General features: G+C 36.6%; 5 protein-coding genes across 5 annotated transcripts; all 5 read right to left on the reverse strand.

Annotated features, from left to right (window-relative positions):
- Positions 1-11,921: 11,921 nt before the first annotated feature.
- LOC110115496 (glutathione S-transferase U18-like) lies at positions 11,922-15,480 on the reverse strand. The gene is made up of 3 exons (XM_028691994.1): positions 15,121-15,480; positions 12,148-12,262; positions 11,922-12,034 (listed from the first exon to the last, which is right to left on the reverse strand). The coding sequence occupies exons 1-3, from the start codon at positions 15,439-15,441 to the stop codon at positions 11,922-11,924; spliced, it is 549 nt and encodes a 182-aa protein (XP_028547827.1). The 5' UTR covers positions 15,442-15,480.
- Positions 15,481-31,551: 16,071 nt separating this feature from the next.
- LOC110115449 (glutathione S-transferase U18-like) lies at positions 31,552-33,127 on the reverse strand. Its single transcript, XM_020848682.1, has 2 exons — positions 33,009-33,127; positions 31,552-31,825 (listed from the first exon to the last, which is right to left on the reverse strand). The coding sequence occupies exons 1-2, from the start codon at positions 33,125-33,127 to the stop codon at positions 31,552-31,554; spliced, it is 393 nt and encodes a 130-aa protein (XP_020704341.1).
- A 2,245-nt stretch (positions 33,128-35,372) lies between these two features.
- LOC110115508 (glutathione S-transferase U18-like) lies at positions 35,373-41,675 on the reverse strand. The gene is made up of 2 exons (XM_020848771.2): positions 41,355-41,675; positions 35,373-35,762 (listed from the first exon to the last, which is right to left on the reverse strand). The coding sequence occupies exons 1-2, from the start codon at positions 41,673-41,675 to the stop codon at positions 35,373-35,375; spliced, it is 711 nt and encodes a 236-aa protein (XP_020704430.2).
- A 3,115-nt stretch (positions 41,676-44,790) lies between these two features.
- LOC110115470 (glutathione S-transferase U18) lies at positions 44,791-47,504 on the reverse strand. Its single transcript, XM_020848719.2, has 2 exons — positions 47,072-47,504; positions 44,791-45,420 (listed from the first exon to the last, which is right to left on the reverse strand). The coding sequence occupies exons 1-2, from the start codon at positions 47,390-47,392 to the stop codon at positions 45,037-45,039; spliced, it is 705 nt and encodes a 234-aa protein (XP_020704378.1). The 5' UTR covers positions 47,393-47,504; the 3' UTR covers positions 44,791-45,036.
- Positions 47,505-51,676: 4,172 nt separating this feature from the next.
- On the reverse strand, positions 51,677-53,579 carry LOC110115479 (glutathione S-transferase U17). The gene is made up of 2 exons (XM_020848729.2): positions 53,182-53,579; positions 51,677-52,195 (listed from the first exon to the last, which is right to left on the reverse strand). Exons 1-2 carry the CDS (start codon positions 53,503-53,505, stop codon positions 51,815-51,817), a joined length of 705 nt encoding a protein of 234 aa, XP_020704388.1. The 5' UTR covers positions 53,506-53,579; the 3' UTR covers positions 51,677-51,814.
- Positions 53,580-56,143: the final 2,564 nt, after the last annotated feature.

Genomic DNA, 56,143 nt, shown 5'->3' on the forward strand with positions numbered 1-56,143 from the left:
GAGAGAAGATTCGGTATCTGCCTCCGCGCGTATTGTCGGTATCGATCTGTACCGGATAATTACTTTAAGTTTTGGCTCGGTATTTTAATGCTGGGTTCTGCTAGGTATTTATTCTGTAACCGAGCAGAACTTTCATAATAGTTTTGATTGGTACTGCTTGGACCTGTTGGGTATTGATCTGTACCGAACCGAATTAACTATATTTTATGGCTCGGTTACTGCTCGGTATTAATCTGTACCGAGCAGCGGTCATAAATAGTAATGATTGGTACTGATTGTAGATTGCTCGTATGATCCGGTATTGCTCGTATTCACAAACTATCACCAATAATCACTTATAGACAGAAGGTCATATTAACATGTCATAAATTACATGAAAAGAATTTAACTGTTAACATGAAAGACGATTAACTACCAGATTCTGTATTTGTAAAGTGAAGCTTTTTGGAGGTATCGTGGTTTGGTTTCAGATTTTTTTCGGCTTCTTTTTCCTCGCCAGTGATCCTTCAATCTAGCATTGAAACTCCCTTAGGCCGACATTCTTGGATCTTTAATATTTTCGATTAACCAGCTCCAAGAATCTGGTGTGTTTTTACTACCAAGTTTGATGGAATGAAACTTTTTTCAAGCCCAGATACCAAATCATCTATGACACACTCTCAGCTTCTTTATTACCCTTGGCTTCTGTGCTAATTTTAATATGCAAAACGGCATACAATAATTTCTAAAAATTCAAGTGCTATCAACCCGAAATAATTGGAAGGCATTACTATAGAAGACTTGGGAACTTACCTCCAGATATAAATCTTTTCGAGCATTGACTTGACCATCTAAGGGAGTAAATATTAATGGGATATTAATAATGTCTAACTGTCCCTCATTACTCTCATGGCAATGTGCCATAAAATTCCCATCATTTTCAAACTTAGCACATGTGCATTCAATGGTACCTTCGAATTGAACTAAATTTTAAACTATACTCTGTGTGAAGTCAATGGAGCTGTCAAATGTTAACAACAGAAAACATTGATAAATCTCAATGAGTTTCTCAACGCATAATCCCACCAAGTCCATGTAAGAATCCTCTTCAAAAATCCATACAATTTCCTTTGAATAAAATTTTGCAGCTTGCTTCAATACTGAATCTACTTTCATATATGGAACTAATGTCAGTTTGAACTACATCTGAATTCTTCCATCTTGTTCTGTTCGACGCCAAATCCTGCATAATCTTCTCCCAAACCGCGGAAGCAGCTCCGTGATAGTACTTGTTGGCTTGAATAACCATGACATACATGATTGGTTGACTCACTGATCCGTTGGTTGATTAAAATACCAAGATTAAAACATCTTTATTGAATGCAAGTTCCACTTTCCTTGATTTTGTAAGAAGATCACTCAACATTGATTATTTTGGATTCTCCTTCTGATATATTTTCCGTCCATTTTGCTCTCAAATTCCTCAGCTGAGTCACAATATTTGAAAACAGTAATAAAATAAGCATTTTAACTCTGTTGTTATTCTGTTAAAAGCACCATACCTTGAAGGTGCTTCCTTGTATAGATGTCATTGGCACAATCGACTGTCGTGTATTAGGCAATGCCAATCTCTATTGCCTCTAAGTCATAGGCTTGGTCCTGATCAGTAAAAAATGGTAATGGATGTTGTTATCACATGATTCTTATAAATGTTTGAAAAAGCCAGGTAAAGAAGCTATAGTCTCATCAGATAAAAGCAACTCTAAAAGAACATTTTGGCCCAAGTGATTGGTTCACTCCGACAATTTTGGGGCACAACATAGGTTAAATATTTTTAAACGATAACTAGTATCAAATATAATCACACCTATCCCCAAAACATCATATCGATTCTACCCCAGACCATCAACCCCAAAAAGAAATTCAACAAACAATCCGTCTTCATCTGTTTCAACATCCCATGCAAACAATGTGGTCATCAAACGCCCGCTCTTTTAAAAGCAACCTTGATGTGAATTAGTGTCTCCACTCTCAAACTTTGGGCTCTCTTTCTTTCTTTTTTGGATTGGTTGTAACGCATCGCGCTTCGTAAATCCAAGATTAGCCAAACCTCCAACTTCATCAGTAGGTACGTAAATGCATCAACAAGTCTTATACTGCTTCTGTATAGATTTCAAAACAGCTGCAACTATCTCACTAATTGACCTCCAGACCGAAGCAAATGTTGATCATCCGACCTAGCCAGTTCGTGATTGTGACTCTCTATAGATTTATAACTGACCAAAGCCCATGCTTTACATCACTGAAAATCTAACTATGGCTGACCATCCTGTTCTTGTTAGATGATTCGCCGATATTTTAACTTAGTACCACTTTCATTCTCCTGTCTTGAAACCTGCTTTTAGAACATACAAAACCTTTGATTTGATTAACCTTGTATTTGCCAGAAATGGTATGTTCCTTTTCCGAACATCTCTAAATCCAGTGGAATGCGCATACTGGCAATATTTTTCATATGGCTTTCTTTCCGGCATTGTAACACCCCCTAATAATATCAAACCCATATTAAGATTAATATTTATATCTAAATATCAATCCAGACTTAAAAAATATTTTGATTAACGTGGTTTTGGCAGTACAACTCGGTATATACCGATCGGGGTGGTCCGACTTATATATGAATGATCCGCCACTACCCGTACTAATATTAATTAGATCTGAAATTATGTGCTATACCGGAAATAAACAACACTATTGTAAATTATTTACCACCGTAATACGCTTTTTTTTACTCATCACGCGACATTGATACGAGGTAAGAGTCCGTTCTTGCTCGTATTTGCTTGGTATTGCTCGTAATTGCTCGGTATGAGAGGTATTGCTCGGTACAATATCGGATCTACTCAATATCGACCTTATATCCGAGGTATAGGCCGTTATTGTTCGGTAATTGCTTGTTATTGCTACGGTATTGGCTAGGTTATTGAGCGATATACTCGGTACACTGGTGTACCGAGATTGTACCAATCCATTAAATAAATCAAAGTTAACCCCCGAACGTATACGCATATATAATATAAGAATACCGAGTTTCGAAACAAGTAAAATGTAGAATAAAAACAACAGAATACGTAAATAACTTACTAATATTAAGTTCAAAAAACCTTCGTCATAGCTTAAAGTTTGAGTTTCCTCGCGAAAAAGAAGTCTTTCGAACCAGGAACCTTCAGTCGATCTTCATCTCCTAAAATACTGAACTATTTCTTTACGTCAGATATATGAAAATTATGGACGTAGACCACTAGTAGACGATATCCTGTATGAACATCTTATGTTTAATAATAGAAGAAGGTTTTTAATCAATAGGTTAAAAGCCGCGTACTTTTTCATTTTCCCCGCCCTTGGCTCATATACATTACGACGGCCCAACCCGAATAATTTAAAGATAAAAAATATCGAAAAGAATGGGCCCTAGCGTCGGGTCAAAATGGGTAAAGTAGCCTGCCAGATTGTCGCGTTATAAAGCCATATACCGAACGTAGAGAAATGCGTCAGGATGGGAGGAGGCAATAAAATTCGTCTCAAACAAGGCCCAAAGTAAATGGCTATGAAAGCCCGTTGGCTTGCTTGCCTAAAAAAAGGAAGTGAAAGTCATAAGGATGTGATCAATATATAATAGAGAAAATATGTTTCAAAACTTTCTTCGATCAACCTATTTTAATTTTGTATGCAATATTTTTTTAAAGTTTAGCACTATGAATATTAATTCAAATAGGCTTTATCTAGTATTAGATGGGGAGAAAAATTCTATCAAAGCCTAGAAACAATTGTTCAAACCTGATTCAATATTGTATTAAAATATATTCCCATAGTAAGGTGCCAATGATCACTACAGGAAAATCAATGATTTCCGGCGGCTTCCGGCAGCCACAATTGCCGACAGCTTTCTGGCGCATTTCCGATGGTTTTTTTCCCAATGAAATTTTTTCCCGGCGGAATTTCCCGCTGCTTTTCACGTTTCCCGGCGGCTTTTAAAAAAATTAATGAAAAATGAAAATAAACTTTTTACTATTTACAATATGATTTAAGACAAAAAATTATTAAAACTTATATTAGACATTTAATTAATATTTTCTTAATCTATCTTTAGTATTATTTTAGGTTAGTATAAATATAATTATTTTTATATTAAAAATTGTTTATTCTTATTAAATTCTCATGCAAAATAATTATAAAAAATTAAATTAATTTTGTTATGGAAAATACTATAAATAAAATCTTTTGACTAAAAGTTTACGGGTATTTGCTTTTAACTGGAAATGTTCGGGTCGGATGGCTTGAAATTCTTGTCACGGAACGACCAGCCGCGGCCCGTTTCAATCTCACGGACCAACAGATGAGCACGGATTGGGGCGTAGCGCAGGAGCGCGAGAGGGGCGTCATAGGCCCAACTGGCGGGGGAACGGCAGACGCGGCTGACCGGAACACACCGCTGGGAGCGGCGGGTCCTTCGCCAGCCAGTCCGCGGAAGCAAGCAGCTGCGTCGAGTAGCCGCGAGACGCAGCGCGGGATGCTCAGCCGTGGGGGGGAACACGCGCCGGTAGCGGTGGCAGGCACGGGGGAGGATTTTTTTTTAAATTTTGACCGGGGCGGTTTGTAACGCGCGGGAAAGCTGCCGGACATAAATTGCACGACCCGAGCCGATCCGGGACGATCCGCTCTCACGGGTCACGATACGGAACGAACAGACTGACCTAACCTGACCAGGATCTGGTTATGGAATTTGGTTCGGAACTGAATCTTCCAAATAATTCACTCAAACCACAGACACACAGACACAGAGCTACTATGAAACATCAATGCAGCGGAACAAACATCTATATTTTCTTTTCCTCAACAATCATCTACAAATAACAGTACATGCTCAACAGAAAGAAACAAACAAAAAGTCATGACTGTACAAAAATAAAGGTCAAATACCTATATACTAATTTAGACTCGAAATCTATCCTGGACCTCCTTCCTTTCCCAGAACCTGAAACCACCAGAAAACAAGTGAGCTCACAGTCAGCAAAGCGACAACCTCCAAATAAAATTCTCAACCCAAACCAAACACATCAGACATAAATTCCATACAGAAATCAAACAGATTCAGACAGATATCAAATCGGACAGATCAGGTAACGAATCAGATCAAATCAGAACAGATACGGACAGATCAAATCAAACAGAACTGAACAAATATCAAATCAAACCAGCAACTGTACGGAAACAGAAGTCGTATCAAATCAGAACAGAACAATCAGATATATCAGCAACAGAATCAGAATCGTAAGAACATCATATCATACAGATCAGAATCAGATTAATATCGTATAGAATCAGAATCAATTTGCTTACAGAACAGATACGGAAATCAGGATCATATCAATCAGATACTAAGATAATTTAATTCATAGCTAAATGCCCTGACAACTGGGAATCTCTACGGATTCCGGCCCTTAATGCCTCCCTTCCCAGACACTCGCACTGAATCTCATAGGATCAGCCCCTTATGCCTCCCTTTGTGCTCACGGCACCAGAAAGATGTGCTTATAGCACCAGAAAAGAATTCATCGGTCCAGAACAGAACAGATATCAGATTTAAGATTTGAAGCTCATTTCAACATTTCCAAGACACTAATTGAAATCTCTTAGGATCCAGGCCCCTTTATAACTCCCTTTTTTAATAGCATATGCATATAGCATATCAATTCAGAAGAAATCCGGACAATCAGAAATCAGACAAAATCCGCAGCACAAGGCAGTATATACGGAATTTACACAAATTTTTTTCTGAAAATAATAATTTACCAAATTTTGCACAGAATGTACGATAACAACATTTCAGAACATTATTATACTACACAGACAATTTTCATTTACACAGAAAAATCCAGTTGACTAAAACATCGTCGAATCAAAAATACCGGACACAGATATAGATAAAATCTTCAAAAAAATAAACAAAAATTGTGCAACACTCGGCACGTTCAACAATATACAGAAAGTTACGCGGTAAAACTGAACCAATCGAAAGATACGAACGAAAATCACTAAACGGAACAAAAATCCGAACAAGAAAACACGCCAAACACGACGTTAATGAAAAAATTGAGAAAGGCGGAATGTGCCTTACCTTGCGTACAACAATTTCCTTGAACCAGTCTCGTCGGACGAAAACAGCTTCGCGTCGTCCGAAAATCAACTTTATGCAAATTTCACCTCGACTTTTCCTCTCTCCTCGGCTGATATTTTTTTTAATAAAATTTTCTCTTCTTCAAAACGACTGATTCAGCTTTATAACTACACAGATCGGCCCGCGATCGCTAGATCGTCCCGGGACGATCAGACCAATTTTGATCGTCCTGGACGTTCCCAGAACTATTTTCCGGCCGATAATTTTTGAACAGTGCCAACGGCCTGGCCGATGCCTCGATCGGCTGGACGATGCTTACAAAGAAAAACACCTGGAACAAATCTGGGCAAATTCTGGAGCAAAATTTCCACTGATCGTCCCAGGACAATCCCAGATCGTCTTGGACGATCCTGGAGCAGATTTTTGATATTACATAAATTGCCGCTGGTAAAAATCGCCGGAATTTATTTTCCTACGCCGTTTTTACCGGCGGTAACTTAACCGCCGGAAAACTACAAAACCGCCGCAAAAGGTTCAATTACCGCCGGAAAAGGCCGCCGGAAATGTGTGATTTTCCTGTAGTGGTTGAACCGACTCGTGAGCCTGCTCGAGCTTGACTCGATAACGATCTCATGAGCCGAGATTATTGAGTTTCTAGCTCAAGCTCGAGAGATTATTAGCTCGAGTTCAATTAAGTGACTGATCGATTCGTTGACTCGTTGACCAGCACGATTCGTTGACTCGTCGAGCGGCTCGAGTGCTGAATGTGAAGCTACGAAGGCGCAAAAAGCAAATGGTAGAACTGTTTGCGCAGAAGCGGAGCAGAAGCAGGAATAGTAGGCATTGATGTGGAAGCACGGCGCGAAAGTAGAAGTGCGAATGCGGAAGCGGAAGCGTGGGTGCAGAAGTGGAAGATCAGACACGAAATCGCCTGTAACCGTAGATGTAGAAGCTGAAATCGGAACTGGAAGTGGAAGAGAACATCGATCGTACGCCTCACAAGCTAGCTCAAAAGCATGCATCCATCGCCACGAGCTGACCTCAAGCAGGCCATTTGAGCTCAAGTCGATCTCGAGCTCGAGTTCGAGCTCATGATTTGGCCGACGAGCTGAGCTTGGTTAAGCATAACTCAAGCTCAACTCGACTCGCTTACACCCCTAAAGCTCTGTGATGCCATTATATGTGTAAGATTAGAATAGTTATGTGCAATTTCTCTTTCTCTATCATGTTAGACCTTATTCCTCACACAAGTACTATGCTTCTCAGACCTACTTTATTACAACTATTGGACTAGATTAATGATCTCTCTAACAAAAACTCTGGGATTAAAAGACTCTACTTTCTCATTACTTGCAGCATTATATATTTTGTTTGGAGAGAATGAAATGACAGATGTTCTGAGAATTTGGCTAGTAGTAGCTCTACCTTATCTATGAAAATCAAAAGGGCGGTTTTTACTAACATATGCAAGTGGAAGAAGGTATTTGAATTGATGGATTACTTATAGTGCTGACGGTTTATTACTGGTCTCAACTCTCTGTTTTTTGCTTCGGGTTTTTTGGTCTCCTTATGGACGATGATATGGATCCCTTTGGATGGTCTATGGACAACAAATGGATCCTTTTTTTGCAGGCCTTCTAGTTAATGGATTCTGAGTCCTTTATGGGGACTTTCTATTTTTATTTGCTCTATATTGCCTAGCTTTGTTTGTTGAGCCCGATTTTTTTCAACCGTTTTTTCTGTATTGGTATTGGTTTTTGTAATTTTTGGGGATTGGTTTTGAGCTCATTTTGAGTGTGCTCCATTTTTGGGTGGAGCTTTTTCATTTTTTTTTTATTAAAAATACTTTTATACAATGTGTTTAATTCTACTAGTGGGCAATCCCTAATGACTATATAGGGAATTTTTAATTAACTCCTCTACACATTGTGTTTAAGTCTACTAGGGGCAATCGCCTAATGACCATAATATTTTAATTTATTTATGGTGGCAATTGTTTAAAGACTCTTATAATAAATAGTGAAAAAAGAGATGGAGCGGGACAAATTAATTCCCTAAAGATCCATATAATAAAGAATATTTTTAATGTTTTTATGGGGGCAATTGTTCTTAGGGCTATTCATCGCACAAAATAGGACATTCTTTTGTAATAAAAAAATTACATTTCTAAATTACCCTCCAAAAATCAAAATAGAACATCTTTTGTAACTAACTACTTGTAATTTGGAGAAATTATTTTTGCAAAATGTATCGTGAAGAATTGATTTTTGGCTCTAATAGAGTCTGAATTAAACTAATGAGCCAGATCTTACCTTTTCCTTCTCACTGATTTTAATTGAACGGAAAAAATTTACTTAGAAGATGACTTTCTGATCGTGGCATAGATCACCCATTATAGATTAACAATAGAGTATTGTTGCGTTCTGGAAAATTCACGAATATAAAGAAATATAAAATTTAATGTCTTAGTTTTATACGAAGATCCAGAATATAAGCAAATAAAAGAGAGGGTGTAATGTTCATAAGAAACACTAGAGTTTTTATGTGAAAACCCTTAAAATGGGAGAAAAATCACTGGGTCTAGCCTAGTTTGAATGAATCCACTATTATTTGCTGTCGATTGCAAATGAGGCCCTTCCTTGGGTGGAAGGTCATGGGTTGATGTAGCAAATGTACATCATATTACAGGGTGAGAATTAAAAGAATTAGTATTGAAATGTTCAATTAGTTGGAAGAACTATAGTCGGCAAATGATGGAGGTCGGAAAGATCGTAGTCTGGTGATGGGGGTTGAAAGGACCGTTGTCTGGAGAGGGAGGCCGGAAGAACTATAATCGGTGGGAGATAGTGGTCAGAAAGATTGTTGTCTTGCGAGGGAGATCAGAAGGGTCGTATTCATTGGAAATAGTGGTAAAAAGATCGTTGTCTGGCGATGGAGATCAGAAGGACCGTATTCATTGGGAAATAGTGGTTAAAAAGATCGTTGTCTGACGATGAAGATCAGAAGGACAGTAGTATGTGACAGAGGTCGAAATAACTGTAGTTAGTAGGAGACAAGGGTCAAAAAGATTGTTGTCTAACGATGGAGGATGGAAGGACCGTAGTAGGTGACGAAGGTCGGAAGGACCATAAGCGGTAGGAGATAGGGGTTAGAAAGTCAGTTCTTTGATGATGGAGGTCGGAAGGATCGTAGTAGGAGATGGAGGTCAAAAAGACCGTAGTCGGCAAGAGATAAGAGTCAGAAAGATCATAGTTGTAAGGCGGTGGTCCGACGGAAGTCCGGGCATTATTGAGTGGTCTAGTGGAACTCCAAATTTTGTCGATTATCTACCTCAGTCGGTGGTCTGGCGGTGGTTTGGAGGAACTCCGGCTTCGTACGATGGTCCGGCGAAACTCCGGCGTCTGGCCGTGGCCCGACAGATGTCCAGTGTCAGGCAGTGATCCTGACATAAGTCCGGCTTCATTTGATGGTCAGAAAAAAATTTGGCGTCAAGTGGTGGTCCTGACAAAAGTCCGGCTTTAGGCGGTGGTCTAGTGAAACTCTTGCATCTTGTGGTTGTCTGGCAAAACTCCGGCGTCAGGCAGAGATCCAGCAGAACTCTAGCATTGAGTGGTGGTTAGGTAGAACTCCGACGTCCAGTTGTGGTATGGTGGAAGTCTGGATGGAAGTCCAACGATGGTCGGCGGCGGGGTGGAAGACCGGTTGTGGTCAGTGTCCAGCCGGTGGTTCGACGATAGTTGGGTTGAAGTCCTGCGGCAGTCGGAGGCCGAGCGATGGTTATATGGTGGTCGGGCTAAAGTATGGAGGTAGTCAGCGGCCGGGTGGAAGTTTGGCGGTGGTCTACGATGAAGCGGTGGTTCGAGGATGGTTAGGCAAAAGTCTGGAGGTAGTCAGTGGCCGATTGGATGTCCGGCGGTGGTCTGAGGTCGGACGGGTTTTTGAGGATGGTTGAGCTGAATTCTGACAATAGATGGCTGCCATGCGGTGTTCCGATAACGATTAGGCTGAATTCCAGAGGCGATCTACAGTAGAGTGGAAGTCTGGCAGCGATCGGAGTCTGAGCGATGGTCCGTCAACTATAGGGCTAAAGTACGACGGTAGTTAGGTTTACGTCCAACGGCGGTCAAAGGCCAGGTGGAAATTCTACGCGGTCGGCGGCCTGGCAGTGATCTGAGCATGGACGGGTTGAAGTCCGGCGGCGGTCGGGGATCGGGTGGAATTCTGGTGGCGGCCAGCGGCCGGGCAGTGGTGTTGGAGCTCTTGAGGCTTGAGAGCTCTCTCCAATCTCTAGCCCCCGGTCCCCCTCTTGTAGAGTGTGGGGGTCTACTTATATATTTTTATGAGTGGCGCAACCTGTAAATATAAAGAAGATTCGAGGCAGGTTCGTAGTGCTCCATCGGATGGCTCGTATTTATTCCCCTTGATCATAGAGAGTTTTTCAACTTTTAAGTGCCTTAACGATGTCAGAATTTAGCGATCTTGTGCTCGTTGGTTTCGTCTCACCGAGCTGCTCAATTTGACAATAAGCACACTATATTTGGATAACATTTTGTCATACAAATATTACTTTGACTCTTCCAAATGTGGTTTGTGCCCCTGATTTGGACCTATATAGGCTTCGGTTGGACTGATTTTGGCGTCGTTAGGTTCGTCTTTTTGAATATTCAGTTTGATTATAAGTTTGCTGAAATTGGAATTACGATGATCCCAAATTTAATTTTAAAAATTTCCAACTTGAATATGCCTCGAGCTTCGTGCTTTATCATAGCAATTTTTGATGATGTATCAAGTATTACTCTTATTTCAAATTTTGAAGTCACATTGCTATACTGATTTCTCCTTATCGAGTTTCACGTGTACTATTTTATCAAGTTCCTCTCTTAGAATGACTTCTGGTTTTAGGTAGTTTGAGTTTATATGATTGTAAGTTTTTTCTTCTTATATTTAATAGATTATTTAAAAAAAATTAAAACTATCAATGCTGGTCCCAAGTTCGGATAAAAAAAGTTGAGTTAAATTTTTTAGAGGAAAATAAAGCTCTAACTATAAAAAGTTTCTGACTCCACCACTGCTCTCTCGTCAAATACTTGATTCTTTTGAAGCCCTAGCTCTCATGAGCTACTCAGTCAACTTTCAACCTCCACAAGAATATAAAATATTAAGGACATAGTTTTTTTAAATATTGAATGAAAATTTCACAAATATATAAATTTTATTTTGCAAATTCTCTACTTTGAAAGCAGCCAAATAACTATGACGTCGCTATTCATATGGATGCTTGGTGCACGTGGTCAATGAAAGTTGTTTCTCTACATGAAATTACTGTTAAGAGAGCACTATTCCAAGAAATAGCACCGGAACTAATCTTAGTTCTTAGGGGGGTTAAAGTGGTAAAATTATTTTGCATATTATCATTTTTAAGAGACATATTTGTTAATATTCAAAATGTTCAAACATAATTGAATGAAAATAGAAGGAGTTCAAGAGCTTTACGATTTCAAATTGCGTGAAAAAAAATAAATTGGAGCTAAAAAATAAAATTCATGATGAAAAATTGCAAATAATACTTACGAAATTAAGAAACTTAATTATTTAAGCAGTACACAATTTCGTCCTTGCCAATAAATCTCTCTCTCTCTCTCTCTCTCTCTCTCTCTCTCTCTCTCTTAATAATCACCACATGCAGATTCCATAAAATGTAATCATAAAGTAAGAATTCATTTGGATGAAGGATCGGCAGCTGCACGACCGGCGGCCTTCACCTTCAAAAATGTCCTGAACTCCACCAGTTTTTCAGCTTCGGAAGCACCTTCTTCGCGGCCTTGACGGAGCAGAAGCATTCCGCCCACTCAACCAACCGCGGAGTCTTCGTCTTATCTAGAAAGTTTTTTCCCGTTATAATTTTGACAGCTTTTAGCCAATTAATGTAGGAGCCAAGAGTGATGTCGACCAAGTTAATGGTGTCGCCGCCGAAGAAGTCTTCCCCTTACAGCTCTTAACGAAAGTCTCTTCAAACAGCTGCAGTGCGGTAAAGAGTTGCTCCTCCGTTTCTGCCTTGCTTTTCTCATCCTCATTCAACATCAACTCCCCAATCTGAGAATTCAACTGACAAAAATGGAATATGAGATATTGAACTCAGAGTCTATTTTCGCGCGGGACGAGTGCAAAATATTGATCAAATAAAAATTGAAATTACTGTTTGAAAAATAAAGCATTAAGAAATCTTTTCCGGTAGCTACAGCGCTCCAAATATTTTTATTGGTTCATCACCTGAGTTGTTAAGATTTTCCTACTGCCAACTGGTTATTTCTAGTGTTTTAGAGTTTTTTAGGGAGAAATTATTCTGTGCAGCATTCGGACTGGAAGAATTATATAGATTGTGAGTATGTATATAGTGCGTACATTGATTTGACATAAACTATGTACAAATCTATAATATCAATACTACTATTATAAAAGAGGTTTGTGTTTCCTTTCATAACAAATGCTGGACATCCAATTTAATTAATTTTGGAGGGTTATCAGACAATTTCAAGTTAGATGGATGAAGTAGAGGAATGCATAGGGCTTATTGTGCGATAGAAAAGGCCCCCTCAAACTTAAGGGAAAAATTTATAAGATGGTGTTGAGACAAGCAATGCTTTATGGTGCGAAAAAGTTTGGCCATTAAAAGAGAAGCATAATGCTAAGTTAAGTGTTGTAGAGATGAGGACGCTAAGGTGGATGACTGGCTTGACCCTTATAGATAGGATACGAAATGAGCATATACGTGAAAAGATTGGAGTAGCTCAATGGAAGATAAGATTAGAGAGAGTCGCCTTATATGGTTTGGTCACATTAAACAGAAACCTTCCGATGACCCGGTTAAGAAAGTTGTGGTATTAGATTTGGCTTATGTTAAAAAAGGTAGAGGTAGACCTAATTAAAAAGACTTGGTTAGAAAATATTAGAAATGATATTTCTTTATTAGATTTAGATGAGAATTTAACTTTTAACTGGACATAATGGCGAAAAAGAATTCATTTAACCGATCCCACGTAGTGGGACAAAGGTTTGATGTTGTTGTATTTTAACTTTTTTTATATTTCCTGATTTTAACAAACTCTCACTGAGAAATTAATAAATTGCTCACTTGGAGTTACGTAAAACTATTTTCTCTCTCGATTTCATGTATGATATATTCATGAGTTGTTTGAGTCTACGTATCTGTTATCTTAGTTTTATTCATGTTTATTTGGTGATATTTTTCATTTATGCAATAAGAATTGCAATTTTCCTTCTCTCTCATAATTTGATGTTTTTGCTTATACTTATCTATATTATGGTTGTCTTGACCCAATGCATCCATATAGTGAAACCAAAGTAAACCCCATCTCTCAAATTCAAATTCTTTCTACCTTCAAAATCTAAAACTCTCTTGCATGTCTCCCTTGTTTACTTAATGCGTTCTATACAAGTAATTAAAGTGTCTTAATTTATTTATATTATCTATTTTATACCCTATATTTAGTCAAATTTGTGTTGATGTTTTTTTTTTTTTTTTTTTTTTTTTGTGATATCATGCATGCTTGAGATAACATTACATACAAAAAACATTTAAAACCGCCAATGTCAGTCCCAAGCTTAGATGAAAAAGGTCGAGGGTTTATTTTTGTTGCAATAAAAAAAATTATGTTGTTATTCTAAAAGTTTAGATAGGAGTAGAATATTTGACAGACTTTGAAATATAATCCATGCTTGAAAGAATCAGATTTCATTCTCATTTTCTCTTTGTTGGGGGCAACTACTGCTTTTCAAGTAAGAAGCGATCTCTTCATATTAAAAATTCAACATTACTTATTGCTTCCATTCAGGTTGTCCAGTGGTAACATAACAAATTGTGGCATTGCAATTATCTAAATGAATATTTAGACACAATCATGTATTGCTTTATGATATCTTTTTTTTTTGCATAACAAATATTTCACTTTATTTTTTAGAATTATCTACATAAATTTTCTACATCAAATATATTGAGGCTATGATTTTTCCTGCTTATTTATCACATCTATTTCTGGCCTCTGGTAATTAATTTGTAAATTTCATTATTTTATTTTTAGAAAATTTATAATTAATTTTATATTATGCTTTCAATATTAAGTAAAATTTTTATTTATAATTCAGAAATTTTTGTAGTTGTTTTAGATTATTTTTTACTCCAACTTTTATCGTCATAACATTAAATTCTTCACATGCTTTGTGACCAACTTTATTATTGGATTTGATTTTAATAATTTTTTATCAGTTATAATCTATGATTTATTTTCTTATTAATTTATCATATGATGCCCACAATGAGATTATACCTTCACTCATAATATAAATTAGCTAGATGTTAAGGATGACAATCACAATGTTTTCTCATATGCATAAAATTATCATGTGTTAAAATTTGCTTCAAGCAACTTATGTAATTATTTATAAAAATAACTAAAAAAATTAATCAAAAAACATAATTAATTATATGACTTTTATCACATTATTTATTAAAAATATAAATACTACTCAAACTTTTTATATGAATAAATATAATAAAAAAATATGTATAAATTCAAGGATTTATATGTATATCATATTACTTTTATATAATTAAATATCTACTCAATCACATTGAAATATATAATAAAAACATAAAATTATTGTAAACAATTGAATATTAATAATATTTTAATATAATTTATAAATTTAAATGCTATATAAATAAATATTAGATATAAAGAAAAATAAAAATTTTGTGATATATGTATGTATATCTCTCTACAAATTTTTGAAAAAAAGATATAATGCTAAAATATTTTGATTAAAAAACTATCAACCTATTCTTTAATATTATTTAATTATAATTTAAGAGAAGTGTAATATATAAAAACTCATCACAAAATAAATCCAATCAAAATATTCTAGGATTTTTTTTCGTCGCATACCGTGTCGTCGATGTAGGTGGCCCAGAAGATAGAGGTGACGCGGTCGTAGGCGTCGGCAGGAAGGATGGGAAAGCCGGAAGAGGACCAGACTTGATCGATGTATTCAACAATCAAATGGGACTTGCAGATGCGCTTGCCGCCATGAATGAGTACAGGGAACTTCTTATAGACAGGGTTAGATTTAAGAAGAAGCTCGCTTTTCTTGCAGGGGTCTTCTTTGAGAAGTTCGTACTCGATACCCTTCAGATTTAGAGCGATTCTTGCTGTCACGACCGAGGGGCTCGCCCACATCCCGATGAGCTTTACATCTTCTGCTGCCATTAGTTATTCCTTTGAAATTTCAGATCTGAAACTCGATAAATGAAGAGTACTGAGCCGAATGAGCAATTAGGAATATTTAAAGCTCGAAAACAGGAGGATTTATTCGCTTCAAGTGACGACGATGCGTAGATTCAGGCTTATGTATATTTATCATTTTTTATATTACAATTTGTTAGAAACAGTTCAGCTATGAGTGAGCAATGACGTTTTCCTATAGACTAGGCTTAGTTTGACTATCCTGTACATTTTTGTAAAAAAATAGTTTTAGAAATCTTGATTAAGGAAATGGAGTTTTTTATGGGAGAAATAAATATCCAATTTTTTTATAGAAGTATCCCATTTTTAAATAGAAAAGGCCAAAAATTCCCTCTCAAAGGAGGCCAAAGCAGGGCTACCGAAAGCAGCTTGCTTTCCATAAACTGATATGAATATAATAGAGAAATATGTTTCAAAACTTTCTTCCATCAACATGTTTTAATTTTGAACTGCATGTTATTTTTTTAAAGTTTAGAGCAATTAAATTAATTAAAAGGCTTTGATCTAGGTTGAGATGGGGGAAGAAAATTTCTATCAATGCAAGAACATTGTTCACCTAATGATCATAGGGGGGATTTATAAATAACACCTCTACACAATGTGCTTAATTCTACTAGGGGGCAATCACCTAATGACCATAGTATTTTAATTTGTTTATGATGGCATTTGTTTATGTGAAAAAAAGATGAGTAGGGGTGTCAATATTTGACACGACACGAAAACCCGACCCGCACCCGGCCCGAAAAATCCGGGTTGAACCCGACCCGTTTGAAAAACGGGTCGGGTTCGGGTTCACAGATTCGACCCGTTTGACAAAACATTTTAAAACATCTTTTGCTCATCGCAGAAAATAAAACATTCTTTTGTAAGAAAACATTTTAAAATAATTTCAATAAAGACTTTTTAAATTTTTTTATGGGGGCAATTGTTCCCCGGGCAATAGGTGGATCCGCTTCTGCTCATCGCAGAAAATAAAACATTCTTTTGTAAGAAAAAAATTGCAGTTCTAAATTACCCTCAAAAAAATCAAAGTAGAACATCTTTTGCAACTAATTACATGTAATTTGTTGAAATTATTTTTGCAAACTATATCCTGGAGAAATGATTTTTGGCTTCAATAGAGTCTGAATTAAGCTAATGAGCTAGATCTTGCCTTTTCCTTATCATTGATTTTAATTGAAGGGAGAAAATTTAGTTAGAAGATGACTTTATGATCGTGGCATAGATCGCCCATTGAGATTAACGATAGAGTATCACTCTTATTTCAAATTTTGAAGTCACATTGCTATACTAATTTCTCCTTATGGAGTTTCACGTGTGTTGTCTTTCCAAGTTCCTCTCATAGAATGAGTTCTATATTTAGTAGGTTTTTTTTAAATTTAAAACCATGGCTTTAAAAATCGGACTAGTCCTGTCAGTTCAACCGGCTTAACAGTGAACTGTCCGGTTCTAGTTTGCTTCAAAATCGGTATTGCATAGAATCGGCTCAGAACTGTTCGAATCGGTAGTTCGACTGCCGAACCATAAAATTGGTCCCAGTTTTCGATAACTGGCCGGTTCATCTGCGAAATATTTTGAACCTTTCGTTGAAGATCAGACGGCTCAAGGAAGCATATACGAAACAGAAGAAATAAAAAACCCTACCATTCATTCAACAGATCATATCGGTTGGCATTTTCTTCCCCGATTCTCTTGCTCGTTCGTGAAGCCAACATATCCCTTCCGACTAGGAAGTATTCAACATCAGTGGCGGAGATGGATCTTCCTCATCTCTGCCTTATAACCTTCCACCTCCAGCTTCCTTCTCACAGGCATTTTCCTTCATCAAGTCCGAGGTGAGACAGTTCTTCAATCTTTCATTTGACATAGCGATTCACATTGTGATCTGATTTGGCAGTATTAATGTTTGTGGTAAGGAAGCTTCTGATTAAGCGGGCTACTTGTTGGGATAGAGCACCTGTACTCTTTATGTAAGGTAAGATTGTGATAGAGTACGTTTAATCTGCTTGTTGTTTGTCTATTTCTCATTTCATTTTTTCATAAACATTTTGCTTACTTGTATGCTATTCGCATTTTTTTTTTTAACAAATTATCCTAATATTAATTTGATATGGCTATCACCAATTTGATTTATGTGTTTATTGTTTATTAATTCTAGGGGATGACAAAGTTCTGCTGAGAGTGGATTGGAAAGTATGCTTAAGTTAATTGAGGTTGATTGACCAAATCAATGAATTATTGATTAATTTGATATAAAAATGGACTGTAGAGTGGAGGTATTAAAGAAATTTTTTTCAATCATTTTATAAATTTTAATAATATTATTATTTATTATGACATCCAGTTTGACCTGTCGAACCGGTTGAATCGTGAATATCTTCTTTTTTGGATTCATTTTTTGGTTCGATTTTCAAAATCTTGTTTAAAACTGTCAATATCAGTCCCAAATCCGAATGAAAAAAATTTGAGTATTACTCTTATAAAAAGTTTATTGCTTCGTTACTGTGCTCATCAAATTTTTGGTTCGTTCGAACTTTGAGCCACTGGCTCTCATGAGCTTCCCAGTCAACTTTCAATCTCCATAAAAATATAAAATTTTAAGGCCGTAATTTTTTTTTTTAAATTGAATGAAAATTTCACAAACATATAAATTTTATTTTGCAAATTTTCTACTTTGAAAGCAACCAAATAACTATGACGTCATTATTCACATGGATGCTTGGTGCACGTAGGTCAATGAAATTTATTTATCTGCTTGAAATTACTATTAAGAAAAAATAAAAAAATAAAAAATATAAATAAGTAAAAATAATTTATTTTACATATTATTGTTTTTCATAAATTTATTTGTTAATGTTCGAAAAATTCATCATAATAAAATGAAAATAGCAGGAATCCAAGAAATTTTCTAATTTTTGGAGAGAAATTATCTGAAAAAAAATAAGGTGATGGAAAAAAAATCAGGGGTGATAAATTACAAATAATACTCATAAATTAAGAGCTTTATTTATTTTTAGCAGGACACAGTTCTGCCAAGAAATCTCTCCCTCGCTCTCAATAATCATTTTCCCGCAATTTCAATCTAAATTTTCTTCGACATCCAGATTCCGTAAAAATGTAATCATGAAAGTAAGAATTCAATTGGATGAAGGAACCGCAGCAGCACCACTAGCGGCCTTAAAATTTTTCCGGTACTCCACCAGCTTTTCAACTTCTGGAAGCGCCTTCTCCGCGGCCTCGACGGAGCAGAAGCATTCCGCCCACTCAACCAACCGCGGAGTCTTCGTCTTATCTAGAAAGTTTTTTCCCGTCATAATTTCGACTGCTTTTAGCCAATTAATGCAGGAACCGAGGGCGATGTCGACCAAGTTAATGGTATCGCCGCCGAAGAAGCTCTTCCCCTTACTGAACTTAACAAAAGTCTCTTCTAACAGCAGCAGTGCGGTAAAGAGTTTCTCCTTCGATCCTGCCTTGATTTTCTCATCCTCATTCCACATCAACACGTGAATCTGAGTAATGAACTGCCAAAAATGGAAATATTGAACTCTTTTTTTTGAAAAAAAATGATAATAAAGTTATTAAGAAGAAATTATTATGTTTTTTTTGAAATTGTACAGAAATTTAATAAAATCAGTAAAAAAATATTGATCAAATAAAAATTGAAATTACAGTTTGAAAAATAAAGTATTAAGAAAATTTTTCAGCAGCTACAACGCCCCAAATATTTTTATTGGTTCATCACTAAAGCAGTTATGATTTTCCCATTGCCAACTGGTTATTTCTAGTATTTTTAGGTTTTGCTGGTAGGAATTATTCTGTGCCGCATTCTGATTGGAAGAATATACAAATTGTGAGTATTCATATTATGTGCACCGTGTATATATTTATTTGACATATATTATGTATATAGCATGCGCACTCACATATTTGAATGTTGCACATAATAATTTCTCCTTTATTAGATGGTGATGAGGCCATGCTTGAAGAAAACAAATAGATCTTGCTTTGCAAGATCTGGAATGAGGCATAGGACGAGAAACAGAGATAGGTAAGAGAAAGTAAAGAAAGCTTATCTTATTTCAATGAAATCATATTACAACGACTACACCTTATATATAGACTAGAGCAACATAGACAAGATAGCTAAACCAATGAGAGTGGGACACCTCAGTATTTGTTTTTATTTATTACATTTTTTTTATCTACTAATAGTCTCCTGCAAATTGATAGGTTCTGGAGAATGGTCAGTTTGAGTCGTAATGTCTGAAATCTTGGAGTACATAAATATTTTGTGAATATATTGGCTACTTGATCCAGTGTATTGATGGGTAAAATATGAATGCTCTTGTATTATATATGATTTCGAACAAATCTTTGATCGATTTCAATGTGTTTTGTACGGGCATGAAAAACTGGATTGTTAGCCAAGGAAATAGCCGATGTATCATCACAATATATGTCAGTAGTTTGATTTTGAGGAACTTTAAATTCAGTAAGCAGTTTATGAAGCCATATTACATCGGCAGTTAGAGCAGCTAAGGCATGGTATTCTGATTCAGTAGATGATCTAGCTATCGTGTGTTGTTTTTTTTTTTATCCATGAGATAAGATTATCCCCTAAAAAGGAGCAATATCCTGATGTAGATTTTCAAGAGGTTGGATCACTAGCCCAATCCACATTTGAAAATGAAGTGAGACACATATTCGATTTTGTGTTGGATATACCAAAATGCAATGGGTATACCAAAATGCAACGTACCTTTGATATAACAGAGAATGTGTTTGAGGAGAAAGATGTGTTGAGGTATAGGATTGTGCATGTTTTGAGACAGAAGATTAACACTATAGGCAATGTCCAGCCGAGTGAGCGTAAGATATTGAAGAGAGCCTGTTAGTCTTTTGTAGAGGGTTGGATTGGAGAGGACAACATCATGTTGAAAGTCTTTAGGAAATTTGGCGCAGGTTGGATTGTTAATATATAGGATTGCATTGAGTTTGTTGAGCTAAATTAAGAAGGGAAGTAACATAATTCTTTTGGGGGAGGAAATATTTCTGCTCATGACGATCAATTTGAATGCCCAGAAAGTAGTGAACAACACCGAAATGCTTCATAGAGAACTTTGAGTTTAGCTGTTCAAGAATCTTAAAACGCATTTGTTGATTATTACCAATAAAGAGAATATCATCAACATATATGAGTATAAATAATTAAATGTTTGATTTAGTAAAAATAAATAGAGATGGATCAGTAAAACTATTTTGAAACCCATGGGAAATTAAATAAGACGTGAAAGTGTGTTATATCATTCGCGCGGAGCTTGTTTGAGGCCATAGTGTGCTATATGAAGATGACAGACAGTTCAGATGAGTCGAATACTCAAAGCCTTTAGGTTGTTTCATATATACTGTTTCGGTAAGATTACCGTGAAGAAAGGCACATTGGCAACATCCAGCTGTTGAACCTGCCAATCATTACGCAAAGCAATTGGAAGAAGTATACGAATAGTAGGTAATTTAGCCACAGGGCTAAATGTCTTAGTGTAATCGAGGCCAAATTCTTGATTGTTGCCCAGCGCCACTAAACGAGCTTTGATTTTAGCTACCGATCCTTCAGCATGAAATTTAGTACGGTATGCCCATTTATAGCCAAGGACGGAAAACTTAGGTGGCGGAGCAAGACTCTAGGTTCCTTGTTTTTGTAAAGAAAAAAATTCATCAGCTATAGCTTAACGCCATTCAATATGATTGACGGCTTCCAAGTAGGCAGTTGGGTCGGGTTGAATAGGCTTTGGGAGTTGCTGGTGAAGCAGGATTACACGCATGACACGTTTTAAGGAGCTAGTTTGCTGTCTAGTGATCATAGGGTGTCGAATTTTGTTGGGCTAAGAGTGAGACGGAGGAGTAGAAGCAGGAGTTAAAGTAGTCGGAGAGTGTTGAGGCAGTTGGGTATTTAGGTGATGCTGAGACAAAACATCAGCCGATTTTATGGTTGGGCTGAATTTGAGTGTTTTGCGGGACGTGAGCAAAAGCCAGGGTTAGCATAAATGGTAGAGTGTTAATAGGCAAAGTAGAATTTCCCGAATGGTTGTGAGTAAACGGGAATTGGTGCTCGTCAAAATTAATGTGTCTGGAGATAATGATCTTCTTTGAGGATATGTCTATGCACTTGTATCCTTTGTGAGTATCAGAATATCCAAAAAAAATGCAAAGTTTAGATTTTGGTTGAAGTTTATGTCGAGCATGCTGAGGTGTAAGAGGAAAACATACACATCCAAAGGTGCGTAAGTGAGTATAATTAGGTTTCGTGTGGTGTAGGAGTTCGAAATGAGATACATTTTTTGTATTGGTTGATGGCATGCGATTTATAAGATAGACTGTCGTCATAGCATCGTCAGGCCAGTGAATGTAAGGAACATGGGTAGTGTGAAGAAGAGAGCGAGTTATCTCAATTATATGTCGATGTTTTTGTTCGGCTACCCCATTTTGTTCGGGGGTGTAAGGGCATGATATTTGATGAGAAATACCATGAGTTTAAAGAAAGTGAATAAAAGTATGACTAAGATATTCTCCCCCGCCATCAGTATGTAAACACTTTATTTGTTTAGATGTATATTTTTCAATCTGAGTTTTGAAGCAAGTGAAAATATCAGCAACCTCAGATTTAAATCTCATAGGATAAATCCACGTAAATCTGGAAAAATCGTCAACAAAAATAACGTAATATTTAAAACCATATGCCGAAACAACAGGTGTATGATCCCAAATATCAGAATGAACGAGTTCTAAAATAGATTTCTTAAGAGTTGAAGATCATTCAAAAGGAAGTTTATGTCCTCTTGAAAGATTACAAGAATTACAAGATTTATTTTTAAGATCTATATGCAAATTGGGGTTAGAAGCAGCAATAACATGTAAGATGTTTTTGTTGTGATGTCCCAATCGGTTGTGTCAGGAGAACGAGGATGAAGCGGTTGCGGAGTACTCTTGAAGCGGGGGTTCAGTAGTAGTCTTAATGGAATAAAGATCATTGCTACACGGTCCTCGAAGAAGCACTTCTTGTGTCATAAAATCCTTCAAAACAAAGCGGTTAATATCAAAAGTAATAGAGATATTGTTGTCTTTAATAAGCTGAGATATGGATAACATATTGTATTTAAGATTAGGAGTACGAAATAGTTGAGAGTGAGTAAGCTTATGAGCGGGTGTTGGTAGCAAACCTACGCCGGAATTAGCTATATTTACTGAGCTACTGTCGCCAATGATGATAACTTCCGAACCATGATACGGAGAGGAAACAATTAGATTTTCAAGAGAGTTAGTGAGATGCGAAGATGCTCCTGAATCAAGAAAGTAGTCCGTGGAGGATGTTGCATTTCCGGTACCGAGCACCATGTTGGAATTATTTGAAGGCTTGGGGATGTATTGGGGATTGAGATGATGCCAACAGTTAGGAGCTTCATGTCATCTCTTGAGGCAAATTTGGCAAACGACGAAGTGATTTGCTGCGGGCTGAGTTGAATTGTTGAAATTATGAGACCCACGGCCTCGATTGTGGCGACCCCGACCACGGTTAGAGACAAGAGCTACATTCGGATCAGGTACAGTGAAAAGACGAGACATATCGGAAGCAAGATTGACTTCTTCGCTAAGAAGAAGAGCACAAAGATTGTCAATGCTAATGGGGGTTAACAAAGTTCTAATGCTGTTTTAAAAGATTGATAAGATGGTAGAAGGCCATTAAGAATATACAGGATAATATATTCAATATTCACCTTGGAGCCGGCGAAGCTATGTTGTTAACCAAATATTTTATTTCAACTAGATATTGAGTCATGGTGGAGTTCTTGAGAGAAATGTGAAGTAATTCGTTCTTTAATTGAATAACTTTAAAACAATTGGTGGATTAAAAACGAGTTTCAAGCGTAAGCCATATTTCGAAGGTGGAATCAAGATGGATGATGTATGGAAGAATCGGGGAGGAGATCGTAGAACAAATGGTGGTGGACAAATTTTGATCCGTGAGAAGCCATTTCAAAAAATCTGGATTAGGCGTGTAAGAACCTTGGTTTGAACAAGAAATCGAGTGGGTTTTGAGATATTTGTGTCAAGAAAATAATCAAAACAGTTTGCGCGGAGAACTTTGGTAATTTTCATATGTAAGTTGAATTTGCCCAATGGATTTGAGATTAGAAACAACGAATTTTAGGATAGATATAACCAGCGTATCTTTAGTTATCGATTCCTCGCGTTCATCGGTTTGGGAAGAGGCTGTGTTCATCATCTTCACCTTGCTAGATCGCCTGCTCTTGATACCATGAAGAAAACGAAGAGATCTTTCTTTGCAAGATATGGAATGAGGCAGAGGACGAGAGACAGAGAATCGGGTAAGTGACAGTAAAGAAAGCTTATCTTATTTCAATGAAATCATATTACAGAGACTACACATTATATATAACTAGAGCAACCGAGACAAGATAGCTAAACCAATGAGAGTGGACCACATCATTATTTGTTTTTATTTATTACATTTTGATTATCTACTAATAATGCTGTCATCTCAATCCTAATTGGCGGTTATTCTATAGTGGCAACCATGGTTCATTTCCCCTAATCTATTATGTTTTTGCTCCGATCTTGCCTGTAAGATTTATATTTTTCGAATCAGATACATTTTTACCATTGGATGACTATTTTGCTCGGCCACCGGGTTGATCTTATCATGGATGATTACCTCAATTTCTGCTGGCCTTTCGGCTTTGTAAGTTCATATCGTTCATCTTTCGTCTTTCTTTTTTATTTGATTTTACTTGTCCTTAAGATTCAATCGATCCGATATAATTTTGATTTTTGTTTAAAGATCCGAAAAATTCTTTTTGCCCTTTTTTTTTTTTTGGTAAAATGAGGGCTTACCCCATTTTTTGCCCTTCTGAGTTGTAATTGGGTAGCTTTTTGTACTTCTTGATTACAGTAATGAATGGGGCAAATTATTGGGTCAGGTGACCGGAGCCAAAAGATAAGTTCGGACAGCCAATAAAAATTTGCCGCGTCATCTTGCGCTTTAGTTGCGCTTTTTGACTTGCGCTTTAGTTGCGCTTTGGTTGCGCTTTAGTTGCGCTTTGGTTGCGCTTTAGTTGCGCTTTTTGACTTGCGCTTTAGTTGCGCTTTGGTTGCGCTTTAGTTGCGCTAATTTTAAAATAATATTTTATTATTATCCGAACCTATCTCTGCGTTCGGTCACCTGACCCAATAATTTGCCAATGAATGGGCACTATCGTCATTCATGCTGTAAAGGAAAGTCGGATCATATATATATATATATATATATTAATAATCGTCAACGGAAAAGAATTGGTAGTCAAATTTTCAATGCTAGTTAGCTTTTAATGTTTTATGAACTTATTTTTTTCAAATTTAATAGATAATAAATTATGATCACAGATTATTTAAAGATATAATTAAAATCTTAAATTTTCATAATTCTAATCGATTTAGCGCTACTGTTAGCTTTATAGATTTAGATTTATAAATTTTTAAATGAAAAGAAATTATGTGAGAATGCTCGGATTAAAAAATACATATGACATGCTTACAAAATTTTAAATTATTTTAACATGGATGTAATATATAAATAATTTATATTATATTAATGTTAATTTAAATTTAAGAGCTTTAAATTATATTATAATTAATTTTTTATTCAGAACATTATATATAATTCTTTTTTTAAGTTAAACTTTTTCTAAATCGATAAATAGACGGCTCTAATCAAATTTTTTTTTTTATCATCCAAAAACTGATAAAATAAAATAAAAAGACTAAAAAATATTTATCAAAAACATGATTAATAATATGACTTTTATCACATTATTTATAAAAAATATAACTACGACTCAAACTTTTTACAATGAATAAATATTATAAAAATTAATTATAAATTCAAGGATTTATATGTATTACATATCATATAACTTTTATATAATTAAATATCTAATATTAAAATTTTAATATTTTTTTTATTTAATATTAGATATAAAAAAATAAAAAAATTTGTGATATATATAAGTATATCTCTCTACAAATTTTTTAAAAAAATATAATGCTAAAACACCTTGATTAAAAAAACAATCAAACTATTCTATAAATTTTTTAATTATATTTTTAAGAGAAGTGTAATATATAAAAACTCATCACAAAATAAATCCACTAAAAACTTTCTAGAATTTTTGGTGGTGGCATACCGTGTCGTCGATGTAGGTGGCCCAGAAGTGAGAGGTGACGCGGTCGTAGGCGTCGGCAGGAAGAATGGGAAAGCCTGAAGAGGACCAGACTTGATCGATGTATTCAATAATCAAAAGGGAGTGGCAGATGGGCTTTCTGCCATGGATGAGTACAGGGAACCTTTTATAGACAGGGTTAGATTTAAGAAGAAGCTCACTCTTCTTGTTGGGATCTTCTTCGAGAAACTCGTACTCGATCCCCTTCAGATTTAGAGCGATTCTTGCTCTCGCGACCAAGGGGTTCTCCCACGTCCCGATGAGCTTTACATCTTCTACTGCCATTAGTTATTTCCTAGAAATTTCAGATCTGAAACTTGATAAATGAAGAGTGAGCCGAATGAGCAATTAGGAATGTTGCTTACTGGAATTTAAAGCTCGAAAACAGGAGAATTTATTGGCTACAAGTGGACGACGATGCGTAGATTCAGGCTTATGTATATTTATAATTTTTTATCTAGTAATTTGTTAGAAACAGTTCAGCTATGAGTGAGCAATGACGTTTTCCTATAGACTTGGCTTAGTTTGGCTATCCTGTATCATTTGTAAAAAATAGTTTTAGAAACTTTGGTTATGAAAATAAAGTTTCCTGACCGAGAAGAAAATATAAAAAATATATTTTAAAACAGCAGAAAAATAAAGTTTTTTAAAAAGCATTTATATGAATGATAAAAAAAATATTTATCATTTCTAAACAAAAAAAAGCTCAAAAAAACACCCTCTCAAACAAGGCCAAAGTATGGCTATTGAAAGCCGTTGGCTTGCTTGCCTAAAAAAAGGAAGTGGAAAGTCATAAGCGGATGTGAATATATAATAGAGAAATATGTTTCAAAACTTTATTCGATCAACCTATTTTAATTTTGTACTGCATATTATTTTTAAAAGTTTAGCACTATGAAAATTAATTCAAATAGGCTTTGATCTAGGTTGAGATGGGGGAAGAAAATTTCTATCAAAGCTAGAACATTGTTCAAATCCTGATTCCAATATTGTATTAAAATATATTCCTTTAAGTAAGTGCGAATGAGTTGAACCGACTCGTAAGCCTGCTCGAGCTTGACTCGATAATGATCTCATGAGCCGAGATTATTGAGTTTCTAGCTCAAGTTCGAGCAGATTATTAGCTCGAGTTCAATTGAGTGGCTGCTCGATTCGTTGACTCGTCGAACAGCTCGATCATTGACTCGTCGAGCAGCACGATTCGTTGACTCATCGAGCGGCTCGAGTGCTAAAGGTGAAACTGTGAAGGCGCAAAAAGCAAATGGTAGAACTGTTTGCGCAGAAGCGGAGCAGAAGCAGGAATAGTAGGCGTGGATATGGAAGCACGGCGCAAAAGTAGAAGTGTGAACGCGGAAGAGGAAGCGCGGGTGCGGAAGTGGAAGATCAGACACGAAATCGCCTGTAACCGTAGATGTAGAAGCTGAAATCGGAACTGGAATTGGAAGAGAACGTCGATCGTACGCCTCACAAGCTGGCTCACAAGCATGCATCCATCGCCACGAGCTGACCTCAAGCAGGCCATTTGAGCTCAAGTCGACCTCAAGCTCGAGTTCGAGCTCATGATTTGGCCGATGAGCTGAGCTTGGTTAAGCATAACTAAAGCTCAACTAGACTCGCTTACACCCCTAAAGCTCTGTAATGCCATTATATGTGTATGATTAGAATAGTTATGTGCAATTTCTCTCTCTCTATCATGTTGGACCTTATTCCTCACACAAGTACTATGCTTCTCTGACCTACTTTATTACAAGTATTGGACTGGATTAATGATCTCTCTAACAAAAGCTCTGGGATTAAAAGGCTCTATTTTCTCATTACTTGCAACATTATATATTTTGTTTGGAGAGAATGAAATGACAGACGTTTTGAGAATTTGGCTAGTAGTAGCTCTACCTTATCTCTGAAAATCAAAAAGGCGGTTTTTACTAACATATGCAAGTGGAAGAAGGTATTTGAATTGATGGATTACTTATAGTGCCGACGGTTTATTACTGGTCTCAACTCTCTGTTTTTTTCTTCGGGTTTAAAGACTCTTATAATAAAGAGTGAAAAAAAAAAAAAAATTGGAGCAGGACAAATTCCCTAAAGATCCATATAATAAAGAATTTTTTAATTTTTTAATGGGGGCAATTGTTCTCATGGCTATTCATCGCACAAAATAGAACATTCTTTTGTAAGAACAAAATTACAATTCTAAATTACCATCCAAAAATCAAAATAGAACATCTTTTGTAACTAACTACTTGTAATTTGGAGAAATTATTTTTGCAAAATGTATCGTGAAGAATTGATTTTTGGCTATAATATAGTCTGAATTAAACTAATGAGCCAGATCTTACCTTTTCCTTCTCACTGATTTTAATTGAACGGAAAAAATTCACTTAGAAGATGACTTTCTGATTGTGGCATAGATCACCCATTGTAGATTAACAATATAGTATTATTGCGTTTTGGAAAATTCACGGAGATAGAGAAATATAAAATTTAATGTCTTAGCTTTGTACGAAGATCCAGAATATAAGCAAATAAAAGAGATGGTGTAATGTTCATAAGAGACACTATAGTTTTTATGCGAAAACCCTTGAAAGGGGAGAAAAATCACGGGGTCTAGCCTAGTTTGAATGAATCCACTATTATTTGCTGTCGATTGCAAATGAGGCCCTTCCTTGGGGGGAAGGTCATGGGTTGATGTAGCAAATGTACATCATATTACATGGTGAGAATTAAAAGAATTAGTATTGAAATGTTCAATTAGTTGGCAGAACTATAGTCGGCGAACGATGGAGGTTGGAAAGATCGTAGTCTGGTGATGGGGGTTGAAAGGACCGTTATTTGGAGAGGGAGGTCGGAAGAACTGTAATAGGTGGGAGATTGTGGTCAGAAAGACCGTTGTCTGGCGAGGGAGATCATAAGGACCATATTCATTGGGAAATAGTGGTAAAAAAGATCGTTGTCTGGCGATGGAGATCATAAGGACCGTATTCATTGGGAAATTGTGGTAAAAAAGATCGTTGTCTGACGATGAAGATCAGAAGGACAGTAGTATGTGACAAAGGTCGATAGGACTGTAGTTAGCAGGAGACAAGGGTCAAAAAGACTGTTGTCTAATGATGGAGGATGGAAGGACCGTAGTAGGTGACGAAGGTCAGAAGGACCATAGGCGATAGGAGATAGGGGTTAGAAAGACAATTATCTGATGATGGAGGTCGGAAGGATCTTAGTAGCAAAAGGACTGTAGTCGGCAAGAGATAAGAGTCAGAAAGATCATAGTTTTAAGGCGGTGGTCCGACGGAAGTCAGGGCATTATTTGGTGGTCTAGTGGAACTCCGAATTTTATCTGTTGTCCACCTCAGTCTGTGGTCTGGCGGTGGTTTGGCAAAACTCCGGCTTCATGCGATGGTCCAGCTAAACTCAGGTGTCTGGCTGTGGCCCAACAGATGTCCAGCATCAGGCAGTGATCCTGACATAAGTCCAGCTTCATGTGATGGTTCGACAAAAGTTCGGGGTCAAATTGTGGTCCTGACAAAAGTCCGGCTTTAGGCGGTGGCTAGCGAAACTCTTGCATATTATGGTTGTCTGGCAAAACTCCGGCGTCATGCGGAGATCCAGCAGAACTCTAGCATTGAGTGGTGGTCAGGTAGAACTCCAACGTCCAATTGTGGTATGGTGGAAGTCTGGACGGAAGTCCAACGATGGTCAGCGGCGGGAAGGAAGATCGGTTGTGGTCAGTGTCCGGCCGGTGGTCCGACGATAGTTGGGTTGAAGTCCTGCAACAGTCGGAGGCCGAGCGATGTTTTTACGGTGGTCGGGCTAAAGTATGGAGGTAGTCAGCGGCCGGGTGGAAGTCTGGAAGTGGTCTACGATCAAGCGATGGTTCGAGGATGGTCGGGCAGAAGTCTGGAGGCGGTCAGCGACTGGTTGGATGTCCGGCAGTGGTCTGCGGTCGAGCGGTTATTTGAGGATGGTCGGGCTGAAGTCCGGCAATAGACGGCTGCCGGGCGATGGTCCAATAACGATTGGGCTGAATTCCGAAGGCGATCTACAGTAGAGTAGAAGTCTAGCAGCGGTCAGCGTCCGAACGGTGGTCTGTCGACTGTCGGGCTGAAGTACGATGACAGTTGGGTTCACCTCCAACGGCGATCAAAGGCCAGGTAGAATTTCTACGCGGTCGGCTATAGGGCTAAAGTACGACGGTAGTTAGGTTTACGTCCAACGGCGGTCAAAGGCCAGGTGGAAATTCTACGCGGTCGGCGGCCTGGCGGTGATCTGAGCATGGTCGGGTTGAAGTCCGGCGGCGGTAGGGGACTGGGTGGAAGTCTGGTGGAGGCCAGCGGCCGGCCGGTGGTGCTGGAACTCTTGAGGCTTGAGAGCTCTCTCCAATCTCTAGCCTCCAGTCCCCCTCTTGTAGAGAGTGAGGGTCTACTTATATATTTTCATGAGTGGTGCACCCCGTAAATATAAAGAAGATCCGAGGCAGGTTTGTAGTGCTCCATCGGATGGCTCGTATTTATTCCCCTTGATTATAGAGAGTTTTTCAACTTTTAAGTGCCTTAACGATGTCGGAATTTAGCGATCTTGTTCTCGTTGGATTCGTCTCACCGAGCTGCTCAATTTGACTATAAGCACACTATATTTGGATAACATTTTGTCATACAAATATTGCTTTGACTCTTCCAAATGTGGCTTGTGCCCCTGATTTGGACCTATTTAGGCTTCGGTTGGACCGATTTTGGCGTCGTTAGGTTCGTCTTTTTGAGATATTCAGTTTGATTATAAGTTTGCTGAAATTGGAATTTAGATGATCCCAAATTTAATTTTGAAAATTTCCAACTTGAATATGCCTCGAGGTTCGTGCTTTATCATAGCAATTTTTGATGATGTATCAAGTATTACTCTTATTTCAAATTTTGAAGTCACATTGCTATACTGATTTATCCTTACGGAGTTTCATGTGTGCTATTTTGTCAAATTCCTCTCTTAGAATGACTTCTATATGTTTTAGGTAGTTTGAGTTTATATAATTATAAGTTTTTTAATCTTATATTTAGTAGTTTATTTCTTAAAAAAAAATTAAAACTATCAATGCTGGTCCCAAGCTCGAATAAAAAAAGTTAAGTCAGTTTTTTTAAAGAAAAATAAAGCTCTCTCTATAAAAAGTTTCTAACTCCGCCACTCCACTCTCGTCAAATACTTGATTCTTTTGAAGCCCTAGCTCTCATTAGCCACTCAGTCAACTTTCAACCTCCACAATAATATAAAATATTAAGGACAGTTTTTTTATATATTGAATGAAAATTTCATAAAAATATAAATTTTATTTTGCAAATTCTTTACTTTGAAAGCAACCAAAAAACTATGACGTCATTATTCATATGGATGCTTGGTGCACGTAGGTCAATGAAATTTGTTTATCTCCATGAAATTACTGTTAAGATAGCACTATTCCAAGAAATAGCAGCGGAACTATTCTTAGTTCTTAGGGGGGTTAAGTGGTAAAATTATTTTGCATATTATCATTTTTAAGAGACATATTTGTTAATTTTCAAAATGTTCAAACATAATTGAATGAAAATAGGAGTTCAAGAGGCCTTACGATTTCAAATTGAGTGAAAAAAAATAAATTGGGGCTCAAAAATAAAATTCATGATGAAAAATTGCAAATAATACTTACTAAATTAAGAAATTTAATTATTTAAGCAGTACATAATTTCGTCCTTGCCAATAAAACTCTCTCTCTCTCTCTCTCTCTTAATAATCACCACACGCAGATTCTATAAAATGTAATCATGAAAGTAAGAATTCATTTGGATGAAGGATCGGCAGCAGCACGACCGGCGGCCTTCGCCTTCAAAAATGTCCTGAACTCCACCAGTTTTTCAGCTTCCGGAAGCACCTTCATCGCGGCCTCGACAGAGCAGAAGCATTCCGCCCACTCAACCAACCGCGGAGTCTTCGTCTTATCTAGAAAGTTTTTTCCCGTTATAATTTTGACAGCTTTTAGCCAATTAATATAGGAACCAAGGGATATGTCGACCAAGTTAATGGTGTCGCCGCCGAAGAAGCTCTTCCCCTTACTGCAAAAATTACATTTCTAAATTTCCCTCCAAAAATCAAAATAGAACATCTTTTGTAACTAACTACTTGTAATTTGGAGAAATTATTTTTGCAAAATGTATCGTGAAGAATTGATTTTTGGCTATAATATAGTCTGAATTAAACTAATGAGCCAGATCTTACCTTTTCCTTCTCACTGATTTTAATTGAACGGAAAAAAATTTACTTAGAAGATGACTTTATGATCGTGGCATAGATCACCCATTATAGATTAACAATAGAGTATTGTTGCGTTCTGGAAAATTCACGAAGATGGAGAAATATAAAATTTAATGTCTTAGCTTTGTACGAAGATCCAGAATACACTCAAATAAAAGAGAGGGTGTAATGTTCATAAGAGACACCAGAGTCTTTACGTGAAAACCCTTGAAAGGGGAGAAAAACACGAGGTCTAGCCTAGTTTGAATGAATCCACTATTATTTGCTGTCGATTGCAAATGAGACCCTTCCTTGGGGGGAAGGTCATTGGTTGATGTAGCAAATGTACATCATATTACATGGTGAGAATTAAAAGAATTAGTATTGAAATGTTCAATTAGTTAGCAGAACTATAGTCAGCGAACGATGGAGGTCGAAAAGATCGTAGTCTGGTGATGGGGGTTGAAAGGACCGTTGTATGGAGAGGGAAGTCGGAAGAACTGTAATCGGTGGGAGATAGTGGTCAGAAAGACCGTTGTCTGGCGAGGAAAATCAGAAGGACCGTATTCATTGGGAAATAGTGGTAAAAAAGATCGCTGTCTGGCGATGGAGATCAGAACGACCGTATTCATTGGGAAATAGTGGTCAAAAAAATCGTTGTCTGGCGATGAAGATCAGAAGGACAGTAGTATGTGACAGAGGTCGAAATGACTGTAGTTAGCAGGAAACAAGGGTAAAAAAGACTGTTGTTTAACGATGGAGGATGGAAGGGCCATAGTAGGTGACGAAGGTCGGAAGGACCATAGGCGGTAGGAGATAGTGGTTAGAAAGGCAGTTATTTGATGATGGAGGTCGGAAGAATCGTAGTAGGAGATGGAGGTCAAAAAGATAGTAGTCGGCAAGAGATAAGAGTCAAAAAGATCATAGTTGTAAGGCGGTGGTCCGACGGAAGTCTGGACATTATTTAGTGGTCTAGTGGAACTCCAAATTTTGTCGGTTGTCTACCTCAGTCGGTGGTCTGGCGCTGGTTTGGCGGAACTCCGGCTTCGTGTGATGGTCCGGTGAAACTCCGGCGTCTGGTTGTGGCCCGATAGATGTCCAGCGTCAGGCAGTGATCCTGACATAAGTCCGGCTTCATGTGATGGTTCGACAAAAATTCGACGTCAAGTGGTGGTCCTGACAAAAGTCCGGCGGTGGTCTAGTGAAACTCTTGCATCTTGTGGTTGTCTAGCAAAACTCCGGCGTCAGGCATAGATCCAGCAGAACTCTAGCATTAAGTGGTGGTCAGGTAGAACTCCGACGTCCAGTTGTGGTCTGGCGGAAGTCTGGACGGAAGTCCAACTATGGTCGGCGGCGGGGTGGAAGATCAGTTGTGGTTAGTGTCAGGTTGGTGGTCCGACGATAGTTGGGTTGAAGTCCTGCGGCAGTCGGAGGCCGAGCGATGGTTATACGGTGGTCGGGCTAAAGTATGGAGGTAGTCAGCGGCCGGGTGGAAGTCTGGCGGTGGTCTACGATCAAGCGGTGGTTCGAGGATGGTCGGGCAGAAGTCCGGAGGCGGTCATCAGCCGGTTGGATATCCATCGGTGGTCTGCGGTCGAGCGGCTGTTTGAGGATGGTCGGGCTGAAGTCCGGCAATAGACGGCTCCTGGGCGGTGGTCCGATAACGATTGGGCTGAATTCCGGAGGCGATCTGCAGTAGAGTGGAAGTCTGGTAGCGGTCGGCATCCGAGCGGTGGTCTGTCGACTGTCGGGCTGAAGTAAGATGGTAGTTGGGTTTACGTCCGACGGCGGTCAAAGGCCAGGTAGAATTTCTACACGGTCGGCGGCCTGGAAGTGATCTGAGCATGGACGGGTTGAAGTCCGACGGCGGTCGGGGACCGGGTGGAATTCTAGTGATGGCCAACTGGCGGGCGGTGGTGTTGGAGTTCTTGAGGCTTGAGAGCTCTCTCCAATCTCTAGCCCCCGGTCCCCCTCTTATAGAGTGTGGGGGTCTACTAATATATTTTCATTAGTGGTGCACCCCGTAAATATAAAGAAGATCCGAGGCAGGTTCGTAGTGCTTCATCAGATGGCTGGTATTTATTCCCCTTGATCATAGAGAGTTTTTCAACTTTTAAGTGCCTTAACGATGTCGGAATTTAGCGATCTTGTGCTCGTTGGATTCGTCTCACCGAGCTGCTCAATTTGACTATAAGCACACTATATTTGGATAACATTTTGTCATACAAATATTGCTTTGACTCTTCCAAATGTGGTTTGTGCCCCTGATTTGGACCTATTTAGGCTTCGGTTGGACCGATTTTGGCGTCATGAGGTTCGTCTTTTTGAGATATTCAGTTTGATTATAAGTTTGCTGAAATTGGATTTCAGATGATCTCAAATTTAATTTTGAAAATTTCCAGCTTGAATATGCCTCGAGCTTCAAGCTTTATCATAGCAATTTTTGATGACGTATCAAGTATTACTCTTATTTCAAATTTTGAAGTCACATTGCTATACTGATTTCTCCTTATGGAGTTTCATGTGTGCTATTTTGTCAAGTTCCTCTCTTAGAACGACTTCTATATGTTTTAGGTAGTTTGAGTTTGTATGATTGTAATTTTTTTCATGTTATATTTAGTCGTTTATTTAAAAAAAATTAAAACTGTCAATGCTGATCCCAAGCTCGAATAAAAAAAGTTGAGTCAGTTTTTTTTAAAAAAAATAAAGCTCTTTCTACAAAAAGTTTCTAACTCCGTCTTTGCACTCTCGTCAAATGCTTGATTCTTTTGAAGCCCCAGCTCTCATGAGCTACTCAGCCAACTTTCAACCTCCACAAGAATATAAAATATTAAGGACATAGTTTTTTTAAATATTGAATGAAAATTTCACAAAAATATAAATTTTATTTTGCAAATTCTTTACTTTGAAAGCAACCAAATAACTATGGCGTCATTATTCATATGGATGCTTGGTGCACGTGGTCAATGAAATTTGTTATCTCCATGAAATTACTGTTAAGAGAGCACTATTCCAAGAAATAGCAGCGGAACTAATCTTAGTTCTTAGGGGGGTTAAGTGGTAAAATTATTTTGCATATTATCATTTTTAAGAGACATATTTGTTAATTTTCAAAATGTTCAAACATAATTGAATGAAAATAGAAAGAGTTCAAGAGGCCTTACGATTTCAAATTGCGTGAAAAAAAATAAATTGGGGCTCAAAAATAAAATTCATGATGAAAAATTGCAAATAATACTTACTAAATTAAGAAATTTAATTATTTAAGCAGTACATAATTTCGTCCTTGCCAATAAATCTCTCTCTCTCTCTCTCTCTTAATAATCACCACACGCAGATTCTATAAAATGTAATCATGAAAGTAAGAATTCATTTGGATGAAGGATCGGCAGCAGCACGACTGGCGGCCTTCGCCTTCAAAAATGTCCTGAACTCCACCAGTTTTTCAGCTTCCGGAAGCACCTTCTTCACAGCCTCGATGGAGCAGAAGCATTCCGCCCACTCAACCAACCGCGGAGTCTTCGTCTTATCTAGAAAGTTTTTTCCCGTTATAATTTTGATAGCTTTTAGCCAGTTAATATAGGAACCAAGGGAGATGTCGACCAAGTTAATGGTGTCGCCGCCGAAGAAGCTCTTCCCCTTACTGCACTTGACGAAAGCCTCTTCTAACAGCAGCAGTGCGGTAAAGAGTTTCTCCTTGGATTCTGCCTTGATTTTCTCATCCTCATTCCACATCAACTCCCGAATATGAGAATTCAACTGCCAAAAATGGAATATGAAATATTGAACTCAAAGTCTATTTTTGGGACGAGTGCAATTTTTGTGGAAAGATGATAATGAAGTTGTTAAGAAGCGATTATTTTTTTTGAAAGTGCATAAAAATTCTATAAAATCATAAAAAAAATATCGAATCATAGTTTGAAAAATAAAGCATTAAGAAAACTTTTCCGGCAGCTACAGCGCCCCAAATATTTTTATTGATTCATCACCAGAGCTATTCTGATTTTCCCATTGCCAACTAGTTATTTCTAGCATTTTTGGGTTTTGCAGGGAGAAATTATTCTATGTGGCATTCGGACCGGAAGAATTGTACAGATTGTGAGTAAGCATGCTGTTGTATATTGATTTGACATATATTATGTAAAAATATATATTACTATTATAAAAGGGGATTGAGTTTCATTTCACGGCAAATTTTGGCCATCCAATTTAATTAATTTTAATTATTCAAATAAAATTTCAACCTTTCATTTTAATTATTATAATTATAATTAATTAATAATTATAACTTTATTTGATGTATTAATAAACACCTATTGAAATCCTATTTCACACCAATATTTAAAATGAATGCCTTTTCGTTGCTCGGAAGTCGCCTTGGGAGTTTACTGTGAAGGCAATGATCTTTGTCAAGCCTTTTTATTCCTGTTCATGTTGGCTTGGAAGTTACGACGAGAGTTCGCCGCTCGGAAGTCACCTCTGATGACATCCTGACCACAATACTCTATGATTTTGGTTCCTTTCAGCAAGAAAGCAAAGGATATGACAAATCAAAATTCTTTCAAAGTTTTTATTGTTGCAAAAGTCTATAATTTCAGATTAAAATTTCATCTACGAAGAAAGGAGAAAGATTATCTATATCACAACCAATAAATTAAATCAGTTAAATATAAGATAATTGTTCAGCAATAAGGTGGGTCGGAAAAAGTTCTTCGAAAAATAATTTTGATATGATTTGTTGGAACAAGTGCTTGATTGATTTGATGCCTTTGAAGGTGAGCTCTCACCACTTCATTTTCGTACCAAAAAAGTAAAATTTTTGAAGGGCTCAGAAATTTCTTTGGCAAGCTAAACGGGCTAATGAGTTTAATCTTTCAATTCTTTCCTGTCGGCTTTGTTCAGATCTATATGGTTAGATGAAACGCCCACAAAATACAGATTTCATGCTTTGTTTTGCCTGTTGACATTGTTTTTGCTCATTTCAAGCTATTGGTTTTTCATAAAAAATTCTTTTTTTTTTTTAATTCTTTTCTGCTTCGTTCTTATACATGTTTGAATAAGCTTTAGTAACTTTGTTTTCTTCTCAAAGGCTTTGCTATTTGTAGTTGTTGTTTACTACTAATAAATTGGATTTTTTGCAGCACATGTTAGTAGCGGTATGTAAACCGCTTCCAAAACTCTATTTTAGCATCAGTTTTTATTGCAACAAATTGCACCGATTTTTACCGGTGCAAATTGCACCGGTTTTTACCCCACGAAAAGACCCTCCCCCCCCCGGCCCTTAAACAGATCGAGAATGCAAAATTCTTCCCAATCTTATGTGTGTGAACTGCTCGGCTCTCCGTCTTCCGACACCTCGACTCTAAAGTGGAGCAATCCACAACCGAGTGGGGAAAACCACTGTAGGAGGATTACACGGCTGGTCATTAATTACTGTCGGAAACACCCATCCGCTCGCACATCCGCTCGCATCTTGGTCGCTTTTCTTCAGTGTGATTCTCTTCCCCTTCTTCCTCTTCTTCTTCTCATTCTTCTTCTTCATCTTCTTCTCCGTCTTCTTCTTCTTCATTTTCTTCTCCCTCTTCTTCTCATTCTTCTTCTTGTTTTGTTACAATAATTCTTAAAATATAAAAATGTTCAACATACATTGATACGGTCGAAATCTTTTGAGGGGACTCTAATCAATCTGATCTTGTTTGAGCTTCAGCTATTAGGATTCCTCCAAGGGGCCTTATTCATTTCTCTTGTATGTATATGTTTTATTTTGTTCCCTTTTCTCCATTAATAAAGCTCTAAAATACTAACATGTACATCCCGTTTCCGATTTAGACAGAGGCAAACATCAAGAGGAAACTGAGTAAAAGCTTTCAGTACTCATTAGATTCCTAAATAGGTTTATTTATGATTCCTTCTTTTAGCACAAAGTTAAGTGTAAGCATATCAGGTATTGCACAAATTTAAGTGTTAGCACAAAGTTAAGTTTCTTTGATTTCAATTGGATTCAAATTTTAGTTGAGTCCATATTTATATGCACATATTTTAATTATACTTTAGTGCAGTGGCGAAGCCAGAAAATTTATTGAGGGGGGCCTAAATTATTTTATTAAAATCTTCCCTCAACTTTTTTCTTCCGGGCTTGGGACTGGCATTGACAGTTTTAAAAATTTTGGTTTAAAAGCAAACTACTAAACATAAAATGAAGTACACTTACAAGTTACAACTTATACCTTATATTCTTCATATTTTGAAATAACTGAATAATAGCATCATTATCAATACAATCTAAAATTTCTTTTTCATCAATATAAGCGATTAAAGTATCGTTCATCCATTGATCTCCAATTCGATTGCGTAGCCGATTTTTTATGATTGCCATTGCAGAAAATGCTCTTTCAACTCCTGCTGTTGCAACGGATATGAGGACTTTGAGGATACGGAAGATTTTGAGGACTTCTTAAAATATTTCTCCATAATCTTTGTACAAATCTAGATTTGTAAACTACATAAAACATAAAAAATATAATCTAATTATAAAATAAAAACGAAGCACAAAACAAATCTAAATCAAATTCAGATTTTTTATTTAGGATTCCATGTTTTTTAAATTACCTATGACCACCAAACAAGTAAACAAATTCATATACTTTATTTTTTAAATCTTAAACAATATACTAAAACACTGACATCAATTTTCAGTAAATGAAATTATAAGTTTAGATATAAAAAAAAAACTTATAACCAAAATAAAAGGCCCCCTCCTCACTCCGCCGTTGCTTTAGTGGACCTATCCAGATTATTATTTTCATAAGAATTTAGAAGACAATCTTAATGTGTTTTACATCAGAATCTTCTAGCATAATTTTTTTTAAATTAAAATTACTATGAATTTCTTTATATTGTGAAGGCCTTCTGTCAATATCAATTTTCATAGCTATTTCAAATTTGTCAGATAAAATTTTAAAATTAATGTATTTTAATTGCTAATGAATAGCAATAATTAAAACTACTGCTAGCATTTAATAATTAAAGTCCTTATTTTTAAACTACAGTCATTCTAATAAATAAAACAGGAAGAAACTTTAAATGATTTGGTTAGTTTAATATATTTATTCATGAAAATTATATCTCCATCCATAAATGATTAATCAACATTCAACATGAGAGTGCTTAAGTTCTTCTCCAAGAATCTAGTGGAGGAATATTTGTTGTAGGGATTTTTGCGCCCTTTTGAAGACTTAAGGTGTTCTTGCTTGAGGGGGTTTTTGTTGAAAGATTGTTGGAGGATTTTTTAGGGTTTGATTTGAAGCATCAACAAAGGGAGGTGCATATCTGTGAAATCTCTACACTTTTACTTATAAGTTTACCCACCCTGGAAAATTAAGGCTGGTTCCACCCCTGTCTTCTATATATGAATATAGGTTTTGGCCAAGCACAAAATGTGTAGCTTCTCTGGAAGTTGTAGTTGTTGTTTCGACAAATGGTATCAAAGCTCCATAAGCTTTAGATTAGGATGAAGAAGTAGAGAGAAAGACGATGCTACTTGTTAATATTGAGAATGATAAATTCACTGGTCTTAAAGATTTCAACTTTTGGACACCTTGTATATACATACGCTTCTAGCTATGGTAGGACAATTTTACATGCATCTTAGCAAATGAATTTTAAAACATTATTATTTGTTTGACCGAATGGCAACTTCATCATGGATGGCTTGGGTTCTCTTCTCATGCAACCCATGCAGTGCCATTCATCAAATGTTTGTTATTATTTATAATGAAGCCTCCCAATGGAATATGTAAAATTTGGAATTGTGTAATTTTTCTTTGATAAGCCAAGGTCCAAAAAATCTAAATATTTTAACTTTTTTATATTTCCTGATTTTAACAAACTGTCACTAAGAAATTAATAAATTTCTCATTTGGAGTTTCATAACACTATTTTCTCTCTCAATTTCATGCATGATTCATGAGATGTTTGAGTCTACATATCTGTTATCATAGTTTTATTCATGTTTATTTGGTGATATTTTTCATTTATGCAATAGGAATTATAGTTTTCCTTCTCTCTCATAATTTCATGTTTTTGCTTATTCTTATTTATACTATCGTTGTCTTGACCCAATGTATCCATATAGTGAAACCAATGTAGACCTCATCTCTCAAATTCAAACTCTTTCTACCTTCAAGGTCTAAAACTCTCTTGCATATCTCCATTGTTTACTTAATGTGTTCTATACAAGTAATTTAAGTTTCTTAATTTATTTATATTGTCTATTTTATACCCTATGTTTAGTAAAATTTGTGTTGATCTTTTTTTTTTTGTGATATCATGCTTAAGATAACATTATACAAAAAAAAAAAACTTAAAACCCCCAATGCTGGTCCCAAGCACGGATGAAAAGGTGGAGGGTTTATTTTTGTTGCAATACAAAATTATGTTGTTATTCTAAAAGTTTAGAAAGGAGTAGAATGTTTGACATACTTTGAAATTTCATCGATGCTTGGTAGAATCAGCTTTCATTCTCATTTTCTCTTTGGTGGGGGTTGACCCGAACCCGAAATTTTTGAGTCGGGTCCGGGTCGGGTTTTCATGTCGTGTCAAATATTGACAGCCCTAATATTAAACATGTTTTCCAACTTCTATTTGAATTCCTTTCATCATTATGATCACTTGGGATTGGGAGTGAAGGTAGGGCTGTCATACATTTGACCTAGAGCTATCAATCCATTTGTGAATCGATCTCAAGAAATAATACAAGGCCATCTTGTGGCAACAAGGCTGGTTTCCTTTTTCTAACTTGCAACCCTAATCGAAGAATCTTACACTATCCAAAATTGCTATATTCAACTCTCAAAGTAGGTGAAGGAGAAGCTTTACAACGTCAATCTTTACTTTAATAATCTTGCAGATGCCAAGGTTAAATGAAACATTCTGAATACACCAATGTGGTTGTCTCCTTTTTTTTCTCTCATTAAATATCTAATATTAAAATTTTAATATTTTATTTAATATTGTAGTACTCATTCGCATTGAAATATATAATAAAAACATAGAATTATTGTAAACAATTGAATATTAATAATATTTTAATATAATTTATAAATTTAAATGTTATATAAATAAATATTAGATATAAAGAAAAATAAAAATTTGTGATATATAATTATATATACGTATATCTCTCTACAAATTTTTGAAAAAAATATAATGCTAAAATACCTTGATTAAAAGAACAATCAAACTAATCTTAAATCTTTTTTAATTAAATTTTAAGAGAAGTGTAATATATAAAAACTCATCACAAAATAAATCCAATCAAAATATTCTAGAATTTTTGGTCGTCGCGCATACCGTCTCGTCGATGTAGTTGGCCCAGAAGAGAGAGGTGACGCGGTCGTAGGCGTCGGCAGGAAGGATGGGAAAGCCTGAAGAGGACCAGACTTGATCGATGTATTCAACGATAAAAAGGGAGTGGCAGATGGGCTTGCCGCCATGGATGAGTACAGGGAACCTCTTATAGACAGGGTTAGATTTAAGAAGAAGCTCGCTCTTCTTGGTGGGATCTTCTTCGAGAAACTCGTACTTGATCACCTTCAGATTTAGAGCGATTCTTGCTCTCACGACCAAGGGGTTCGCCCACGTCCCGATGAGCTTTACATCTTCTGCTGCCATTACTTATGCCCTTGGAATTTCAGATCTGAAACTCGATAAATGAAACTTGATAAATGAAGAGTGAGCCGAATGAGCAATTAGGAATGTTGCTTACTGGTATTTAAAGCTCGAAAACAGGAGGATTTATTCGCTACAAGTGACGAGGATGCGTAGATTCAGGTTTATGTATATTTATAATTTTTTATAAGACGACTGACGCTATTCCTATCTAATAATATGTTAGAAACAGTCCAGCTATGAGCGAGCGATGACGTTTTTCTATAAACTTAGCTTAGTTTGGCTATTCTGTAACTTTTTGTAAAAAATAATTTAAAAAATTTTGATTAAGAAAATGGAGTTTTCTAACTGAAAAATAAGTATCAAAATTTTTTTTAAAACAGAAGAAAATTGAAGTTTCCTAAAAAGTATTTTTTAAAAGAATCTCATCCAAACAACTCTAAAAAATAATTTCTCCGAAAGGCCAAAAACGCCCTCTCAAACAAGGTCAAAGTAGGGCTATCAAAAGTCATGGGCTTGCTTGCCTAAAAACAAGGGAAGTGGAGAGTCATAAGTGGATATGCATACATAATAGAGAAATATGTTTAAAAACTTTCTTTGATTAACATATTTTAATTTCGAACTGATTATTATTTTTTAAAGTTTGGGGTGATTAAAATTAATCTAGGTTGAGATGGGGGAAGAAAATTTCTATCAAAACTAGAACATTATGTAAATCCTATTTCAAATATTGTATTAAACTACATTCCATGTAAGCAGGTGCGAATGAGTTGAACCGACTCGTGGGCCTGCTCGAGCTCGACTCGATAACGAGCTCATGAGTTGAGAATATTGAGTTTCGAGCTCGAGTGGTTTATGTGGTCGAGTTCAATTGGGTGGTCTCTCGACTCGTTGACTCACGAGCAGCTCGAGTGCGGAAGGTGGAACCGCGAAGGCACAAAAAGCAAATGGCATAAACATGAGCGCAGAAGCGAGAGCGGAAGGAAAAATAGTAGTCATGGATGTTGAAGCATGGGCACGAAAGTAGAAGTGCGTATGCGGAAAATAGGGGTGTGGAAGTGGAAGTTCAGACGCAAAATTGCTTGTAACCGTGGATGTGGAAGCCAGAATCTGAATTGGAAGTGGAAGAGAACGCCGGTCGTACGCCTCTCGAGCCGGCTCACAAGCATGCTTTCATCGCCACGAGCTTGCCTCAAGTAGGCCATTTGAGCTCGAGTCGACCTCAAGCTCGAATTCGGGCTCATGATTTGGCCGATGAGCTGAGCTTGGTTAAGCATGACTCGAGCTCAACTCGACTCGTTTACACTGCAATTTCTCTTTCTCTATCTTGTTAGACCTTATTCCTTGCACAAGTACTATGCTTCTCAGATATACTTTATTACAACTATTCGACTGGATTAATAATCTCTCTAACACAAACTCTGGGGTTAAAATGCTCTACTTTCTCATTACTTGATGTATTATATATTCTGTTTGGAGAGAAAGAAATGGCATACATTTTGAGAATTTGACTAGCAGTAGCTCTACCTTATCTCTGAAAATCAAAAAAGGGCGGTTTTTACTAACATATGCAAGTGAAACAATGGATTAAGATTGATGGAACACTTATAGTGCCAACGGTTTATTACTGGTCTCAACTCTCTATTTCTCTGCTTCGGGTTTTTTGGTCTCCTCATGGACGATGATATGGATCCCTTTGGATTGTCTATGGACAACCAAGGGATCCTTTTTCTGTGTGCCTTCTAGTTAATCGTTTCTGAGTCCTTTGTGGGGACTTTTTTGTTTTTATTTGCTATGTTATGGCTAGCTTTGTTTGCTAGGCCTAGTTTTCTTCAACCTTTTTCTATATTGGTTTGGGTAATTTTTTTAGGATTGGTTTTTGGCTAGTTTTGTGTGTGCTCCATTTTTGGGTGGAGCTTTTTTGTTTAACTTCTTCAATTAGAAATATATGAGCGAGGCCCAAATTTTCCAAAAAAAAAAAAATTATGACTATACCACTGTGCTTATCAAATGTTTGATTCGTTTGATCATGAGCTTCTCAGTCAACTTTCAATCTCCACAAAAATACAAAATTTTAAGGCTCTAATTTTTTTCTTAATATTGAATGAAAATTTCACAAATATACTATGTTGCACCGATACGGATACGGCGACACGGATACGGCACGATACAGATATGGAACATGTCAATTTCTAAATAAAGGATACGGGTGCGAGACGGACACGGCATTATAATTTATAAATCATGTATAAAAATTAAGAAAAAAAATCTAAGCATAATATTTGATATTACAAAAAAATGAAAGCAACATCATTTATAGCCTTGTAGCTTATAATATCAAAATAAAAGTAAGCATTAAAGTTCAAGTACAACAACAAAAGTATAAATATAAATTGTCTAGCACATAAAGTTTCAACTATTCAGTAGAAGGAATGATATGATTAGCTTATTTAGTGGTTTGCCTTTGAACTTCTATATCATCTTCAATAAATGACATAGCTTCTAATTCAGGCTCAACAAGTGAAAGATTATCAATTTCTAATGTTCACATTTAATCAAGAGACTCAAATCCATCTAAAAAATGAGAGAACCTTGCTCGCAGCCGCGAAAATAAATACGACGAGTCTTATTTTTTTTCAGATTTTTTTTTTTGCTTTCAACAAACACGCGTATTGAATACGTGTGTCCTTTTGAAATTAAATGGTATTTTAATTGGATACGGCTTTGCCATATCCCGACACGTATTGATGTTGTATCGGAGGCGTATCCGTGTATCGGTGTATCGGATACAACACGCCTTCATAAATAGATGTATCGCTACAACATAGCAAATACATAAATTTTATTTTGCAAATTCTCAACTTTGAAAGCAACCAAATAACTATGTTCATTATTTACATGGATGCTTGGTGCACCTAGGTCAACGAAATTTGTAGATCACCATTCCAAGAAGGCAAGAAATAGGAGCGGAACTAGCCCTTGTTCTTAGGTGGGGCAAGTGATACAATTATTAAAAATAAAAAGAAATAAGGATGTAAAAATAATTTATTTTGCATATTATCATTTTTCACATACTAATTTGTTAGTATTAGTGAAATTCAACATAATAGGAAGAAAATAACGAGAAGTCGAGAGATTTTCCAATTTTTTTAGGGACAAATTGTGAAAAAAAAGTGAACTTTGGGCAAAAAATGAAATTCAGGCGTGACCAATTACAAATAATAATTAATATTAAGCAGTGCACAGTTTCCGCCCCTGCCAAGAAATATCTCTCTCTCGCTCTCAATAATAATTTTCCTGCAATTTCAATCTAAATTTTCTTCGACACCCAGATTCCATAAAATGTAATCATGAAAGTAAGAATTCATTTGGATGAAGGATCCGCAGCAGCACGACTGGCGGCCTTCAAAAATTTTCTGAACTCCACCAGTTTTTCAGCTTCAGGAAGCACCTCCTTCGAGGCCTCGGCGGAGCAGAAGCATTCCGCCCACTCAACCAACCGCGGAGTCTTCGTCTTATCTAGAAAGTTTTTTCCCGTTATAATTTCGACAGCTTTTAGCCAATTAATGCAGGAACCGAGGGCGATGTCGAGCAAGTTAATGGTGTCGCCGCCGAAGAAGCACTTCCCTTTACTGCACTTAACGAAAGCCTCTTCTAACAGCAGCAGTGCGGTAAAGAGTTGCTCCTCCGCTTCTACCTTGCTTTTCTCTTCCTCATTCCACATCAACACCCGAATCTGAGAAGTGAACTGCCAAAAATGGAATATGAACTCAGAGACTTTTTTTGGAAAGATGATAATAAAGTTGTTCCGAAGAAATTAATTTTTTTGAAAGTGCATAAAATTGTATAAAATCAGTGAAAAAAAAGGGATTTTTACATACATAACACTTAAAAGTTTATTATTTACTCATCTAACACCTAAACTTATCTATTTACACACATACCACTTAAAAGCACTTTGTCTTTCTAAAATACCACACCCTTTACTCTCTCCGTGAAAACCAGCCCGATTTAGGGTGGACGAAGGGGGCATTCCGTCCAGTCATGGGAGTAGGCTCGGGAAGAAAGAAAGATATTTTTTGGTTGGTTTTTCTTATACGGAATACAGAATAGAGGTCTTCTCTCTGTGAAATGGGGTTTGAGAAATTGGGGAACGGGAAGGAGCGACGAAGGGGGATTCGGAGCTTGTTGAGGAGGAAGCATGTGGATTCCTATCGGGTGAAGGCGCAGGAGGGAGGTCACCAGCTCGCTAAAGAACTCTCGTTCTCCAGCTCGTTGCATAAGGTGTTGGAAATTTCAATTTTTTTTTTGTGATCTTGCTGCTTGATTGATGCATTGTGAATTAGATGTAAATTCTACTAAAGCAACTTGTTGTTGTTGTTGACGGTTGTTCAGTAATTCAAATTACAAGATTTTGTTTCGTTTTCACATGTCATATGTGGATTTTTGTTGAGATTAGATCTATGGTATTTCGTCCATTTGATCTAGGCTTTATGATGGGGTTTTTCTGTTTCGGTGATTTTGTGAAGGAGTTTAATTGGAAGGTGTTGTTGTTTTCAGTTTCTTTTGGCGGAGGAAAAAAAAAAAAAAATTGATCAAATAAAAATTGAAATTATAAAGCATTGGCTCATGACTAGAGCTTCATTTGGGACGATTTTTTTGTTACTTCTTAAAATAATTTTTTAGTATATAAATTTTAATTTCATATTAAAAAGCTGTTTTAAAAAGTATAAAAAAAATCGTCCCAAACGAAGATTAGAGCGGTTCTGATTTTTCTACTGCCAACTGGTTATTTCTAGTGTTTTTGGTCTTTGATGGACAGTGATGAGGCAATGCTCTCAACTCAACCCTGAATGGCGGCTGTTCTATATTGGCAAATGATTTATTTCTCCTAATCTATTCTGTTATATTGCTTGTTGGATTACATTATTTATAAAAAATATAAATAAGGCTCAAACTTTTTATAATGAATAAATATATTATAAATTCGAGAATATATATGTTTATCATTTAATTTTTATATAATTAACTATCTAATATTAAAATTTTAATATTTTTTTATATAATATTGTAGTGCTCAATTACATTGAAATATATAATAAAAAAATAAAAATATCGTAAACAATTGAATATTAATAATATTTTTAATATAATTTCTAATTTTAAATGTTATATAAATAAATATTAGATATATAGATGAATAAAATTTTGTGATATATATACGTATATCTCTCTACAAATTTTTGAAAAAAATATTATGCTAAAATACCTTGATTAAAAAAACAATCAAACTATTCTTTAATATTTTTAATTATATTTTTAAGGGAAGTGTAATATATAAAAACTCATCACAAAATAAATCCAATCAAAATTTTCTAGAATTTTTGCTGGTAGCATACCTTGTCGTCGATGTAGGAGGCCCAGAAGCGAGAGATGGCGCGGTCGTAGGCGTCGGCAGAAAGGATGGGAAAGCCTGAAGAGGGCCAGACTTCATCGATGTATTCGACGATGAGAAGGGACTCGCAGATGGGCTTGCCGCCATGGATGAGTACAGGGAACTTCTTATAGACAGGGTTTGATTTAAGAAGAAGCTCGCTCTTCTTTCCGTGCTCTTCTTCGAGAAACTCGTACTCGATCCCCTTCAGATTTAGAGCAATTCTTGCTCTCACGACAAAGGGGCTCGCCCACAACCCGATGAGCTTTACATCTTCTTCTGCCATTAGTTATTCCCTTGAAATTTCAGATCTGAAACTTGATAAATGAAGAGTGAGAGCCGAATGAGCAATTAGGAATGTTGCTTACTGGTATTTAATGCTCGAAAACTTTCAGGCTTGGGTGTATATTTATAATTTTTTTATAAGACGACGGACGCTATTCCTACCTATTAATTTGTTAGAAAACAGTTCAGCTATGCGTGAGCAATGACGTTTTCGTAAAGTCAATCGAAAGTCGTCGGTTTTCTTGCCTAAAAAAATGGAAGTGGAAAGCCATAAGCGGATATGAATATATAATAGAGAAATATGTTTCAAAATTTTCTTCAATCAACATATTTTAATTTTGAACTGCATGTTATTTTTAAAAGTTTAGGGCGATTAAAATTAATTCAAATAGGCTTTGATCTAGGTTGAGACGGGGGTAAGGTAGAAAATTTCTATCAAAGCTAGAACGTCATTGTTCAAAACCTATTTCAAATATTGTACTAAAATACATTCCACGTAAGCAGGTGCGAATGAGTTGAGCCGACTCGTGTGCCTGCTTGAGCTCGACTCGTTAACGAGCTCATGATCCAGATTTTTTAGTTTCGAGCTCGAGTTCGATTGATTGGCTGCTTAACTCGTTGACTCGTTAAGCATCTCTAGTGCAGAACGCGAAACCGCGCAGGCACAAAAAGCAAATGGCAGAATCGTGGGCTCATAAGCGGGAGAGGAAGGCAAAATCGTAGGCTCAGATCGGATGTGGAAGCATAGGCACAGAAAGTGGAACTTCAGACCCGAAATCTCCTATAACCACGGATGTAGAAGTCGGCATTGGAAGTGGAAGAGAACGTTGGTCGCACGCATTGCGAGCTGCCTCACAAGCATGCATCCATCGCCACAACCTGACCTCGAGTAGGCCATTTGATCTTGAGTCGACCACGAGCTCGAGCTAACGATTATGTCGACGAGCTGAGCTTGGTTAAGCATGACTCGAGCTTAACTTAACTTGTTTACACCCATAAATTAAGCAGTGTAATGCCATTATATGTGTATGATTAGAACAGTTATGTGGAAAGTTAGCGATATAACTAAATATTGGGGTGAAGTAAAACTCGTAGCAAAGCAAATAAAAAAGATATAAGCAGTAGAAATAAAAAAATGTTAGGATTTAACGTGGAAAAACACGGAATAGGAAAAAAAACCCAAGATATCAACTATAAAAATTGGGAGAAAAAAAACTACATCTCTCTCTCTCTAGATCTACCCCTTTGCATGGTTCTTACAAGAAAACAAACAAAGAGATTCATAGAAACCACTAACGGACACAACCCTTAAAAAAATAGAGAAAGAAAAACTACTAACCCATTTTGTAGCGTTGCAACGCTAGGTATATAGAGCATTGCAGTGTTTTATTTGATCTATTTATAGTCAACCTAATAACGTTACAGTACTCACAGTGCTCCGCTCTCTATCTTTTTAATGCTTGGCATGGATGCAACATCAGGGCTCTCACGTACGCAACTTTTGGATGCATGATGTATGATTGCACAAAAAAAATGTACGCCTGCAACCCTCTAGCAAGATTAACATACTGAATTGAGGTCTAAGACAACAGTATAACCCAATTGATAGGCACAATTAGATTCCACATAAAACTAACACTCAAATGATTAAATCTCCAAAGAGATGCGGAATAAAAAACAATAATTTTGAATTTTATTGAAGGTTTCATGGGAAACTGTTAGAATCTTGCTCTACATTGCTAAAATTTATTTGAATAATATTCTTACATTGATCAAAATTTAGTATATATGAAAATCCCTCAAAAATATTTATTCAGGCAAGCTAGGCCATATATGACTTTTTCCATATTAAAATTTCTACCTAAAAAGAATCTTATCCACTTCTTTAACTTTGCTTGCTGCTTGCATGTATGTATTGAAATTCATTGATAATCAATGTTGAACCTTGCTTTTCTAACTCTTGTTTTTTTTTTCCAAACTATAATCTATAAATTATTTCGAAATATGAGCAATTTTTGGTGTTACTCCCAGTTTGTCATTTATAAAATCATAACATTCTCAAGTCTATTCATTAAATTTATTCCCAAATATTAAAGTTCACAACAAAATTTTACATCATATTTTTTTGCCTTCGTTAAATTCCCAATACTTAAATCATGCATGATTTGCATCGACTTTATTTGATGACGCAGAAGCTGAACCAAGACTGGAGAAATTCAATTGAACCACCTTACATGTGCCCAATTTATTTCTGTTAGATCTTCTTTTAATATATCTATTCTTCTTTCTTTAATTTCTTTAATTATTGTAGAAGAACTGCTCTCATGAGGATTTTGACAAGGAATAGGGCGATCACATCTCCCTTGTGAATTTGCATGGGACGTTCGTCCTAAATCAGTAGATGATCTGGGGCAGGAATGCAGAGTCCTTTGTGGAGGCCTGTATTAGCCTTATTGGCAATAACACACATCAGTATTGTTGATAATGGCAAGCTAGCATGATGAAATTGACAGGCATTGGCAGTGGTGTCAATCTCATGCACCAATCATATAGATGATGAAGAGCATCAACTTTGTTGGCTATGGTAGGTTGAACAAGTTTGTAGGCATGCCTTGGTGCTTGAGTCAATAGCATGCATTAGCCTTACAATGACATGAGTTGATATTGGTGAAGATGATGGTTCATGAAGTTTCTTAGTGTTGATGTCGACATTGCTAATTAATAAAGTTTGTCGGTTGCAACATTTGCATCAATGACATGCATAGAATTGAAAGGCAATGATGTGCATCAACCTTGTTAGAGGCAAAGTAAACGGGAGATGGTAGTTGGGTAGCGGTGGTTGGGAGGTCAATGATAGGTGACAATAGTTGGGAGATCGTAGTTCGACGACAATTATCAAGAGACTTTATTTGGGTAATGGTTATTTTGATAATAGTGATTGGGCGTTGTCAGTTGTTAGCAACAACTATTGATGTTCGTTGTCAGAGAGAGCTCTCTGTAACATCAAGTCTAAGTTCAGGTGTCTCCCCCCCCTATATGTGAAAAATGAGCATCTAATTATAATTTTATTGAGTGAAATTATGATAATTTTTCCTGAAATGTTCAAAACACTTCATTAAATGATCTATGTTAGCTAGCTAAATTCTTTGACTATATATCATTTTTTTTTCTTTAAAATGTCTTAAAAATACCATAAGTGATCTATGTTCATTGGATTCCTCTTGTCGAGTTGCTAATGTTGACTATAAGCATGTGAGATTTTAAAATTATTTTGGCCATTCAATTAATGTAATGAAATTTTCGTCTTGTTGCGGGCTAGAATATACGCGGTGATAGAGTTAAAATACTACGTCTTAGCGTTGCACGAATATCCAGCTCACACACAGAGAACGCAAGATTTTTACGTGGAAAGTCCTGAAAAAAGAGAAAACCCATGGGACCTGGACCAGTTGAAAATTATTCCACTAGAATTTGAGTTGGTTACGATGGGTTGATTCGCCTTCAAGCTAGGGCGATCATATTACAAGCAATAACTATATGATAGAAGTCCGAGTGCAAGGTGATGATCCGGCCGAACTTCGGGCTTCAGGTGGTGAACTGGCAGAACTCCGGGCCTTAAGTGATGGCCTGGCATAGCACAGGGCATTAGGCGGTAGTCCGGCGGAAGTCTGCCCTTGGTCGAGGAGGAGCGAGGAGGAAAGAGCTATCTCCAATCTCTCTCTTGCTTGGAGCCTTCCTTTCAAGAGAAAGGAGGGGTCTATTTATATATTTATGGAGTGGCATAGCCCGTAAATAGCTGAGATATCAAGGGTAAATGGGAAGTGGTTCGTTGGATGGACGGTCGATATTGAATCTCTTGATCGTGAACTGTTTGATGGAACTTTGAATGTCTTAGTCATGTCGGAATTCAGTGACCTTGGGCTCGTTGGATTCATCTCGTCGAGCCTCTTGATTTGACTATAAGCACGTTATGTTTGGAAATCGCTTGGTAATCCAAATTATGGTTCAAACCTTCCAACAACGCTTCGGGTGCTTGATTTGGACTCATTTCGGCTCGAATTGAGTCGAATTTGGTGTCATTCGGTTTGTATTTCCGAGACGTTCAGTTTCCAACTTGATTTTGCATTGAGATTCGTGCCCAATCAAGATAATTTTTTGATAACGTATCACTTCTCAACACTTTCTCTGATGTGATCTTCACTTCAACTCTAAATTTTTTAAAATTATGCTTTGGATGGCTTTTAAAATTGCATCAAAACTTGTACTTCACGAAATGGATTTTTGGGTGCATTATCATAAGTAATACAATAAACAGCCAATAATGCGCAAGATCAAAACATATTTATGAGGAGCTATCATATCATGCACGCTTCTCTTGAATAGAAAGATTAAACTAACAGCAAAGAACAAATCAAAAGAAAAATCATTTGGATGGAGGAGCTGAAGCAGCACGACGAAGGGCCAAAAGAGCTTCGCTGTACTCCACCAGTTTTTTAGCTTCCGGCAGCACCTCCTTGACTGCTTCGTCGGAACAGAAGCCTTCCGTCCATTCAACTAACCGAGGAGTCTTCGTCTTATCCAGAATGTTTATTCCCGTTATGATTTCGATAGCTTTCAGCAAACTAAGGCAGGAACCGAGGGTGATGTCCACCAAGTTAATGGTGTCGCCGCCGAAGAAGCTCTTCCCCTTACTGCACTTAACGAAAGTCTCTTCTAACTGCAGCAGTGCGGCGAACAGTAGCTCCGTCGCTTCCGCCTTCTTCTCATCCACACCAAAGATCAACGCTCGAATCTGAGGAATCACCTGCCAATAAGGCAAAATAGGCGTATTTTTATAAATGAGCATTTTAATAATTTTTATTATAAATATGAGAATACGGAGTACGGACCTCAAAATTTAGAAATAAACAAAATTGAAAAATTAAATTCCGGAAGCGAAATCCGGTTTCAAAGAATCGTCACATTGCTTTAATTATTATTAAGAACAATAATTATGAGGAGGAGAATTAGATAAATGATAAAAAATTTGATTAAAATAAAAAATATTAATATACTAATTAAAAATATTTTCTATCATAAAATGATACACAATTTTTTTCTTAAAAATAAAACAATTTTATTTTTTTAATCTTAGATTATTTCCCTCATATATTTAGAGTAGAAATATATTTGGTCTTATAGGTTCTATTTATTTATTTTGATGAAATTGATAAGATAATAATTTTTTTTTATTTTATAATTTCACATTAATTATTTGATTTCAACAAAAATTTTAGGAATCACATTTAACTCAAAAATAAATATAAAACTTTATTTATTGATCATTTTTCTTTAAATCCTCATTAAAAAAACAAAATGTTTATCAAAATTCATATTTTATTGCCTCACGTACAAAATTAAACCTCATATTCTCCTAATTATTATGTATTCTGTATTTATATCAATCTAATAATTAATTTTAATTTTTATTAATATATCATTCTAATATCTAAATCATATCAAAACTTATGATATCTTTTTATTTTTAATGTAATTTAAGATATTAAATTTTAAATATTAAAATTTTCAATATAATATTAGATTTTTAATATTTATTAATATATGTTTCTAATATCTAAATTATATCAAAACTTATGATTTCATTATAAAATATTCACATAAGGAATATTTTTAATGTAATTTAAAATTTAGAAAAAATTTTAATGTAACTTACATATGTGATGGCTGTGAGTTTTTGTGTTTAATTTGCTCAAAACACAAAACAGAAAAATAAATCCTCTTAAGCACTACCTTGTCGTCAACGAAGGCAGCCCAGAAGCGAGCGAAGGCGCGCTCATGGGGGTCGGCAGAGAGGATGGAAGGGCCAGAAGAAGCCCAGACTTGATCAATATACTGCAAAATGATAAGGGACTCGCAGACGGGCTTATCTCCATGGATGAGAACGGGTACCTTCTTGTAAACTGGATTGTACTTGAGAAGAAGCTCGCTTTTGTTCAACAAATCCTCTGGGAGGAACTCGTATTCGATCCCCTTCAGGTTGAGAGCAATCATCACTCTCGCCACATAGGGACTCGTCCAGAACCCGATCAGCTTCACCCCGTCTCCTTTCTCCATTGTCTTTGTAGATCTGAAAGTAGTTTCAAATTTAGTTAAGGATGATCTGGATTTCTTCCACGGAGCTTGACGAGCATTTAAGCTCGAATGCAGAGCGCAGATCTCCTATTTCCTTCATTAGTCAACATTTTTTTAAACGTGAGCGATGACGTTGGTAATCAGTCAAAAGGCAGACTTGCGAGGCGATCCATATTTTGTTTGCTTGCTAAAAAGCTTACAAAGATCTAGAAGTATCCGGCAACTCTTGATTGCTGTGGGCTACAATTCTGTGCTTTTAGTGGTCTGTAATTGCACCGTATAATTCTGGGTTGGATCCGAACCCATTCCGTGCCCCAATTTTGACATCCCTACTCTGATGGAAGTTCAAATAGGATGCTGGATTGATTATAACTTGGTTTTTTTGTTTGAAATTTATAAATTTCTATTGATTTATTACTAAATTAGTTTAGGTGCATTCATAGAGCTCCCAAATTCAAAGAATCGTAGTTTCCCTCAACAATAGACACCAACGATCACTGCCATCAGCTACATGGTTTGACTACAATCACCTGATTGTTGACTCTCGATCACTAACACATTTTATAATTTGATACCACTGCGGACCGTTGTTACATGTAATGCTAACATTCGTGCTACTTGACGACCATTTCCTGATTTTATCAACCATCGTGATGTTGAGGGCAATCATCGCATGACAACCTTCATCGATTGTCAATTGACACCGGTGTGCTACATCCTTCGTTGTTTCATTAACATTTTCATAACTCTCATAGAAGATCAGGCTTGCAATACAAACATTGTAATCTCGCATTCTTAAGTTAGAAAGGACAAAACATATAGAAATAGGTCACCACTTCATCAATGATCACATATAGGCAAAGCATATTACCGTCACTCCAATCAACACAGTGGATCACATCGCCGCCGGCCCCTCCTCATGATTGGAGAAAGCCGCAAACAGGAGGCTGTCGGCTCGTCCTCCCCTCGACGTCAACCGACACCTCCCGCCGACCTCCTATCTCCTAGCCTGAGCATCCCTTCTCCACTGACTGACTTCACGCCATGGACCGGTCGTTCTCTCCGGCGCACACATGCTCGGACGATGGTGACATGGAGTTGGAAACAACTTTTTTTTTTTTTGGACATTTAGGCCATTTAAGGCAAACTCACACACACAACGCATACACAAGGACGATCGAACTTGGACCTCTTAGTTGGAAGCCTAAGCTTTCAACCAATAGGCAGGGAGAGTTGTGTATTGGAAACGATTTTGCTGTTTGCGAACTGGATTCTGGGATGATGTTACGTGTGGAAATTCTCTAATATGGCCAATAAGGACTTAGAAAAGAAAATTGCCGCATATTAGGTGTTTGCGTCTATGCCTCAAAGGATAGGGAAATGGGCTGCTATACTCGTACCGGACTTCGGACAAGGAGAAATGGTGAGAAAGAAACTTATCTTCCTCTATGTAAAAAGTGAACTACTATTCTTACTGTTGTACATATTTTTTATATTCTTTGTTTATTCAATTGTTATTATCATTTCAAACCATAATCTTTATTGGATAAAATTATTCTAATGATTGGAGATTGATATATCATCAAAATTATCTTTATTGGCACGAATGTCAAAGCAAATAATAAGTTGGAAACTTCAAAAATTTAATTCGGGGCCATCTCAATCTATTATCAAATTTATAGTCGAATTGAACATTCAAAAAATAAGAGCCCAACGACACCAAATTCGATCCAATCCAAGCTTCAAATGAGTCAAATCAAAGAGCGAAGCCACATTTGGAAGGTTCAAATCATAATTTAAATTAACAACAATTTTTAAATGTGGCGTGCTTATAATCGAATCGAGCGACTTGATGAGAAAAATTCCAACAAGCTCAAGATCGTCAAATTCTGATATCATTAAGACATTCAAATGCCTAATAAACGTTCCACAATCAAGGGATTCACATCGGCTTCTATTCAAACCACTCCCAATTTACCATTTATCTTCCTCCTATTTATTGGTCATGTCACTTTAAAAACTATAAATTCACTCATCATTTCTCATGAAAGGGGAACCAAAGCAAGGAAGAAAAGAAGAAATGAAGAGAAAGAAGAAAGTTATGTTGCCACCAGACTCCTCCTTGACCACCTTCCGGCCAACTACCGTATGAACTTTCACTAGACTTATGCCAGACCACCGACTGACACCCAACTTCCATCCATGCTTAAGACTTCGTCCATCATCGGACTTTCATCGGACTTATGCCCGATGTTAGAATTTGTTCCATCGCTAGACTGTCGCTCGTCACCGACTTTTCGTCTGTCGCCAAACATCTACCCATTGCTAGACTTCCGTCAAGGCTTCTATCCGATGTCAAGCATCTATCCATGTTGGACTTCTGCCCGACACTGGACTTACATCCATCGTCGGACTTTCGACCTCCGTTGTCTGAATACGGTCCTTCTGACCTCCGTTACGAGACAACAATATTTCTAACTACTATCGCCTTCAATACGGTTCTTCTCCGACTCCGTCATCAGATAAAATTCCTTTCGATCTCTATCGCTAGATTATGGTCTTTCGGACCTATGTTGCCCATCAACTAAGTTCGTCTTACCTTCATCACCAGATTAACTGG

This window comes from Dendrobium catenatum, unplaced genomic scaffold, assembly GCF_001605985.2.
Source record: "Dendrobium catenatum unplaced genomic scaffold, ASM160598v2 original_scaffold_98673, whole genome shotgun sequence".
Lineage (NCBI taxonomy): Eukaryota > Viridiplantae > Streptophyta > Magnoliopsida > Asparagales > Orchidaceae > Dendrobium > Dendrobium catenatum.

Bases quoted from the DNA above. Each gene is read 5' to 3' on its own strand.
- LOC110115496 (XM_028691994.1), bottom strand. From the start codon at position 15,441: ATGGCAGCAGAAGATGTAAAGCTCATCGGGATGTGGGCGAGCCCCTCG. The intron at 12,263-15,120 runs GTATGCGACGAA...CATTTTTGTCAG, and splicing joins CCACCTACATCGACGACACG to TTGAATTCTCAGATTGGGGA. The intron at 12,035-12,147 runs GTAAGGGGAAGA...AAAACTTTCTAG, and splicing joins AGAGACTTTCGTTAAGAGCT to ATAAGACGAAGACTCCGCGG.
- LOC110115449 (XM_020848682.1), bottom strand. From the start codon at position 33,127: ATGTCAGGATCACTGCCTGACGCTGGACATCTATCGGGCCACAACCAG. The intron at 31,826-33,008 runs GTAGACAACCGA...TAATTTTTGCAG, and splicing joins GCGCCAGACCACCGACTGAG to TAAGGGGAAGAGCTTCTTCG.
- LOC110115508 (XM_020848771.2), bottom strand. From the start codon at position 41,675: ATGGCAGCAGAAGATGTAAAGCTCATCGGGACGTGGGCGAACCCCTTG. The intron at 35,763-41,354 runs GTATGCGCGACG...CATTTTTGGCAG, and splicing joins CCAACTACATCGACGAGACG to TTGAATTCTCATATTCGGGA.
- LOC110115470 (XM_020848719.2), bottom strand. From the start codon at position 47,392: ATGGCAGAAGAAGATGTAAAGCTCATCGGGTTGTGGGCGAGCCCCTTT. The intron at 45,421-47,071 runs GTATGCTACCAG...CATTTTTGGCAG, and splicing joins CCTCCTACATCGACGACAAG to TTCACTTCTCAGATTCGGGT.
- LOC110115479 (XM_020848729.2), bottom strand. From the start codon at position 53,505: ATGGAGAAAGGAGACGGGGTGAAGCTGATCGGGTTCTGGACGAGTCCC. The intron at 52,196-53,181 runs GTAGTGCTTAAG...CCTTATTGGCAG, and splicing joins CTGCCTTCGTTGACGACAAG to GTGATTCCTCAGATTCGAGC.